General features: G+C 34.5%; 3 protein-coding genes across 3 annotated transcripts; all 3 read left to right on the top strand.

The window, feature by feature from the left end:
• Positions 1–12,533: 12,533 nt before the first annotated feature.
• Positions 12,534–13,070, top strand: LOC111990960 (cell wall / vacuolar inhibitor of fructosidase 2-like). The gene has a single exon (XM_024022743.1). The coding sequence runs from the start codon at positions 12,534–12,536 to the stop codon at positions 13,068–13,070; it is 537 nt and encodes a 178-aa protein (XP_023878511.1).
• A 34,376-nt stretch (positions 13,071–47,446) lies between these two features.
• On the top strand, positions 47,447–47,986 carry LOC111990931 (uncharacterized). The gene has a single exon (XM_024022703.1). The coding sequence runs from the start codon at positions 47,447–47,449 to the stop codon at positions 47,984–47,986; it is 540 nt and encodes a 179-aa protein (XP_023878471.1).
• A 5,839-nt stretch (positions 47,987–53,825) lies between these two features.
• LOC111985918 (uncharacterized) lies at positions 53,826–54,377 on the top strand. The gene has a single exon (XM_024017564.2). It carries the CDS (start codon positions 53,826–53,828, stop codon positions 54,375–54,377), a length of 552 nt encoding a protein of 183 aa, XP_023873332.2.
• The last annotated feature ends 17,712 nt before the right edge of the window (positions 54,378–72,089 follow it).

Below are 72,089 nucleotides of genomic sequence, written 5' to 3'. Positions count from 1 at the left end.
CAGTAACAACATGTTATATAGGATTTGTTGTGAAAATATTGCAAATATAGTATTATTCTATAAGTTTACCATTTGATGAGATTTGTATTTGAGAGCATGTTGTTAGTGTTGTTGTCCAAATGCCAATGGAAAACCATGTGCCAAGCATATTTGCATTTGGAAACCTAAACTAGGATTTGAATTTTAAATTAATGTTTTTATTTATTTATAATTTTTTATTATTTTTTTAATGAGAAACCCACATATACAAGAAGAGGGAATGTGGTTCCAATATAAGCATACCACAAACTCCAATTTTTTGATATGTCTTCATTTTGGTTTAATACGTACTTTCTAAAAGATTATTCCAACTTAATAGATATTACAATTTATTGTTTGGATTTATTTTCGTAGGTTGTTTTTGTAGTTTTAAATATATTTTTTGGGAATTTTAATAACTTATAAAATTTGTTTCAAAATTCTCTCTTTTTCCAAATGACATAAATATATACTCCACAAATTATTCAAAATGACAATGCATCTTAACTAATAGATAATTTCATTTATTTTATTTTTTCCATATTTAAGGTCCTTAACTATTAAATTATTGTTTTTGGAATTTTTAAATATATATTTTGGGAATTTTAATAACTTATAAAATTTGATTCAAAATTCTCTCTCTTTCCAAATGACCTAAATACTCCATAAAATATTCAAAATGACAATGCATCGTAACTAATTAAAAAATAAGTGCATTTATTTCTTTGGATAAATTATAACTTACCCACTTGTGATTTGATCAAAATTTAAGTTTCTTACTTGTAGTTTAAAAGTTGGCACTTTGTTTCCTTGAGGTTCACTCTATTAGGATTCCGTAACCTATCTCTGTACTTTCACCGTTAAAAACACAAAAACCATAACAAAAACGAAACAAAAACATAAAAAATTAAGATCTAAAAACATATTTCTTAAAATTGTGAAACTTTGGCTTAAGAACATTCTCAAGCCTATCAATTTGTGGTGTGTTTGATTTGGTAGTGTGTGGGCCAAGAATGTGATCAGGTTGCCTTTCAATTCTTTTGGAAGTGGGTGGGCCAAGAAGTGAGAGTAGCCATGGAGAGCCATGGTACTTAGATCCTGCGTATGGAGATGTTCAACCAAATATTCAATTTGTGAACATTTTGTATGAAACCCAGAAAATTAGCTAAACTAAAATCAACCCTGAATTTAGAAACTAAAAGCTAAACCCACAAAATCAGCCAAAACTAAAAGCTAATGACAGCCATGTTCTGATGTCTTTCTTCTTACCATATCTGGTGGTAGTGTGGGGGAAGCCTTGTGTTTTATCTTTTCCTATTTGTCTCTTGAGTTAGCTCACTAGCGAAAGCCTAGGTGTTTGTTCTTTTCTTTATATTTGTATATTTGTATATGGTTGCTCTTTTACATTAATAAAGTTTCTATCTATTATCTTAAAAAAAGAAAGAAGTAAACCTAGAATTTTTGAACATAAACCCAAACAAAAATTAAACCCAGAAATCTTGAAGATTAACCAAAATTTAAACCCCTAAATCTTGAACATAAACCCACAACCATTGTAACCAAAAATTAAAACCAAATCAAACACATCACAACTTTCTTTTTCAATCTTTTCTATCCTTTTGATAGTTTTGTTTGGATTCATAGGCTCGAGATTTGATAGTTTTGTAGAGAAATGATGTTCTTAAGTTAAAATTTCACCATTTTAAGAAATATACTTTTAGAAATTGATTTTTATTTTATTATTTTGTTTTTTTTTTTGTTTTTTTTTTTGTTTTTTTTTTTTTTTTTTTTTAAAAAAAAAAAAAAAAATCAGTGAAAGTACGGAGGTGGGTTATGGAAGCCTAATAGAGTGAACCTCAAGTGGGCAAAGTGCCAACTTTTAAAACACAGGTAGGCAACTTAAATTTGGGGTAAACCATAGGTGGGTAATCTTGCAAAATACAAAAAGTAACTCATTTTACACATTTTGACAAAAAAACACTTAGATTAGTGGAAGTAAAATTGTGCATAACTGCAGAAGTGCTACCGTAACCGTGCATATATGCACGATTATTGTAACTCCTATATACATTATTTTAATAATTTATAATTTCGCTCATTTTTTTCTCTCTCTTCTCTATCTGCAAAACCAACGCCCTCATCATCTTCTTCTTCCTTTGATACACACACTCCCACAAACACAAAATCAAAAATCAACCACAAAATAAAAAATCAATCACAAAATCAACCACAGACACCACAAAACCAAACACACCCACACACGGACACACCAATAGAGACAAAGAGAGTGGATCGGTGCTTGGATCGGCGAGAAGAACAAGGTGTTGAAGAAGAAGTAGTAGCAGCAATAGTCAATGGAAAGCCCCAAAATCACCATCCATGTAGTGGAAAATTTTGCCCAAAATCACCACCAAAATTGCAAACCCAAAATCATTGGCCATAATCAAACTCAAATAGAAAAAGAAAAAGAAAAAGAAGAAGAATGAGAATGAGAATGAGAATGAGAAGAAGGAGAAGATGTCGAAGGTGTAAGAAGGAGAAGGAAAAGAAAAAAAAGAAGAAGAAACAAGAAACAAGAAGAAGGTGGAAAATAAAGAGATAGAGAGTGTCACAGATATTTTGGAGAGTTTGGTGAGGTGGTGGGATTGGTGGAAAATAATAAAAAAAGTGAGAAAAATGATTGTTTAAATAAAATAGATGGTAAAATAGACAAACTGATGTGAGTGTTTTGTAAAAATGGGTGTGTAAAATAGAAAAAATATGGGTTTCTTGCAGAATAGACAGAAAATTTGCATGGATTGATGCGGTTGCTCTAACACACGACATGTTGATAAAATAAATTTGATGTGTTATATATGTTGACTTGTGGTGAGATTATTTTCCCACATGGTTTTATAGATTAGTAGTCCGTTTGATAATAGCTTATTAATTTTTGGAAGATTATTTGCATAGTATTTATCAAAATAAATAATTTTGGTATATTTTATATTAAATGTGTGACAAAAAGTTAAAAGCTAATGTATTTTCAAGATAGCTAAAAATTAGATTATTTTTTAAAAAAATTGACACAAAAAAGTAAAAAACAAATAATTACGCAATTACCAAACATACTATTAAGACATATGTGTTCTCACTTGTCAAGAACATATGTCTCTTATTTATGTAAATTGGCTAATCCTTTTGACAAAACGTACTCTACTTGTAATTGGGTAGTTCTAGGTGTTTTTAATACTTCAAGAAACAAGGTTTCAAGATCAAGTGTTGAAGTCATCAAGTTTGTCCAAGAAAAATCAGGTTGAAGTGCAAATTCATTAAAGCTCGACACCTGCTCGATAGCTACCTCGACACCTACTATCTGTCGAGATTTATAATTTCAGATTTTCTGATATGATTTTCTTAGGATTCGTGAATATGCTTTTGAGCCTTCTTTTCTCCAAACCCTAAACATATAAAAGGATTGTTTTAAGAGTCGTCAAGATGGACACAAGTTGCAAAAGCATTGAGCAATCTCTATTCAAGCAAATTGTGATCAAAGACGAAATTCATAACCTAGTTCATCTTCTCTAAAGAAGTTGCTGTGCATTTGCACCAAAGGATTTTGTGACCATGCATCTTCCTGATCTTCATCGTGTAGGATGAACTGAAGAACTTTGCAGCCAACCTCTCATTCTTAAGTTGGTGTTTGAAGTCGCATACTAGGATCCGCGAATTGGTTAGTCACATACTTGGGAGCAGTGCATCAAAAGGGAAATTGTCACTACAGATCAAGTCCAATTGGGTATTGGGGTAAGGGTTTAACTGTAGGTTGGTAAGGTACTTGAGATTCCTTCTAACCGCTTGATTTGATAATAGTGGAATTTCGGAAGTGGTGACTTGAAAATCACCCGGTGGGGTTTTTGCTGCGAGGTTTTTCCCCATTCGTAAATAAATTACCATGTTATTTATTTTTCTGCTGCTTATTTAGTTTATTGGTGATTTGTTTGTGCTTCCACGCGTTTGCATGGTTAATTGATTAATTAATAACTTGACTAATTAATTAATTTGTTTATTCACAAGGGGTCATTCAGTTTGTGACCTATCAAGTGGTATCAGAGCAGACACACTCTGATTAGGTTTAATCTTTGCTGTATTGATCCATTGACCCTTGTTTGTCATGGATAGAGGACCAGTTACTAATCATACCTCCTTTATTTGATGGCACTAACTATGCATACTGGAAAGTACGCATGAGAGTTTTCTTGCAGTCTTTAGATGAAAAGGTGTGGCAAGCTATAGAGATTGGTTGGACCAAGCCAAAAGAAGAACCGGCTGATTGGGATGATGCCAAGATCAAGGCGGCAAACTTCAACAGCAGAGCATTAAATGCTTTATTTAGCGTGATCACTAATGAGGAGTTCAAGAAGATATCCTCAATTGAAACTGCTAAGGAGGCTTGGACCATCCTCCAGAAAACCTATGAAGGAACAAAGGCTGTCAAAGACTCAAAACTTCAGAGGCTCACTACAAGCTTTGAAGAAATTAAGATAGAGGAGGATGAGTCGTTTGATGAGTTCTATGCCAAGTTCAAGGACATAGTGAACTCAGCTTTCAATCTTGGGGATACCATCTCTGAACCCAAGGTTGTAAGGAAGGTGCTCAAATCTTTACATGAGAGATTCCATGCCAAGATTACGGCAATAGAAGAATCAAAGGACATTGACAAAATTCTTTTGACTGAGCTAGTTGAAAACTTGCAGACCTACGAGCTAGGACTATCTAGGATTGACAAAATAGGTAAAATCAAAAGCAAGGCCTTGAAGGCAAAGAGCAGTGATACAGATGAGTCTTCCGATGATGAAGATTCCAAGATGAAGTCCTACATTACAAGGCAGTTCAATAGTTTTATGAAGAATGCCAATGGGAGGAATTTCGACAAGGACCGTAGATAATCTAGTTCTTCTCAGTTTAAGAGCCAAGACAAAGGGAAGAAGGATACTAAGGATGGTGGTTAGTACACTGTTCCGGCTGGACCAAAATGTTTTGGATGTCATGGTTTTGGTCACATGAAGCATGAATGTCCTATGTATCTCAAGAGTATTGGGAAGAGTAAGGCATTTGCGGCAACCTTGAGTGACATTGAGCCCGAAGATAATTCTGACAATGAGGATGACGAAATTTTGAATGCCTACACTGCCACAGTTAATCCTACTGAAGGGATTGTTGAAGAAGTGGATGAAGAAGAAGAACTGGTAGCGTCCAAATTTGAGAAGATGGATGATCAAGATGATATCCATTCAGCCTATGAGAAGCTTTACAAGTTCTCTGAGAAGCCTGAAAAATTGTATAGGCTGGCCACCAAGAAGCTCAGTGATGTGGAACTTGATCGTGAAGAGTTGTCCACAAAGTTTGATGAGGCGAATCAAACTATTGGTGCACTGAGGTTTGAGAACAACTTTTTGGCTGAGAAGACCAAGAAGCTTGAAGCGGAGTTGTCTCAAGTCAGAGCTCAACTGGAAAGGACTTCAAGTGCAAAGCTTGATGAGATGCTAATCATTCAGAAATCTGCTTCGGATCGAACAGGTTTAGGGTATGATCTTTCTTCCTCTCATATTGCTTCTCCTAGTGGTACTGTTTTTGTTTCTCCTACTAATAACACTGAAACTGAGAACACTAATATTAAAACTGAATTAGCTAGTGAGAACTTAGACAAGGGTAAATCTATATTAGGAGCACCCCTTAAGCAAGATAAGAAAGATGCAAATAACCCTAGGGCTAAGAAGGCTAACTCTCAAAAGCCTAAACAAAAGAAGCAGCATCTCTGTCATCATTGTGGAGCTGCCGGTCAGACTCGACCAAATTGCTACAAGTAGTTAGCCACTCAACAGAGCAATGGCATGATAGCATCTGGAAACCAAAATCAGCTTCAATCCTCTCTTGCTCTTCTTGGAGATTTTCTAAAAGCCCTCATGTTCCTTTCGAACTTGAACGGTTTCAATTCTTCCCCCTCACCACCAGTTCAAGGCTTTAATCAAAGGAAAGGTTCTTCCAAGGTGTGGAAGAAAAAGGACTCTAAGTGATTTCTTCACTTTCTTTTCCCTTCTTGTTTTTTCTGTTGCATTGCTTGTGTGTTTTGCATTTTTGTTGAGTCAGTCTAGTTTTATGCTTTGCTTTGTCTAACATGTTTTTGTGTGTTTACTTTCAGTTTTGTTTATTTTGTTTTTAATATAAAAAAAATTGAAAAATCAGAAAAATACAAAAACAGTGTGTGTTATGTATACTTTGGTACTTTTGTACCTTTGATGGCCATTGAAACAAAGTTTCTAAACTTTGTATCTTTTGTAGCTTAGATGAGCATCTCTATGCACAACTAAGCAAGTGAGCTTTGTGGATCTTGTTTGTGATGAGTAAGATTAAGTTATCTCTTAAACTTAACACTCATATCACTCTTTTTGACGGGTAGGACTAAAAAATCCTAAGAGAAAGGCATAAAGAACCATTTCACCACTGTTGCCCGCCAATCATAATATAATGCCTGTATGCTTCGTCATAGCAAAAGTGCAATATCAAAGACACCTGTATGCTTCGGCATAGCAAAGGTGTAGTGTCGAAGACATTCGTATGCTTCGGCATAGCAAAAGTGCAATGTCAAATGCTTAACATCTTGGGTATTTCTTTTCTCTCTTCTTATGCTCATGTATGGTATGTTAAAATAAAAGAAAATATGCAAAGAAAATAAAAAACAAAAAGATAAAAAAATGCTTTAGATATGGTTGCAAGCGTGTTATGATTGTGTGTGAGTTAAAGTTATTTTCTCATATCTCAGATCGTCATAACATGTATACACATATGCAATCTTGCGATGTTTTCCACACACAACACGTAATATTCTTTGCTACTTCTGATACATGTGCAGGTACAATGTGATTTGGCCATCACAAGTGTTTATATGTGCTAATGTATGCTCACTAAATTGTCTTGACTTGTTTTTGAAAAATAAAATTGGTTAGACTTGTTTCATGTGTGTGTGTGTGTGTTTGAGGATCCATGTGCTTAATTCTTGGTTGAGAGATGATTTTCTGAGCTTTATATGTTGATTGGATCAATGTTTGAGGTGTATGTTGGATTGCATTCATGTTTGTGTTTTTCACTTCTCAAAAAAATGCTTTTTAAACCTGGCTCGACACCTCTTCGATACCTTCTTATCTGTCGAGATTCTCAAGCCTTTTCTTATCGCAATCTCAACACCTCTTCGACACCTGGTGGATTGATCGAGAAATCTCCTGTCTCCTCGATACCTTCTCGATAGCTTATCGATCGATCGAGCTTCTGTTCTTGGTTCTGGTGTTCATTCCTCGACACCTTTAGCTGTCGACGACCATTTCCTTGACACCTACCTTGACAGCTTCCTCGATACCTCTTGACATCTCAGCTGTCGAGAATTACTGAGGTGCCTATTTAAGCTCCAGTCGCGATTCAAACATCATTTTCTCAATCTCTCTCGATCTGTCCGTGGCGGTTCCTCTCCTAAACTTGATTTTCTCATTCAAAACTTCCAACCCACTTGATTTTCGGCCATTCTTTGGTTCTAATCACTTGGCAAGACCTCTTTTTCCTTCCATTTTCATGCATTTCATGTTTTGAAGCTTATGTTTTGGGGTTTTTGAAAATTTTTGGGGTTTTTCAAAATTAATGAGTTATTCTTGAAATTTTGGGTTGGGTTGTCACTTAAATGTGTTCAAAATGTCATACATTGCATTCCATGGGCATTAGAATGATATTTACATGCATTTAGATGTGTGCTCTATGTATGTGTGCTGTTAGGATTGGATTGGGCTGAGTTCATGATGCTTTTCAATTTGCATGTCACACGTTCATGCATTCCCATGCATACGTACTCTTTGTTCAATATATTTGATATATGTGAACTGTGTTGGGACTTTTCTAACTGTCTCCCTCTCTATCTCTTTCTCATTCTTTTACATTAGTAGTGTCTATGGCACCCAAATGTAAATCCACTCCGGCTTGGAACCCTTTGCATTTTGGAGCTTCTTCATCTTCTGATTCTATACCTCTTAACATTCGGTTTCGTGATGGAGATGTCCACAAGGCATTTTCGGAGAACTTTTCTCGACGAGGTGTTCATTTGGAATGCCAAGTCATTTTGGCGGACTTCGCTGACACTGACCTTCCCTCTGTTATTTACAGTAGGGGATGGGGGTCACTGTGTGACGTCCCGGTCACTTGTCCTCTCGTGCTGATTCAGGAGTTTTACTCTAATATGCACAGGATCAATCATTTAGTACCTCTCTTTTTCACTCGCGTTCAAGGTACGCGCATCCCTGTCACACCGCAGCTTGTTGCGGATGTGCTTAGGGTCCTGAGGATAAAGTTTCCTGACTATCCTTCCTGTGAATGTCTAAGGTCTGTGTCCAAGGATGAGCTTATTTTCGCTTTTTGTCAGTGCCCAGCTGATTAGGGTGAGCATCAGTACACATCATGTAGACCTTTTGCTAGAGGTCCTAGATTCCTAAACATGGTGATAACGTTTGTACTCCATCTACTCTCTCACTACAAGTTCATCATAGAGCCTCGTGCTCGATTTTTGTTATCTCTTCTTGAGCATCTTGCTATAGAATTTCCTTCTCATTTTATCCTTTCTATCATAGATGTTCATTTAGATTCGGCGTCCCGTGATAAGCTCATCTTTCCTTCCACTATCACGAGGATCTTACGCCATTTTTCTATCCCTTTTCCTGTGTCCAACCACTTCACACACATCTGTGCCATAGATGCCGCTATTGTAAAACGTAGTGAGGCTCAGTTTAGGTCGCGACAGACAGATTCCACTCCTCCCTCCCCTTCAGCTCTATCCAGATCTGTTCCATCTACATTTGCTCATTCTTCCTCTACGGGCGATGTTTCTTTTGGAGACATCACGGCGTAGATGTAGCGCATGGATGCTTGCCTCGATACACTCTCCTCTGAGTTGTATCAGGTGAAAGTTCGTGTTGGTCGTATTACATGATGGCAGGCGACCATGGGTGGTTTTGCTTCTGAGGCTACTCCTTCACCACCTTCTCCAGCGGCTTCAAACTCTGAGGATGATGATGATGATGGTGATGATGATGACGCTTCGGATGATGATGATGGAGATGCTAGCTCTACTGATGAGATGTCTACATGACACTCTACCCTTTGTCACTCATGAGAAAAAGGGGGAGTAGTTTTGGGTTATGAGAGTAGTCGTCCTAGGGGGAGAGTAAGTATAAGACATTTTTTATAGGGAGAATGTTGATATTTTGAGGGATGTAGTGAGGTTTTGATGTATCTTTTCTTTTCTGTTCTTTATAGATACATTGATCTTGTATATGAGGTCTTGTGACTAGTTTTACATACATTGTACTTATTTTCTTTATATGTGGATGTATGTTTCTTTCACCTCTCTATTCATGTGTTGTTTCTTCTTTATCTTTATACACATGTTCTTTATACTGTATGCAATCTATTATTTCTGTTTCACACTAAGATGTCTTGATGAGTTGTGTTTAAAGTGTTTCAGAAATACAGGTTGTCAAAGTCTACTTGCCATAAACTCTCTTCTTGCAAAGTTTTTCAAGAGTTTGTGTTAGGATAGATTTTAGTGTATTCAACAAGTGAGTATTAGTTGAGTGATTTATGACTTCTCTCATATGCTCATTTGTTTATTGTGGTTTTGTCACGGATTGCCAAAGAGGGAGATTGTTAGGACATGTGTGCTCTCACTTGTCAAGAACATATGTCACTTATTTATGTAAATTGGCTAATCCTTTTAACAAAATTCACTCTACTTGTAATTGGGTAGTTCTAGGTGTTTTTAATACTTCAAGAAACAAGGTTTCAAGATCAAGTATTGAAGTCATCAAGTCTGTTCAAGAAAAATCAAGCTGAAGTGCAAATTCATTAAAGCTTGACACCTGCTCGATAGCTACCTCGACACCTGCTATCTGTCAAGATTTATAATTTCAGATTTTCTGATCTGATTTCCTTGGAATCTGTGAATATGCTTTTGGGCCTTCTTTTCTCCAAATCCTAAACATATAAAATAATTGTTTTAAGAGCCGTCAAGATGGACACAAGTTGCAAGAGCATTGAGCAATCTCTATTCAAGCAAATTGTGATCAAAGACAAAGTTCTTGACCTAGTTCATCTTCTCTGAAGAAGTTGCTGTGTATTTGCACCAAAGGGTTTTGTGACCAAGCATCTTCCTGATCTTTATCATGTAGGATGAATTGAAGAACTTTGACGCCAACCTCTCCTTCTTAAGTTGGTGTTTGAAGTCGCGTACTGGAATTCGCGCATGGGTTAGTCACGTACTTGGGAGCCGTGCATCAAAAGGGAAATTGTCACTACAGATTAAGTCCAATTGGGTATTGAGGTAAGGGTTCAACTGTAGGTTGGTAAGGTACTTGGGATTCCTTTACTTATAACCACTTGATTTGATAATAGTGGAGTTTCGGGAGTGGTGACCTGAAAAGCACCCGGTGGAGTTTTTGCCGCGAGGTTTTTCCTTATTCGTAAACAAATCACCGTGTTATTTATTTTCCGCTGCTTATTTAGTTTATTGGTGATTTGTTTGTGCTTCCACGCGTTTGCATGATTAATTGATTAATTAATAACTTGACTAATTAATTAATTTGTTTAATCACAAGGGGTCATTCAGTTTGTGGCCTATCACACACACTAGCTAGAAAAATTGACACTTATCAAGTTGTGGAACCTCTAAACATCACAAACGTCAAATCTTAGCATAACTTTCCCTAATAATATATAAGACAAAGTTTAGCTACAAAATTGGTTGTAGCCTAAGACTAAAATCTTACTTAATAAAATAAATATTATTACATATTTTGAAAATTTGGCCGTTAAATTGTATGTTTCTTATGTTCTTAATACACATGTCAAATTTTGTGTCCATTGGATATTATTTATTATATGATTTATAAGTTTATATTTTATGCATAATTTTAAATTACAAAAACTTAAAATTTAAACAATTTATTGATGATATAGTTATAAATCTTTAATTTTCTAGAAATTTTGCAAGCATGGAAGATATAAGATGAAGATATAATTCAATCGTGGATTTGTCAAAATTCACCTCTAATAAATTATATTAGGTAAGGTTGTAGTCTAAGATTACAACAAATTTTGTAATTAAATTTTGTCATAATATATATATATATATATTACATATTGATATTGGCATTAAAAAAATAAGGGAAAATTTTAGGTAAGATGGCTTGTAATTCTGGTACACGTATAACTTAAAAATTTTTAAAATAAATTCTAGCAGGAAAAGTCATCAAAGTTAAAGGCACGTTGGAATAGAAATAGACCCCCCCCTCCCCAACAAAAAAAAAAATAATGCAATGATACTTTGGAGCATTATTAAATTAGCCACCCCTTCTTTAACATTATGGTGGCTTTTGAATGAAATTTGTGGTGTGCTTTTTGTTAAGACCTCTTTTACTCTCTCTTATATGTGTGTGTGTGTGTGTTTTTTTTTTTTTTTTTTTTAAATCTATAGTATATATAAAATTAAAGACATGTGACATTTAGTTGACCTTCTGATATTTTGCTCTATAAACTTTTGAGATCTTATCATTTTAAATGTCAATATTCTAATTTTTGAAAATTGAGTTTAACTTCTATTCTATATTTAAACACTTAATTAGAATCTTAACATATCAAATTTTCACTACTAAATTACAAATTACACATTTAAAGTTTTGAAATCTTTAGATTTTACACCTTGAAAGTTTAGAATATGGATTTTATCTTCTTAAAATATATCCCTTTTGCATCACAAATTACTTCTTCCATATTTTCATTTAAGTGTTATATATGCTTAAAATAGTGTGTTGTGTGTAGTATAACTTGTCCCACCCTCTTTTTAAAGTTACCATGACTTTTGAGTGGAGTTGTGGTATGTCTTTATATTAGAATCTATTTCCCTCTCCCTTGGGCGTGAGTGTGTTTGTTTCTAAAAAAAAAAGTCTCATATATACTTGTCATGTATATTTAGTTCATCAAATAAAATGATACTGAGTTAATATTACTGAACAACATATATATACGTTCTCCATTTGCCTTGACGGCAGATCCATTCAACAAATAAAAAGTACAAACAAAAAAAATAATGTAATTTTTCACTTTAAAAATTAGAAGTTGAAATTATCCGAATAAATCTGCCCTAAGGCCATGTTTTGGGTGGTTGAACGAGTCTCATTAACCTACACCATCAATGGACAACAAACCAATCAAATTTCAACTGAGTTTTGGGCCTTATTTTTAGCCTCATCAGCTTTATACGTTCCAATGTTCCATTTCAACTGAATGTGATACTTGTTAAATGAATCTGGATAGAATAATGTCAAAACTTAAGAGCGTTTCAAGGGGAGGACAAAAAGGTTTGACTAGGCTGGCTTTTCAAAAGTTTCTACGATATATATAAATAGGCAGTAGGCTCTTTTAATTTATTGCATGTGTTGCAAGATATGGCTATGAAAATTGATGTTTCTCTATGTCTCTTTGTGATTCCTATTGTACTTTCTCTTTTGCTTTCAAGCCACCATTTTGCTAAAGCCGATAATGAGATTGGCGAGCCCCTAATAACAGCAACTTGCAGAAAAACCGAGTTTCCTGATGTTTGCAGCTCAACTTTGGAGTCGGATCCTCGCACCTCCAGTGCAAATCTTAAAGGCCTTTCCAGAATTGCCTTGGAGTTAGCTATAATCAAAGCTAATGAGACCAAAAGAGCGGCTTTTTCATTGATTAATAATGCAACTAGCTATGAGAATCAGGGAAAACGATTAGCTTGTTATGATGGATTTGCTTCGCGCGTCAATCAATTCGTAGTGAGTCTCCAAAACTTTGATCAGCTGAAGTATAGTGAGTCAAACAGAATTGTGGAAGTTTTTATTGGAGGTTTAAATTATTGTATTGATCTTGGAGTAGCAGAATTAAGTACAAGGATCACATTCCTTAGGAAATTCACCACTGATGTAAAGGCAATCCTACATCTCCTTTTCTAATGACTAAGATCCTTGGTTATCAAAAAAAAAAGGACTAAGATCCTTTTGAATAAATATCTATTCTAAAAAATTCTTGAATTTTATCTAACATTTCATCCTTTTTTAATCCATTCCTTTGGTTTTCTTTTTATGTTTAACTTTTATTCATTAATTTTTCAATCTTATAAGCTATATGAAATGTTGAGTAATCAAATTATAACAATATCAAAGGTAAAAAAAGAACATCACAAACTATTTACCAAATAGGTTTGAACCCTATAAATCTTGGTTTAAAGCAATAGGCAATTTTGGATATGATAAATCTTAGCTTATTAACTTTTCCCTCACTCCACCCAAATTATTTTCTTTTTCAACTTTGCCCCCTCCCTCCCAAAACATATCTTTGTTTGGTGAATTTATTTCGTGTATTTTTTATGATAGGATAAATCTTAGTTGCAGTGCATTAAATTCCCCGATTAAATTCATATATATAGTTACATTAAATTTAATTTAAACAATGAAAACTTCCATGCTTACCAACCCATTAGAAGTCTTAGGGATTATTTGCAACCTACAAGGAGTAGTGCACCATCATGCATCATTTTTCCAACTAATGCAAATAATTTTAATTTTAAGCCCGGTATGATTTCATTACTTCCTAAATTTCATGGCTTAGATTCTAAAAATCCTTACCTACACTTTAAGGAATTTGAGGAGGTATGTTCTAGCTTCCATGACCAATCATGTAATGAAGAGACCATTAGGTTGAAGTTGTTCCATTTTAAGCTTAAAGACAAGGCAAAAACTTGGCTTAATTCTTTGAGAGCTAGGTCAATTGGTACTTGGCAAGAGATGCAAACTGAGTTTTTAAAGAATTTTTTTCCAATTCATAGGACTAATGCACTTAAAAGACAAATAATGAATTTGTCACAAAAAGATAATGAGACATTTTATCAATGTTGGGAAAGCTTTTAAAGATTTGCTTAATGCTTGTCCACTTCATGGCTATGAAACTTGGTGTATAATTAGTTTTTTCTATGAAAGTACTCCAAAGATGTGCCAATTTGTAGAGATGATGTGCAATGGAGAGTTTTTGAATAAAGATTTTGATGAGGATTTTGATTATTTTGATCTCTTAGCGAAGAATGTCCAATCTTGAGATACCACTGATACCTCAGATAGGTCTAGAGCATCTACCAACCCCTTTACCAACTTAGGGAAGATGATGACCTTAGTGATAGGGTGGCTAGTATAACTAGGAAGCTTGAAGCCATGAAATTAAGGAAAGTCAATGGAATCAATACTGTGCCTAAAATTGATTAGGTTTGTAGAATTTGTGAGACCATGGAACACCTTTCTATGATTGTCCTACAATTCCAGCTTTTAAAGAGGTGTTGCATGATCAAGCAAATGCTATGAACTCGGTGAAATATCATACCCTTCCCCCTATTCAGACACATACAATTTAGGGTGGAGGAATCACCCAAATTTTAGTTGGAGGAATGATAATGTGGTTGTACCTCCTACACACGGTTCTTTAAATTTTGTTCCCTATAATCCCCTTCCAAAAAAGAGTCTTAAGGACACTTTGCAACAATTCATGCAGACTCAATCCACCATTAATAATTAGAACTCACAAGCCATAAATGAAAATAGAAGCACTCTCACTAAATTGACCACATCCATGAGCACAATAGAAAAGGGTAAGTTTCCACCTCAACCACAACCAAACCCCTAAGGTCAATTTTGTGTTGATGATTGTAGTTCCTTTGAAAATAAAGTGAGTTAAGTTAAATCTATAACTACTCTTCGTAGTGGAAAAATCATTGAAAAATATATTCCTAAAAGCAATACACATGATGAATCTTCCAAAATAAAGAGTAGTGATAAAGTCCTTGAGCCTAAATCTAATGAAATTGAAAGGTGTCCTATCCCTGCTCCCTTTTCCCAAAGGTTGATTCCACCTCCGAAAGTGAATCAAAATTTTGAAATCCTTAAAGTGCTTAAGCGAGTTAAAGTGAACATTCCTCTTTTGGATTCCATAAAGCAAATTTCATCATATGCTAAATTTTTGAAAGATTTGTGTATTGTTAAGCGTAAGCTTAATGTACAAAACAAGGTTTTTTTTTTTTTACTGAACAAGTTAGTGCAATCATTCAAAACAATAGACCTCCTAAGTTCAAATATCCAGGTTGTCCCACTATTTCATATGTGATTGGTAATTCAAAAATAGAGAAAGCTTTGCTTGATCTTGCAGGCAAGTGTGAATCTTTTGCCATATTCAGTGTATGAGCAATTAGGTCTAGGCGAGTTAAAACCCATTTCCATAATTTTGCAACTTTCCGATGGATCTATGATTGTTCCTAAGGGTGTTGTTGAGGATGTTTTGGTTCAAGTGGACAAATTTTATTTTCCTGTTGACTTTATTATTTTGGACATGCATCCTGTTTCTAATGCTAATTCTCAAATATCAGTGATTTTAGGGTGCCCCTTTCTTGCAACGTCTAATGCATTGATAAATTGTAGAAGTGAGGTCTTAAAATTATCTTTTGGCAATATGACCCTTGAGCTTAATATTTTTAATACTTGTAAGCAAACTAGGGATGAAGAGGATGTGCATGAAGTTAACTTGATTGAAACAATTGTTCAAGACCAAACATTAGAAACTTGTTTAGTCAATCATGTGATTTTAACTGTAAAGTTGTTATATACAACTATGTGTTTGTGTTGGCTTCTATTCCGTGCCAAATTTGATTGTAATTTTATTCAATCTTTTGTACCTTTTATATATTGTGGGATTTGATTGTAAGGGTTATGTGATAGAGAGAGAGAGTGTGAAGACTCAAACAATTGAAGACTGAAGAGTTTTCGCGGGTATCTCGCAACTAAGCATCCCACGAAGTGACTCATCTGCCTTGCACATGCTGGAATGCGAAGAGTCAAGCCAGGATGGAGACAGTTGTGTGTCGCGAGGATCTCGTGGGTAAGGCTTTCCCGCAAGACACCCGCGAAACATTCTATTCTGCCAACCTGTCCATTCTGATACACACTTTCTGTGCCTACATTATATATACTCACATTACCCACAAATGCTGAGAAGCGCTTCTGAGAGAAAACCTTAGCCAAACACCTTGAGTATTTTGATTCCTTCTATGGGAAGTTCAACGAAGTTGTAATTGCTAAGCTCAATCTTGGTGAGAAAATTGAAGATGCTAAGGTGGTAAGAAAAATTTTGAGGTCCTTACCGGAAAGTTTTCGAGCGAAAGTCATAGCTATAGAAGAGAGTAAAGACTTGGATGAGATCAAAATCCAAGAGCTCATTGGGTCTCTCCAAACGTATGAGCTAGGACTATCTTCTCAGAAGTGGAGTAAATCTCTTGCTCTTAAAACCATCACAAAAGAATGGATGATTCATTCGAAGAAGATGAAGTGGAGATGGAGGTAGCATTTCTTGCAAAGAACTTCCGAAAATTTCTAAAGATGAAGAACAGTGGGAAACCGTTTAGCAGAGGGAAGTTTTCATCCTCCAAAGGTGACATGAAGGACTTTAAAAGGAAAGATGGGAAGGATACTCAATCTCCTCAAGGCATTGTGTGTTATGAATGCAATGGCCATGGACATCTCAAGAAGAAGTGTCCCAACTATCTAAGAGAGAAGGGCAAGGCGTATGCCACAACACTTAGTGATTCAGATTCTTCCAATTCTGATTTGGAAGTGCTATCTGATGGCATCTCTACTAAAAACTGTGAATTGCAACACACTTCTAATTCCAATATGCTATTCATGTCCAATTTTATTAGAAACTTTTGAAGAAAGTTCCATTAATGTCCCTTTATATATTTTAAATAATAAAATGCAATATTCTCTTTTTTCTTCACTGTAGAATCACTTAAATAATAAAATGCAATATTCTCTTTTTTTATTCATTGTTTTATCTAATGCTATCCTATGTATGATAAACCAAAAAAGAAAAAGAAAAAAAAATACCAATCGCATTACTTAAATAATAAAATGCAATATATATTTTTTATTGTTTGATTTAATTCTATCATTTCTGCGATAAACCCAAAAAAACAAAAAACAAAAAAATTGGCCAATAGCATCATTACAATTAACCAATCCCGTGCGGTAGCATGGGGTTACATACTAGTCTAGGTTTAAAGCAAAAGGCAATTTGGATATGATAAATCTTAGTTTATTAACTTTGCCCACACTCCACCCAAATTATTTTCTTTTTCAACTTTGCCCCCTCCCTCCCAAAACATATCTTTGTTTGGTGAATTTATTTCAGAGAGTAAGACTTAGGTACAATTTCTTAGGTTCTCCTTTTAAGATTTTGCCATGTCAATTTTTCTTATGGAATGGATGTGTATTTTTTTAGTTAAGTAGACACGTGACTGAATTTTAAGAGGGGAACTTAAGGAACAAAACCTAAGGTACTGTACCTAAATTTTGTCTTATTTCATATATTTTTTATGATATGATAAATCTTAGGTGTAGTGCATTAAATTCCCCAATTAAATTCCAATAGACAGTTACATTAAATTTAATTATCCTTGCAAATGATAGCTTTGCTTGTATCTTATTGATAAATGAAAATAGGTGTTTGAATTTAATTGGAGAACGTAATGTATGTCTTAGATGAAATATGTTTTTTTTGAGAAGTCTTGAATGCAATATAACACTCTATTTTTTTTTTCAGCAATAATGTTTTCTAAAAAATAAATCATTTTCCAAAAAGTGTTTTCTATAAAAATATCTTGTTTTCCTTTGTTGGGTATTAACTTTAAATGAATTTAAAAATAATCACCTAACTTTTTTTATTTAGCTTGCTATGAGATAGAGGTGTTTTTCAAAAAATAAAAATAAAATAGTGGAAAGCAATCTCTAAAAATAAACCATACTTTTTATGTTGACCAAAGATAATTTTTTTTTGACTAATTTTTTCTAAAGCTACGAAACACTGGAAAACATGAAAAACTATTTTTACACAATGTTTTCTATCAAAACAAGCAGAGTGTTATATAGGGGTAAAACTAGAATTTTGAGAATAAGGGACCAAAGTAATAGTAACATAAATATTTAACCAATTTAAGAAGGTTATACAAGAAAAATGAAGAATTTTTTGGAGGGGAGCATCCTTAAAAAAGAAGAAGAAGGTAGATTTATATAAAATTTGAATTTTTGGAAAGGTTTATGCCATGTGAATATAAGATTAAGTAAAGCTAGATCCGCAATATTTTCATAGCATATATCTTATATGGCAAGCTATTATTGATTCTAATCTCGGCCCATCATTGACATCTCTTTTTTATCCATCAGTAACAACATGTTATATAGGATTTGTTATGAATATATTGCAAATGTAGTATTATTCTATAAGTTTACCATTCGATGAGATTTGTATTTGAGAGCATGTTGTTAGTGTTGTTGTCCAAATGCCAATGGAAAACCATGTGCCAAGCATATTTGCATTTGGAAACCTAAACTAGGATTTGAATTTTAAGTCAATGTTTTTTTTTTTTTTTTTTAATTTTTTTAAATTTTTTATGAGAAACCCACATATACAAGAAGAGGGAATGTGGTTCCAATATAAGCATACCACAAACTCCAATTTTTTGATATGTCTTCATTTTGGTTTAATACGTACTTTCTAAAAGATTATTCCAACTTAATAGATATTACAATTTATTGTTTGGATTTATTTTCGTAGGTTGTTTTTGTAGTTTTAAATATATTGTTTGGGAATTTTAATAACTTATAAAATTTGATTCAAAATTCTCTCTTTTTCCAAATGACCTAAATATATACTCCACAAATTATTCAAAATGACAATGCATCTTAAATAATAGATAATTTCATTTATTTATTTATTTTTTCCATATTTAAGGTCCTTAACTATTAAATTATTGTTTTTGGAATTTTTAAATATATATTTTGGGAATTTTAATAACTTAAAAAATTTGATTCAAAATTCTCTCTCTTTCCAAATGACCTAAATACTCCATAAAATATGTTAGGACATGTATGTTTTCACTTGTTAAGAACATATGTCACTTATTCATGTAAATTGGCTAATCCTTTAACAAAACGCACTCTACTTGTAATTGGCTAGTTCTAGGTGTTTTTAATACTTCAAGAAACAAGGTTTCAAGGTCAAGTGTTAAAGTCATCAAGTCTGTCCAAGAAAAAGCAAGCTGAAGTGCAATTTCATTAAAGCTCGACACCTATTCGACAGCTACCTCGACACTTGCTATCTGTCGAGATTTAAAAACTCAGATTTCCAATATGATTTTCTTGGGATCCGTGAATATGTTTTTGGGCCTTCTTTTCTTCTAACCCTAAACATATAAAAGGATTATTTAAGAGCCGTGAAGGGTGACACAAGTTGCAAATTCATTGAGCAATCCCTGTTCAAGCAAATTGTGATCAAAAGACGAAGTTCTTAACCTAGTTCATCTTCCTTCAAGAAGTTGCTGTGTATTTGCACCATAGGGTTTTGTAACCAAGCATCTTCCTGCTATTTATCATATAGGATGAACTGAAGAACTTTGCAGTCAACCTTTCTTCCTAAGTTGGTATTCTGAAGTCGCGTACTGGGATCCACGCATTGGTTAGTCACGTACTTGGGAGCCGTGCATCAAAGGTGGGAACTGTGGCTACAGATCAAGTCCAATTGGGTATTGGGGTAAGAGTTCAACTGTAGATTGGTAAGGTACTTGGGATTCCTTTACTTGTAACCGCTTGATTTGATAATAGTGGATCTTCAGGAGTGGTGACCTGAAAATCACCCAGTGGGGTTTTTGCCGCGAGGTTTTTCCCCATTCGTAAACAAATCACCGTGTTATTTAATTTCCGCTGCATATTTAGTTTTTGGTGATTTGTTTGTGCTTCCACGCAATTGCATGATTAATTGATTAATTAATAACTTGGCAAATTAATTAATTAGAGTTAATCACAAGGGCTCATTCAGATTGTGGCCTATCAAGTGGTATCAGAGCAGGCACACTCTGATTAGGGTTTAATCTTTGCTGTGTTGATCCATTGACCCCTGTTGTCATAGCTATAACTGGCTTGAAAAGATCTTTGTTTTCAAATACATCTTGTTTTTCTAATCACTATTTGTTTGAGTGTCTCAGAAAACACAAGTCTAAAAGTTATTTGAATTCCTTTATAATGAATATTGGAAAGGATCTCAGTTTGGCTAAGAAGAAACTAGACTGTCTCAGAATAAGAATGTGTAAAGGAGTTTATTTGAGAAGAGTAAACGTTAAAGGCTTAGCTCATCAAAGGCAGTTGAGTGAAAGAACCATTCCCTCTGATTTTTCATCTAAGCATGAAGTGTGTTTCATGATGAAGTCTGCTTTCAAAGTAATGGATACATGCCTATGGTATCTTGACAGTGGTTGCTTAAGACACATGACTGGAGACCGATCTCTTTTCAAGATCTTTGAGCCTAAAAAGGGTGGCAATGTGACTTTTGGTGATGGAAGCAAGTCACAAATTAAAGGGAAATGAATCATATCTTTACCAGGATTCCCAGACATCGCAAATGTTCTCTATGTAGAAGGTCTAAGGGTGAACCTATTAAGCATAAGTTAGATATGTGATCAAGACTTCATGGTGCTATTCTCAAAGGAAAAGTGTCTTGTCATGAATGAGTCTGGAAAGAAGCTTATTAGTGGGGTTCGTACTCTGGACAACTGCTATGGATTGGTTCCTGATGTTGATAGAGTGTGCAATAGCATTCGTTTCCCTAATGAAGATCTATGGCATCAACGGATGGGACATGCTAGTTACAAGCATCTATCCATTGTATCTAAGCATGAATCTATCTTTGGGATACCAAAGCTTAGCAGAATGACCAATGTGGTGTGTGGACCATGTCAACTTGGGAAACAGACAAAAGCTAAGCATCCGAGCACTCAGACTTCAGCTACCTCCAGACCATTAGAGCTTTTGCATTTAGATCTTATGGGTCTAACCAGAACCGAGTCTCTTGGTGGAAAAAGGTACATCATGGTTGTGGTAGACGACTTCACTAGATTCATTTGGGTCATCTTACTCTGATCCAAGTCTGATGCTCCTGAGCACATTGAGGCTTTGTGCACAAGACTGCAGAATGAAAAGAGCTTAAAGATTGATCGAATTCGAAGTGACCATGGTAAAGAATTCGAGAACTCATACATGGAGTCTTTCTGCACAAGATCAGGTATATCTCAAGAGTTCTCTGCTCCTATTACTCCTCAGCAGAATGGTATGGTAGAAAGAAAAAATAGAGTTATTCAAGAGATAGTTAGAGCCATGTTGCATAACATAGATGTGGCTCGAAACTTATGGGGAGAAGCTGTAAACACTGCCTGTCATACGGTTAATAGGGTGTACTTCAGACCCGGTACCAAAAAGACTCCCTATGAGTTATGGAAAGGAAGAAAGCCTAATGTGAAGTATTTCAGGATATTTGGAAGCACTTGCTTCATCCTGAAGGATAGAGAGAATGTGGGAAAATTTGACTCTTGAAGCGATGAAGGCATATTTCTGGGATACTCATCCACAAGCAAGGCTTATCGGGTATTTAACAAGAGAACTCTGAAGGTAATGGAAACAGTAAATATGGTCATTGATGAGTCTTCAGATTCCAGCACTGAGAAAGGCATTGAGGAACTCTCTAAAGAAATTCTTCCTCCTGAGCCTAATGAAGTTCAAGATATTGCTGAACCAGAACCTATGTCCCCAAGTACTCCTAGTATTGTGGAAGACTCTGCAGATGTTCCTACTTCACCAGACACTGTGTCTCATGAAGAAAAAGGACCCTCCTCTAGAATCAAATTAAATCATCCTCCTGAAGTTATTGTGGGAAACATGAATGAACTCACATTAAGGAAATGTACAGTTGATAAATGTGTTGCTAATTTTATGTCTTATTCCTGTTATTTGTCATAGGATGAACCCAAGAAAGTTGAGGAAGCACTACAAGATGAAAGTTGGGTCGAAGCAATGCATGATGAACTACTTCAGTTTCAGAGGAATGATGTTTGGACACTAGTACCTAGACTAGAAGGTGAGCACATCATCGGTACAAAGTGGATATTCCGCAACAAGACTGATGAAGAAGGCAATGTGATTCGCAACAAGGCTCGACTTGTGGCTCAATGATACTCACAAATAGAGGGAGTAGACTATGATGAAACATTTGCCCCAGTTGCCCGAATGGAGTCAATCAGAATTCTGCTTGCCCTAGCATGTCAGCTGAATTTCAAACTCTATCAGATGGATGTAAAGACTGCCTTCTTGAATGGGTTACTCAAAGAGGATGTCTATGCGGCTCAACCAAAAGGATTCATTGATCCACACTTCTCGGATCATGTTCTATACCTTAAAAAGACACTTTATGGGTTGAAGCAAGCTCCAAGAGCCTGGTATGATAGACTCACACAATATCTGGTGTCACATGGGTTCACAAGAGGAAAGGCTGATCAAACTCTCTTCATCAAAAGGGAAGATGATGAGTTGATAGTTGCTCAAGTCTATGTTGATGATATCATCTTTGGGTCGACTAAGGATGAACTTGCTTATGGCTTCTCAAAACTCATGCAAGCCGAGTTCGAGATGAGCATGATTGAAGAGCTGACTCACTTCCTAGGATTACAAATTCGCCAACAAGATTCAGGTATATTTCTTTCTCAATCTAAATATGCTAAAAATCTAGTGAAAAAGTTTGGTTTGGAATCTGCTAGTTCTGTTAGAACCCCTATGAGCCCTAATGTTAAACTCACCGTAGACTTGTTAGGTAAGAGTGTTGACCCCTCTCTTATAGAAGCATAATAGGTAGTCTTCTTTACCTTACTGCTAGTAAACCTGACATTAGTTACAGTGTTGGAGTGTGTGCTAGATATCAGGCTAATCTCAAGGAATCCCACATGACCGCTTTAAAAAGAATTATAAAGTATGTCAAAACCACTGCTGAGTTTGGTGTGTGGTATAGCAAGGACACTAATGATGTCTTAGCTGGGTACTCTGATGCTGATTGGGTTGGAAATGCTGATGATAGAAAGAGTACTTCGGGAGGTTGTTTTTATGTAGGTAACAATCTTGTCTCTTGGATGAGCAAAAAGTAGAACTCCATCTCATTATCCACTGCGGAAGCCGAATACTGCTGCTAGTAGCTGCTACACACAACTCCTCTGGATGCAAAAACTCCTTCATGATTATGGTATTTGTCAAGAGCATCTCACTATCTATTGTGACAATACCAGTGCCATAAATATCTCTAAGAACTCGGTTCAACATTCTCGAACCAAACACATAGAGATTCGACATCACTTCATTAGGGAGCTTGTCGAAGATGGTACACTCACTCTTGAGTTTATCTACACTGATGATCAGAAGGCTGACTTGTTTACCAAACTTCTTGACAGCAAACGTTTTGAATTTCTTCGTCGAAACATTGGTGTTATTTCCATGGATTGATCTCCTTCTCTTGCACCTCTTCTTCATGTATATGCATCTAGTTTTTGCTTTGCTTTGTTAACATGTTTTGTGTGTTTACTTTCAGTTTTGTTTATTTTTGTTTTTGAAGAAAAAAATTGAAAAATCAGAAAAATACAAAAACAGTGTGTGTTCTGTGTACTTTGGTACTTGTGTACCTTGGATGGCCAATGAAACAAAGTTTTCTAAACTTTGTATCTCTTGTAGCTTAGATGAGCATCTCTATGCACAACTAAGCAAGTGAGCTTTGTGGCTCTTGTTTGTGATGAGTAAGATTAGGTTATCTCTTAAAATTTAACACTCATATCACTCTTTTTAACGGGTAGGACTAGAAAATTCTAAGAGAAAGGCATAAATAACCATCTCACCACTGTTGCCCGCCAATCATAATATGACACCTGTATGCTTCGGCATAGCAAAAGTGCAGTGTCAAAGACATTCATATGCTTCGGCATAGCAAAAGTGCTATGTCAAATGCTTAACATCTTGGGTATTTCTTTTCTCTCCTTTATATGCCCATGTATGATATGCTAAAATAAAAGAAAACATGCAAAGAAAATAAAAAGCAAAAAGATTAAAAATGCTTTAAATATGGTTGCAAGCGTGTATTCTAGGAGATGTGAGAGTTATAGGATGTACCTCGAAGGTGATAGTCCCCATCAAACAGTTATGATTGTGTGTGAGTTAAAGTTATTTTCTCATATCTCAGATCGTCATAGCATGTATACAGATATGCAATCTTGCGATGTTTTTCACACACAACACGCAATATTCTTTGCTACTTTTGATACATGTGCAGGAATAATGTGATTTGGCCATCACAAAGGTTTTACATGTGCTAATGTATGCTCACTAAACTATCATAACTTATTTTTAAAATATAAAATTGGTTAGACTTGTTTGGTGTGTGTGTGTGTTTCGGAGGATCCATGTGCTTATATTTTTGTTAAGAGATGTTTTTAAGAGCTTTATATGTTGAGTGGATCTTTGGTTGAGATGTGTGTTGGATTGCATTCATGTCTGTGTTTTTTCCTTCTCGAAAAACTGATTTTTACTGTTGGCTCGACACCTCCTCGACACCTCCTCAATACCTGGTCATCTGTCGAGCTTCTCAAGCTGTTTCTTATCGCAATCTCGACACCTCTTCGACACCTGATGGATCGATCGAGAAAGTTTCTGTCCCCTCGATAGATTCTCGACACCTGATGGATCGATCGAGATTCACTGGTTGTGTTTGTGTCTTCTTTCTTGACACCTGTCTCGACACCTTGTGGATCGATCGAGAAATCTTCTGTCTCCTCGATACCTCTTCGACACCTGTGCGATCGATCGAGCATCTCTTATCTGAAATTCATCTTGCATCTTGATACCTCTCGATACCTTCAGCTGTCGATGGCAATTTCCTCGATACCTTCCCCGACAGCTTCCTCGATACCTCTCGACATCTCAGCTGTCGAGATTTACTAAGGTGCCTATTTAAGGATCTGTCATGATTTTCTTCATTTCTCACTCAATCTCTCTCGATCTCTCCATGGCTTTTCATCTCCTTTTCACACTTCTCTCACTCAAATCTTCCAACCCACTTGGATCTTGATCATTCCTTGCTTAAATCACTTGGTAAAATCACTTTTCCCTTCCTTTTTCATGCATTGCATGTTTTAAAACCTAGGTTTTGGGATTTTTTTGAAATTTTTGGGGTTTTTCAAAATTGATGAGTGTTTCTTGAAATTTTGGGTTGGGTTTTCACTTAAATGCTTTTAAAATGTCATACATTGCATTTCATGTGCATTATAATGATATTTACATGCATTTAGATGTGTGCTATATGCTGTGTGCTGATAGGATTGGATTAGGCTGAGCCCATGATGAAATGTTTGCTTTGCATGTCACATGCTCATGCATTCTCATGCATACGTACTTGTTGTTCAATATATTTGTCATATTTGAACTATTTTGGGAACTTTTCTGAGTGTTTTTCCTCTCTCTCCCTCTCATTCTTTTACGTTAGTAGTGTCTATGGCACCCAAACGTAAATCCACTCTTGCTCGGAACCCTCTGCGTTCTAGAGCTTCTACTTCTTCTGATTCTGCTCCCCTTAACCTTCGGTTCCGTGATGGAGATGCCCATAAGGCATTTTTGGAGAACTTTTCTAGACGAGGTGTTCATTCGGAACGCCAAGTCATTCTGGCGGACTTCGCCGATACTGACCTTCTCTCTGTCATTCATAGTAGGGGATGGGGGTCATTGTGTGACATCTCAGTCACTTGCCCTCTCGTGCTAATACAGGAGTTCTACTCCAACATGCACGGGATAGATCGTTCAGTACCTCTCTTTTTCACTTGCGTTCGAGGTACGCGCATCCCTGTCACACCGCAGCTTGTTGCGGATGTGCTTAAGGTTCCTAGGATAGAGTTTCCTGACTATCCTTCTTGTGAGCGTCTGAGGACTGTGTCCAAAGATGAGCTCATCTCCGCCTTCTATCAGCGCCCTGCTGATTGGGGTGAGCATCAGTTCACATCATGTAAGCCTTTTGCTAAAGGTCCTAGATTTATCAACATGGTGATGACTTTTGTTTTCCATCCTCTTTCTCACTATAACTCTATCACAGAGCCTCGTGCTCGATTTTTGCTATCACTTCTAGAGCATCTTACCATAGACTTTCCCTCTCACTTCATCCTGTCTATTATAGATGTTTATCTTGATTCGGCGTCCCGTGATAAGCTCATCTTTCCTTCCGCTATCACGAGGATCCTACGCCATTTTTCCATTCCCTTTCTTGTGTTCGACCACTTCACACACATATCTGCCATAGATGCCGCTACCATAAAATGTAGTGAGGCCCAGTTCAGGTCGAGACAACCGGATGCCACTACTCCCTCCCGTTCGGCTCCATCTAGATCAGCTCCATCTATATCTGCTCCTTCTTCCTCTTCGAGCGATGTATCTCTGGGAGATATTATGGCGCAACTGCAGCGCATGGACACTCGCCTTGATACACTCTCTGCTGAGTTGTATCAGGTGAATGTTCGTGTGGGTCATATTGCACGACGGCAGGCGACCATGGGTGGATTTGCTCCAGAGGCTACTCCTTCACCACCTACTCAAGCAGCTTCAAATTTTGAGGATGATGATGATGATGATGACGATGGGGATGCTAGCTATGCCGATGAGATGTCTACATGACACTCTACCCTTTGTCACTCGTGACAAAAAGGGGGAGTAGTTTTAGGATATGAGAGTAGTCATCTTAGGGGGAAAGTTAGTATAGGACATTTTTGATAGGGGGAGTGTTAACTTTTCTGAGGGATGTAGTGAGGCTTTATATGTATCTTTTCTTTTCTTACCTTTTAGATACATTGATCATGTATATGAGGTCCTTTGACCATTTTACATACATTGTATTTGTTTTCTATATATGTGGATGTATGTTTCTTTCACCTCTCTCTTCATGTGTTGTTTCTTGTCTATCTTTATACACATGTTCTTTATACTTGTATGCAATCTATTTATTTCTGTTTCACACAAGATGCCTTGATGAGTTTTGTTTAAAGTGTTTCAGAAATACCGGTTGTCAAAGTCTACTTGCCATAAACTCTCTTCTTGCAAAGTTTTTTCAAGAGTTTGTGTTAGGATAGATTTTATTGTATTCAAACAAGTGAATATGAGTTGAGTGATTTATGACTTCTCTCATATGCTCATTTGTTTGTTGTGGTTTTGTCACGGATTGTCAAAGGGGGAGATTGTTAGGACATGTATGTTTTCACTTGTTAAGAACATATGTCACTTATTCATGTAAATTGGTTAATCCTTTGACAAAACGCACTCTACTTGTAATTGGGTAGTTCTAGGTGTTTTTAATACTTCAAGAAATAAGGTTTCAAGGTCAAGTGTTGAAGTCATCAAGTTTGTCCAAGAAAAAGCAAGCTGAAGTGCAATTTCATTAAAGCTCGACACCTGCTCGACAGCTACCTCGACACCTGCTATCTGTCGAGATTTAAAAACTCAGATTTCCAATCTGATTTTGTTGGGATCCGTGAATATGTTTTTGGGCCTTCTTTTCTTCTAACCCTAAACATATAAAATGATTATTTTAAGAGCCGTCAAGGGTGACACAAGTTGCAAATTCATTGAGCAATCCCTGTTCAAGCAAATTGTGATCAAAAGATGAAGTTCTTAACCTAGTTCATCTTCCTTCAAGAAGTTGCTGTGTATTTGCACCGTAGGGTTTTGTAACCAAGCATCTTCCTGTTATTCATCATATAGGATGAACTGAATAACTTTGCAGCCAACCTTTCTTCCTAAGTTGGTGTTCTGAAGTCGCGTACTGGGATCCGTTCATTGGTTAGTCACGTACTTGGGAGCCGTGCATCAAAGGTGGGAACTGTCACTACAGATCAAGTCCAATTGGGTATTGGGGTAAGGGTTCAACTGTAGGTTGGTAAGGTACTTGGGATTCCTTTACTTGTAACCGCTTGATTTGATAATAGTGGAGTTTCGGGAGTGGTGACCTGAAAATCACCCGGTGGGGTTTTTGCCGTGAGGTTTTTCCCTATTCGTAAACAAATCACCGTGTTATTTAATTTCTGCTGCATATTTAGTTTTTGGTGATTTGTTTATGCTTCCACGCAATTGCATGATTAATTGATTAATTAATAGCTTGGCTAATTAATTAATTAGAGTTAATCACAAGGGGTCATTCAGATTGTGGCCTATCAAAATATTCAAAATGACAAGGCATCGTAACTAATTAAAAAATATGTGCATTTATTTCCTTGGATAAATTATAACTTACCCACTTGTGATTTGATCAAAATTTAAGTTTCTTACTTGTAGTTTAAAAGTTGGCACTTTGTCTCCTTGAGGTTCACTCTGTTAGGATTTCGTAACCTATCTCTGTACTTTCACCTTTAAAAACACAAAAACCATAACAAAAATGAAACAAAAACATAAAAAATTAAGATCTAAAAACATATTTCTTAAAATTGGGAAACTTTGGCTTAAGAACATTCTCAAGCCTATCAATCTATGGTGTGTTTGATTTGGTAGTGTGTGGGCCAAGAATGTGACCAGGTTGCCTTTCAATTCTTTTGGAAGTGGGTGGGCCAAGAATGTGAGAGTAGCCATGGAGAGCCATGGTACTTAGATCCTGCGTACGGAGATGTTCAACCAAATATTCAATTTGTGAACATTTTGTATGAAACCCATAAAATTAGCTAAACTAAAATCAACCCTGAATTTAGAAACTAAAAGCTAAACCCACAAAATCAGCCAAAACTAAAAGCTAATGACAGCCATGTTCTGATGTCTTTCTTCTTACCATATCTGGTGGTAGTGTGGGGGAAGCCTTGTGTTTTATCTTTTCCTATTTGTCTCTTGAGTTAGCTCACTAGAGAAAGCCTAGGTTTTTGTTCTTTTCTTTATATTTGTATATTTGTATATGGTTGCTCTTTTACATTAATAAAGTTTCTATCTATTATCTTAAAAAAAGAAAGAAGTAAACCTAGAATTTTTGAACATAAACCCAAACCAAAAATTAAACCCAGAAATCTTGAAGATTAACCAAAAATTAAACCCCTAAATCTTGAACATAAACCCACAACCACTGTAACCAAAAATTAAAACCAAATCAAACACATCACAAATTTCTTTTTCAATCTTTTCTATCCTTTTGATAGTTTTGTTTGGATTCATAGGCTCGAGATTTGAGAATGTTCTTATGTAGAGAAATGATGTTCTTAAGCTAAAATTTCACCATTTTAAGAAATATACTTTTAGAAATTGATTTTTATTTTATTATTACGTTTTTTTTTTTTTTTTTTTTTTTTTTTTTTTTTTTTATGAGTTTTTGATACTTATATGCTGCATGCTTGCTTTATTGTGGTTTTGTCACGGATTGCTCAAAGGGGGAGATTGTTAGGACATATGTGTTCACTTGTAAGAACATATGTCACTTATTTATGTAAATTGGCTAATCCTTTTAACAAAACGCACTCTACTTGTAATTGGTAGTTCTAGGTGTTTTTAATACTTCAAGAAAAAGGTTTCAAGTCAAGTGTTGAAGTCATCAAGTCTGTCCAAGAAAAACAAGCTGAAGTGCAATTCATTAAAGCTCGACACCTGCTCGATAGCTACTTCGACATTGCTATCTGTCAAGATTTAAATTTCAGATTTCATCTGATTTTTGGGATCTGTGAATATGTTTTGGGCCTTCTTTTCTTCAAACCCTAAACATATAAAAGGATTTTTTTAAGAGCCGTCAAGTGGACACAAGTTGCAAAAGCATTGAGCAATCTCTGTTCAAGCAAATTGTGATCAAAGAAAAGTTCTTGACCTAGTTCATCTTCTCTAAAGAAGTTGCTGTGTATTTGCACCAAAGGGTTTTGTGACCAAGCATCTTCCTGATCTTCATCATGTAGGATGAACTGAAAGAACTTTGCAGCCAACCTTCCTTCCTAAGTTGGTGTTTGAAGTCCGTACTGGATCGCGCATTGGTTAGTCACGTACTTGGAGCCGTGCATCAAAAGGTAAATTGTCACTACAGATAGTCCAATTGGGTATTGGGGTAAGGGTTCAACTGTAGGTTGGTAAGGTACTTGGGATTCCTTTACTTGTAACCGCTTGATTTGATAATAGTGGAGTTTCGGGAGTGGTGACCTAAAAATCACCCGGTGGGTTTTTGCCGCGAGGTTTTTCCTCATTCGTAAACAAATCACCGTGTTATTTATTTTTCGCTGCTTATTTAGTTTATTGGTGATTTGTTTGTGCTTCCACGCGTTTGCATGATTAATTGATTAATTAATAACTTAGCTAATTAATTAATTGTTTAATCACAAGGGGTCATTCAGATTGTGGCCTATCAGACACACTAGCTAGAAAAATTGACACTTGTCAAGTTGTGGAACCTCTAAACATCACAAACGGCAAATCTTAGCATAACTTTCCCTAATAATATATAAGACAAAGTTTAGCTACAAAATTGGTTGTAGCCTAAGACTAAAATCTTATTTAATAAAATAAATATTATTACATATTTTGAAAATTTGGCCGTTAAATTGTATGTTTCTTATGTTCTTAATACACATGTCAAATTTTGTGTCAATTGGATATTATTTATTATATGATTTACAAGTTTATATTTTATGCATAATTTTAAATTACAAAAACTTAAAATTAAAACAATTTATTGATCATATAGCTATAAATCTTTAATTTCTAGAAATTTTGCAAGCATGGAAGATATAAGATGAAGATATAATTCAACCGTGGATTTGTCAAAATTCACCTCTAATAAATTATATTAGGTAAGGTTGTAGTCTAAGATTACAACAAATTTTGTAACTAAATTTTGTCATAATATATATATATATATATTACATATTGATATTGGCATTAAAAAAATAAGAGAAAATTTTAGGTAAGATGGCTTGTAATTCTGGTACACGTATAACTTAAAAATTTTTAAAATAAATTCTAGCAGGAAAAGTCATCAAAGTTAAAGGCACGTTGGAATAGAAATAGACCCCCCCCCCCTCCCCAACAAAAAAAAAAATAATGCAATGATACTTTGGAGCATTATTAAATCTAGCCACACCCTTCTTTAACAGTTATGGTGGCTTTTGAATGAAATTTGTGGTGTGCTTTTGTGTTAAAACCTCTTTTACTCTCCCTTATATGTGTGTGTGTGTGTGTGTGTATGTTTTTTTTTTTTTTTTAAATCTATAGNGGGAGCCGTGCATCAAAGGTGGGAACTGTCACTACAGATCAAGTCCAATTGGGTATTGGGGTAAGGGTTCAACTGTAGGTTGGTAAGGTACTTGGGATTCCTTTACTTGTAACCGCTTGATTTGATAATAGTGGAGTTTCGGGAGTGGTGACCTGAAAATCACCCGGTGGGGTTTTTGCCGTGAGGTTTTTCCCTATTCGTAAACAAATCACCGTGTTATTTAATTTCTGCTGCATATTTAGTTTTTGGTGATTTGTTTATGCTTCCACGCAATTGCATGATTAATTGATTAATTAATAGCTTGGCTAATTAATTAATTAGAGTTAATCACAAGGGGTCATTCAGATTGTGGCCTATCAAAATATTCAAAATGACAAGGCATCGTAACTAATTAAAAAATATGTGCATTTATTTCCTTGGATAAATTATAACTTACCCACTTGTGATTTGATCAAAATTTAAGTTTCTTACTTGTAGTTTAAAAGTTGGCACTTTGTCTCCTTGAGGTTCACTCTGTTAGGATTTCGTAACCTATCTCTGTACTTTCACCTTTAAAAACACAAAAACCATAACAAAAATGAAACAAAAACATAAAAAATTAAGATCTAAAAACATATTTCTTAAAATTGGGAAACTTTGGCTTAAGAACATTCTCAAGCCTATCAATCTATGGTGTGTTTGATTTGGTAGTGTGTGGGCCAAGAATGTGACCAGGTTGCCTTTCAATTCTTTTGGAAGTGGGTGGGCCAAGAAGTGAGAGTAGCCATGGAGAGCCATGGTACTTAGATCCTGCGTACGGAGATGTTCAACCAAATATTCAATTTGTGAACATTTTGTATGAAACCCATAAAATTAGCTAAACTAAAATCAACCCTGAATTTAGAAACTAAAAGCTAAACCCACAAAATCAGCCAAAACTAAAAGCTAATGACAGCCATGTTCTGATGTCTTTCTTCTTACCATATCTGGTGGTAGTGTGGGGGAAGCCTTGTGTTTTATCTTTTCCTATTTGTCTCTTGAGTTAGCTCACTAGAGAAAGCCTAGGTTTTTGTTCTTTTCTTTATATTTGTATATTTGTATATGGTTGCTCTTTTACATTAATAAAGTTTCTATCTATTATCTTAAAAAAAGAAAGAAGTAAACCTAGAATTTTTGAACATAAACCCAAACCAAAAATTAAACCCAGAAATCTTGAAGATTAACCAAAAATTAAACCCCTAAATCTTGAACATAAACCCACAACCACTGTAACCAAAAATTAAAACCAAATCAAACACATCACAAATTTCTTTTTCAATCTTTTCTATCCTTTTGATAGTTTTGTTTGGATTCATAGGCTCGAGATTTGAGAATGTTCTTATGTAGAGAAATGATGTTCTTAAGCTAAAATTTCACCATTTTAAGAAATATACTTTTAGAAATTGATTTTTATTTTATTATTACGTTTTTTTTTTTTTTTTTTTTTTTTTTTTTCCAATGAAAGTACGGAGGTGGGTTACGGAAGCCTAATAGAGTGAACCTCAGATAGGCAAAGTGCCAACTTTTAAAACACAGGTAGGCAACTTAAATTTGGGGTAAACCATAGGTGGGTAATCTTGCAAAGTACAAAAAGTAACTCATTTTACACATTTTGACAAAAAAACACTTAGATTAGTGGGTGTAAAATTGTGCATAACTGCACAAGTGCTACAGTAACTGTGCATATATGCACGATTATTGTAACTCTTCTATACATTATTTTAATAATTTATAATTTCGCTCATTTTTTTCTCTTTCTTCTCCATCTGTAAAACCAACGACCTCATCATCTTCTTCTTCCTTTGATACACACACTCCCACAAACACAAAATCAAAAATCAACCACAAAATAAAAAATCAATCACAAAATCAACCACAGACACCACAAAACCAAACACACCCACACACGGACACACCAACAGAGACAAAGAGAGTGGATCGGTGCTTGGATCGGCGAGAAGAACAAGGTGTTGAAGAAGAAGTAGTAGCAGCAACAGTCAATGGAGAGCCCCAAAATCACCATCCATGTAGTGGAAAATTTTGCCCAAAATCACCACCAAAATTGCAAACCCAAAATCATTGGCCATAATCAAACTCAAATAGAAAAAGAAAAAGAAAAAGAAGAAGAATGAGAATGAGAATGAGAATGAGAAGAAGGAGAAGATGTCGAAGATGTAAGAAGGAGAAGGAAAAAAAAAAAAAAAAGAAACAAGAAACAAGAAGAAGGTGGAAAATCAAGAGATAGAGAGTGTCACAGATATTTTCAAGAGTTTGGTGAGGTGGTGGGACTGGTGGAAAATAATATAAAAAAGTGAGAAAAGTGATTGTTTAAATAAAATAGATGGTAAAATAGACAAACTAATGTGAGTGGTTTGTAAAAATGGGTGTGTAAAATAGAAAAAATATGGTTTTCTTGCAAAATAGACAGAAAATTTGCATGGATTGATGCGGTTGATCTAACACATGAAATGTTGATAAAATAAATTTGATGTGTTATATATGTTGACTTATGGTGTGATTATTTTTCCACATGTTTTTATAGATTAGTAGTCCGTTTGATAATAGCTTATTAATTTTTGGAAGATTATTTGCATAGTATTTATCAAAATAAATAATTTTGGTATATTTTATATTAAATGTGTGACAAAAAGTTAAAAGCTAATGTATTTTCAAGATAGCTAAAAATTAGATTATTTTATAAAAAATTGACACAAAAAAGTAAAAAACAAATAATTACGCAATTACTAAACATACTGTTAGGACATATGTGTTCTCACTTGTCAAGAACATATGTCGCTTATTTATGTAAATTGGCTAATCATTTTGACAAAACGTACTCTACTTGTAATTAGGTAGTTCTAGGTGTTTTTAATACTTCAAGAAATAAGGTTTCAAGATCAAGTGTTGAAGTCATCAAGTCTGTCCAAGAAAAACAAGTTGAAGTGCAAATTCATTAAAGCTCGACACTTGCTCGATAGCTATCTCGACACCTGCTATTTGTCGAGATTTATAATTTCAGATTTTCTGATCTGATTTTCTTAGGATCCATGAATATGCTTTTGGGCCTTCTTTTCACCAAACCCTAAACATATAAAAGGATTGTTTTAAGAGCCATCAAGATGGACATAAGTTACAAAAGCATTGAGCAATCTCTGTTCAAGCAAATTGTGATCAAAGATGAAGTTCTTGACCTAGTTCATCTTCTCTGAAGAAGTTGTTGTGCATTTGCACCAAAGGATTTTGTGACCATGCATCTTCCTAATCTTCATCATGTAGGATGAACTGAAGAATTTTAAAGCCAACCTCTCCTTCTTAAGTTGGTGTTTGAAGTCGTGTACTGGGATCCGCGCATTGGTTAGTCACATACTTGGGAGCCGTGCATCAAAAGGGAAATTGTCACTACAGATCAAGTCCAATTTGATATTGGGGTAAGGGTTTAACTGTAGATTGGTAAGGTACTTGGGATTCCTTTACTTGTAACCGCTTGATTTGATAATAGTGGAGTTTCGGAGTGGTGACTTGAAAATCACCCGGTGGGGTTTTTGCTGCGAGACTTTTCCTCATTCGTAAATAAATCACCATGTTATTTATTTTTCCGCTGCTTATTTAGTTTATTGGTGATTTGTTTGTGCTTCCACGCGTTTGCATGATTAATTGATTAATTAATAACTTGACTAATTAATTAATTTGTTGTTTTTTTTTTTTTTTTTTAAATCTATAGTATATATAAAATTAAAGACATGTGACATTTAGTTGACCTTATGATATTTTGCTCTATAAACTTTTGAGATCTTATCATTTTAAATGTCAATATTCTAATTTTTGAAAATTGAGTTTAACTTCTATTCTATATTTAAACACTTAATTAGAATCTTAACATATCAAATTTTCACTACTAAATTACAAATTACACATTTAAAGTTTTGAAATCTTTAGATTTTACACTTTGAAAGTTTAGAATATGGATTTTATCCTCTTAAAATATATCCCTTTTGCATCACAAATTACTTCTTCCATATTTTCATTTAAGTGTTATATATGCTTAAAATAATGTGTTGTGTGTAGTATAACTTGCCCCACCCTCTTTTTAAAGTTACCATGACTTTTGAGTGGAGTTGTGGTATGCCTTTGTGTTAGAATCTATTTCCCTCTCCCTTGGGCGTGAGTGTGTTTGTTTCTAAAAAAAAAGTCTCACATATACTTGTCATGTATATTTAGTTCATCAAATAAAATGATACTGTGTTAATATTACTGTAACAACATATATATACTTTCTCTGTTTGCCTTGACGGCAGATCCATTCAACAAATAAAAAGTACAAACAAAAAAAATAATGTAATTTTTCACTTTAAAAATTAGAAGTTGAAATTATCCGAATAAATCGGCCCTAAGGCCAAGTTTTGGGTGGTTGAACGAGTCTCATTAACCTACACCATCAATGGACAACAAACCAAACAAATTTCGACTAAATTTTGGGCCTTATTTTTAGCCTCATCAGCTTTATACGTTCCAATGTTCCATTTCAACTGAATGTGATACTTCTTAAATGAATCTGGATAGAATAATGTCAAAACTTAAGAGCGTTTCAAGGGGAGGACAAAAAGGTTTGACTAGGCTGGCTTTTCAAAAGTTTCTACGATATATATAAATGGGCAGTAGGCTCTTTTAATTTATTGCATGTGTTGCAAGATATGGCTATGAAAATTGATGTTTCTCTATGTCTCTTTGTGATTCCTATTGTACTTTCTCTTTTGCTTTCAAGCCACCATTTTGCTAACGCCGATAATGAGATTGGCGAGCCCCTAATAACAGCAACTTGCAGACAAACCGAGTTTCCTGATGTTTGCAGGTCAACTTTGGAGTCGGATCCTCGCACCTCCAGTGCAAATCTTACTGGCCTTTCCAGAATTGCCTTGGAGTTAGCTATAATCAAAGCTAATGAGACCAAAAGAGCGGCTTTTACATTGATTAATAATGCAACTAGCTATGAGAATCGGGGAAAACAATTAGCTTGTTATGATGGATTTGCTTCGCGCGTCGATCAATTCGTAGTGAGTCTCCAATACTTTGATCAGCTGAAGTATAGTGAGTCAAACAGAATTGTGGAACTTTTTATTGGAGGTTTAAATTATTGTATTAATCTTGGAGTAGCAGAATTAAGTACAAGGATCACATTTCTTGAATTTTATCTAACATTTCATCCTTTTTTAATCCATTCCTTTGGTTTTCTTTTTATGTTTAACTTTTATTCATTAATTTTTCTATCTTATAAGCTATATGAAATGTTGAGTAATCAAATTATAACAATATCAAAGGTAAAAAAAGAACATCACAAACTATTTACCAAATAGGTTTGAACCCTATAAATCTTGGTTTAAAGCAATAGGCAATTTTGGATATGATAAATCTTAGTTTATTAACTTTTCCCTCACTCCACCCAAATTATTTTCTTTTTCAACTTTGCCCTCTCCCTCCCAAAACATATCTTTGTTTGGTGAATTTATTTCGTGTATTTTTTATGATAGGATAAATCTTAGTTGCAGTGCATTAAATTCCCCGATTAAATTCATATATATAGTTACATTAAATTTAATTTAAATAATGAAAACTTCTATGCTTACCAACCCATTAGAACTCTTAGGGATTATTTGCAACCTACAAGGAGTAGTGCACCATCATGCATCATTTTTCCAACTAATGCAAATAATTTTAATTTTAAGCCTGGTATGATTTCATTACTTCCTAAATTTCATGGCTTAGATTCTGAAAATCCTTACCTACACTTTAAGGAATTTGAGGAGGTATGTTCTAGCTTCCATGACCAATCATGTAATGAAGAGACCATTAGGTTGAAGTTGTTCCATTTTTCTCTTAAAGACAAGGCAAAAACTTGGCTTAATTCTTTGAGAGCTAGGTCAATTGGTACTTGGCAAGAGATGCAAACTAAGTTTTTAAAGAATTTTTTTCCAATTCATAGGACTAATGCACTTAAAAGACAAATAATGAATTTGTCACAAAAAGATAATGAGACATTTTATCAATGTTGGGAAAGCTTTTAAAGATTTGCTTAGTGCTTGTCCACTTCATGGCTATGAAACTTGGTGTATAATTAGTTTTTTCTATGAAAGTACTCCAAAGATTTGCCAATTTGTAGAGATGATGTGCAATGGAGAGTTTTTGAATAAAGATTTTGATGAGGATTTTGATTATTTTGATCTCTTAGCTGAGAATGTCCAATCTTGAGATACCACTGATACCTCAGATAGGTCTAGAGCATCTACCAACCCCTCTGGGGGTGGTAAGTACCAACTTAGGGAAGATGATGACCTTAGTGATAGGGTGGCTAGTATAACTAGGAAGCGTGAAGCCATGGAATTAAGGAAAGTCAATGGAATCAATACTGTGCCTAAAATTGATTAGGTTTGTAGAATTTGTGAGACCATGGAACACCTTTCAATGATTGTCCTACAATTCCAGCTTTTAAAGAGGTGTTGCATGATCAAGCAAATGCTATGAACTCGGTGAAAATATCATACCCTTCCCCCTATTCAGACACATACAATTTAGGGTGGAGGAATCACCCAAATTTTAGTTGGAGGAATGATAATGTGGAGGTACCTCCTACACACGGTTCTTTAAATTTTGTTCCCTATAATCCCCTTCCAAAGAAGAGTCTTAAGGACACTTTGCAAAAATTCATGCAAACTCAATCCACCATTAATAATTAGAACTCACAAGCCATAAATGACAATAGAAGCACTCTCACTAAATTGACCACATCCATGAGCACAATAGAAAAGGGTAAGTTTCCATCTCAACCACAACCAAACCCCCAAGGTCAATTTTGTGTTGATGATTGTAGTTCCTTTGAAAATAAAGTGAGTTAAGTTAAATTTATAACTACTCTTCGTAGTGGAAAAATCATTGAAAAATATATTCCTAAAAGCAATACACATGATGAATCTTCCAAAATAAAGAGTAGTGATGAAGTCCTTGAGCCTAAATCTAATGAAATTGAAAGGTGTCCTATCCCTGCTCCCTTTTCCCAAAGGTTAATTCCACCTCAGAAAGTGAATCAAAATTTTGAAATCCTTAAAGTGCTTAAGCGAGTTAAAGTGAACATTCCTCTTTTGGATTCCATAAAGCAAATTTCATCATATGCTAAATTTTTGAAAGATTTGTGTACTGTTAAGCGTAAGCTTAATGTACATAAGAAGGTTTTTTTGACTGAACAAGTTAATGCAATCATTCAAAACAATAGACCTCCTGAATGAGCACGAGAGGACATGTGACCAAGACGTCACACAGTGACTCCCATCCCCTATTATGAATGACAGAGGAAGGTCAGTGTCAGCGAAGTCTACCAAAATGACTTGGCGTTCTGAATGAACACCTCGTCTAGAAAAGTTCTCTGAAAATGCCTTGTGAGCATCATCATCATGGAACCGAAGATTAAAAGGAGTAGAATCAGAAGATGAAGAAGCTCCAGAACACAGAGGGTTCTGAGCTGGTGTAGATTTATGCTTAGGTGCCATAGACACTACTAACGTAAACAAAATGAGAAAGAGAGAGAGAAAGAGACAATCAGAAAAGTCCCAAAGAAATTCAAATATATCAAATATATTGAATAGAGAGTACGTATGCATGTAGAATGCATGAACAAGTGACATGCAAAAGAAATTTCATCATGGGCTCAACCCAATCCAAACCTCCCAACACACAAGCATAGTTCACACATCTAAATGCATGGAAATATCATCCTAATGGAAATGTGATGCAATGCATGAGATTTTGAACACATTAAAGTGAAAACTCATCGCAAAATTTCAAGAAAAACTCATCAATTTTGAAAAACCCCAAAATTTTTCAAAAACTCCAAAACCTAAGATTCAAAAACATGAAATGCATGAAGAATGAAGGGAATAGAGATCATACCAAGTGATTTGAAGCAAATAAGGGCCGAAAATCACGTGGGTTGAAGGTTTTGAGTGAGAAAACAAAGTTTGGGAGATGAACAGGCGCGGACAGATTGAGAGAGATCGAGAAAATGAGAACCGGATCGCGAACAAGGCTTATAAAACCTCTCTAGTAAATCTTGACAAATGAGGTATCGAGAGGTGTCAAGACAACTATCGAGGAAGCTGTCAAGAAACTGGTCGTTGACAGACATAAGTGTTAAGGAGGTGTCGAGGAACAAACCACCAGAACCAAGAACAGAAGCTCGATCGATCCACCAGGTGTCGAGAAGGTATCGAGGAGACAGAACGATCGATCCACCAGGTGTCCTAGAGGTGTCGAGATTGCAATAAGAAAAGTCTTAAGGAGCTCGACAGATAGCAAGGTATCGAGGAGTTATCAAGGAGGTGTCGAGCTTGCTCTTAAAAACAGTTTTTCGAGAAGGGAAAAACACAGACATGAATACAATCTAACATGCAACTCAACAAATGATTCAATCAACATATTAAGCTCTCAAAATCATCTCTCAACAAAGAAATACCCAACATTTTAAGCATAGACATTGCACTTTTGCTATGCCGAAGCATACGGATATCTTTGACACTACACTTTTGCTATGTTAAAGCATACAAGTGTCTATGACACTGCACTTTTGCTATGTCGAAGTATACAGGTGTTATATTATGATTGGTGGGCAACAGTGATGAGATGGTTATTTATGCCTTTCTCTTAGGATTTTCTAGTCCTACCCGTCAAAAAGAGTGATACGAGTGTTAAGTTCAAGAGATTACTTAATCTTACTCATCACAAACAAGAGCCACAAAACTCACTTGCTTAGTTGTGCATAAAGATGCTCATCTAAGCTACAAAAGATACAAAGTTTAGAAACTTTGTTTCAATGGCCATCCAAGGTACACAAGTACCAAAGTACATAAAACACACACTATTTTTGTATTTTTCTGATTTTTCAAATTTTTTTTTTTTTTTATTTTAAAAACAAAACAAACAAAACTAAAAACATGTTAAACAAAGTAAAGCATAAAACTAGATTGCCTTAAAATAAATGCAAAACACATAAGTAATGCAACAAACAAAAACAAGAAGATAGAAGAAAGTGATGAAATCACTTAGAGTCCTTTTTCTTCGACACCTTGGAAGAACCTTTCTTTTGATTAAACCCTTGAATAGACGGTGAGGGGGAAGAATTGAAACCATTTAAGTTTGAAAGGAACATGAAGGGTTTGAGAAGATCACCAAGAGAAGCAATAGAGGATTGAAGCTAATTCTGGCTTCCAGATGTGATCATGTTTGCTATGCCGAAGTATACAGGTGTTATATTATGATTGGTGGACAACAGTGGTGAGATGGTTATTTATGCCTTTCTCTTAGGATTTTCTAGTCCTACCCGTCAAAAAGAGTGATACGAGTGTTAAGTTCAAGAGATAACTTAATCTTACTCATCACAAACAAGAGCCACAAAACTCACTTGCTTAGTTGTGCATAAAGATGCTCATCTAAGCTACAAAAGATACAAAGTTTAGAAACTTTGTTTCAATGGCCATCCAAGGTACACAAGTACCAAAGTACACAAAACACACACTGTTTTTGTATTTTTCTGATTTTTCAATTTTTTTTTTTATTTTAAAAACAAAACAAACAAAACTAAAAACAAACAAACAAAAACATGTTAAACAAAGTAAAGCATAAAACTAGATTGCCTTAAAATAAATGCAAAACACATAAGTAATGCAACAAACAAAAACAAGAAGATAGAAGAAAGTGATGAAATCACTTAGAGTCCTTTTTCTTCGACACCTTGGAAGAACCTTTCTTTTGATTAAACCCTTGAATAGACGGTGAGGGGGAAGAATTGAAACCATTCAAGTTTGTAAGGAACATGGAGGGTTTGAGAAGATCACCAAGAGAAGCAATAGAGGATTGAAGCTAATTCTAGCTTCCAGATGTGATCATGTCGCTGCTTTGTTGAGTGGCTAACCACTTATAACAATTTGGTCGAGTAGGACCGGCAGCTCCACAATGATGACAGAGATGCTGCTTCTTCTGTTTAGGCTTTTGAGAGTTAGCCTTTTTAGCCCTAGGGTTTTTAACATCTTTCTTATCCTGCTTAGGGAGTACTCCTAAGATAGATTTACCTTTGTCAAAGTTCTCACTAGCTAATTCAGTTTTATCATCAATGTTCTTAATTTCAGTGTTATTAGCAGGAGAAACAAAAACAGTAGCACTAGTAAAAGCAATATGAGAGGAAGAAAGACCATACCCTAAACCTGTTCGATCCGAAGCAGATTTCTAAATGCTGAGCATTTCATCAAGCTTTGCACTTGAAGTCCTCTCCAATTGAGCTCTGACTTGAGCCAGCTCCGCTTCAAACTTCTTGGTCTTTTCAGCCAAGAAATTGTTCTCGAACCTCAGTGCTCCAATAGTCTGATTTGCCTCATCAAACTTTGTGGACAACTCTTCACGATCAAGTTCCACATCACTTAGTTTCTTGGTGGCCAGCGTATACAGTTTCTCATGCTTCTCAGATAGCTTATATAGTTTCTCATAAGCTGAATGGATATCATCTTGATCATCCATCTTCTCACACTTAGAATCCACCAATTCTTCTTCTTCTTCTTCCACGTTTTCAACAATCCCTTCAGTAGGATTGACTGTGGCAGTAAAGGCATTCAAGATTCCGTCATCTTAATCGTCGGAATCATCCTCAAGCTCAGTGTTACTCAAGATTGCAGCAAATGCCTTACTCTTCCCAATGCTTTTGAGATATATGGAGCATTCGTGCTTCATGTGACCAAATCCATGACATCCAAAACACTTTGGTCCTGTAGGAATAGTGTACTGACCGCCTTTCTTAGCATTCTTTTTCCCTCTGTCTTGACCCTTAGACTGAAAAGAACTAGATTGCCTATGGTCCTTATCGAAGTTCCTCTTATTGGCATTCTTTGTAAACTTCTTGAACTTCCTTGTAATGTAGGACTTCATCTTGGAATCTTCATCCTCGGAAGAATCATCTATGTCACTGCTCTTTGCCTTCAAGGCCATGCTCTTACCTTTACCCGACTTGCTAATTCTAGTCAACCCTAGCTCATAGGTCTACAAGTTTCCAACTAGCTCAGTCAAAGGAGTCTCACCGATATCTTTTGATTCTTCTATTACCGTAATCTTGGCATGAAATCTCTCGGGTAGAGATCTGAGCACTTTCCTTACAATCTTGGGTTCAGGAATGGTTTCCCCAAAATTGAAAGCAGAGTTCGCTATGTCCTTTAGCTTGGCATAGAACTTATCAAACGACTCATCCCCCTCCATCTTAATCTCTTCAAAGCTTGTAGTGAGCCTCTACAACTTTGAATCCTTGACAGCCTTTGTAGTTTCAGTAGAGGATATCTTCTTGAACTCCTCATTGGTGACTGCGCTAAATAAGGCATTCAATGCTCTGCTGTTAAAGTTTGCCGCCTTGATCTTGGCTTCATCCCAATCCACCGGCGCTTCGTTTGGCTTAGTCCAACCAATCTTTACAACTTGCCACACCTTCTTATTTAAAGACTGCAAGAAAGCTCTTATGCGTACTTTCTAGTATGCATAATTAGTGCCATCAAATAAATGAGGTATGATTAATGATTGTCCTCTATCCATGACAAACAGGGGTCAATGGATCAACACAGTAAAAATTAAATCTAATCAGAGTGTGCCTACTCTAATACCACTTGATAGGCCACAAATTGAATTAATCCCTTGTGATTAATTAACCAATTAAATTAACCAAGTATATTAATTAAGTTAATTAACATGCAAATGCGTGGTAGCACAAACAAATCATCGCTTAACTAAATATGCAGCGAAAATTAAATGACACGGTGATTTGTTTACGAATGGGAAAAAACCTGACAACAAAAACCCCACCGGGTGATTTTTAGGTCACTACTCCCGAAACTCCACTATTATCACAACAAGCGGTTACAAGTAAAGGAATCGCAAGTACTTTACCAACCTACAGTTGAACCCTTACCCCAATACCCAATTGGAGTTGTTCTGTAGTGACGATTCCCACCTTTGATGCACGGCTCCCAAGTACATGACTAACTAATGCGCGGATCCCAATACGCGACTTCAACACCAACTGAAAGAGAGGTTGGCTGCAAAGTTCTTTAGTTCATCCTACACAATGAAGATCAAGAAGATGCTCGGTCACAAAACCCTTTGGTGCAAATACGCAACAACTTCTTCAGAAGAGATGAACTAGGGCAAGAACTTTATCTTCGATCACAAATTGCTTGAACTGAGTTTGCTCAATGCTTGTGCAACTTGTGTCTACTTTGAAAGCCCTTAAAATAATCATTTTATATGTCTAGGGTTATGAGAAAAGAAGTCTCAAAGACACATTCACGAATTCCAAGAAATCAGATCAGAATTTTGATTTTTATAAACCTCGACAAATAGAAGCTGTCGAGCAGGTGTCGAGCTTACAGGCTGGAACAGCTTTCTAAACCTCGACACATACTATCTGTCGAGATTTAGTAATCTTGCACTTTCAGCTTGCTTTCTTGGACAGACTTGAAGGCTTCCATACTTGATCTTGAAACATAGTTTCTTGAAGCATTTCAACACATCCTAGATCTACCCAATTATAAATAAAGTGCGTTTTGTCAAAAGATTAGCCAATTTTACATAAAATAATGACATATGTTTTCTATCAAGTGAAACCACATATGTCCTAACACACTGCATATACATTCAACAATGAATTAAAATGATAAAAATACCAAAATTTTTACCGTAGAATGTAAATGTTGAAATTACCAAAATAAGTATAGGCCACGTTTAGACTTTAGTGTGGTTAAACGAGATCTCGCTGAATTCGTAGCCAACCTACAACATCCATATATTGGACAATAAACCAAACAAATTCCAACAAAATTTTGGGATTTATATTTAGGCTCACCAACCTAATCCCTTCCATCATTATCCTCTTGACTTGGATACTAGATAAATCCGTATAGAATAATAAGGAAAAAAAAAAATGCATTTCAAGATAAGGGCAAGAAGGTTGGAGACTATATGTACCAGCATAAAATTGCATTCTAATAATAGCTACTTTATAAGGAAAGTGAAAAGAAATTCATGCAGCTATAGTTGGTAGAATATAAAGTTGTAGAAATAATTTGTATTCGATTTTCATGTACGTACATTCCAAAAAAGGTAAAATGAAAAAGAAAAAAAAAGGCACTAATTATTTGATCATTATAAAAACTTGATCTACAATGTAAACAGGCAAAGTGAATCCCTTTCAATAGCCTCTATCATTGTGTTGAAAGAAATGGCCGTGAAAGTAGGTGTTCCTTTGTATCTAGTTATTTCAGTTATACTTTCTCTCTTGCTTTCAAGCCACCATTTTGCAGAAGCCGATGATGAGATCGCCAAAACTTGCGCCCTAACTGAGTATCCTGATGTTTGCACCACAATTTTGGAGTCAGATTCTCGCAGCTCAAGTGCAAATATTACTGGCCTTTCTAGGATTGGCTTGGAATTGACTGGAACCAAAGTTAGTGAGACTGCTGCAGTGGCATATAAGCTGATAAACAATGCATCTAGCTATGCAGAATGGGATATACGTGCTACTTGCTTTCATATATATAATACAAGCGTCGAGAAAATTAACCAGGAGGGTCTCAAATATTTTGATGAGCGGAAGTTTGAAAAGGCAAGCGAAGTTGTGGTTTCTGTTAATGGAGAGATACATTACTGCGGCACAATTGGCGTGGTAGAGTTGAATGAAAGCAATACATTGCTATATAAGTTCACAACAGATCTAAAAACCATTCTGCATCAACTTTTCTAATTGTAATAACTGTTGTCCACCTTTTTTGTGGGTGCTTATAAAATTATTGAAGTAATGAATAAAAGTTTCTCATTGTAAATTTGTAAGAATTTTATTTTGCTTGAAATTACCATTGCTTGGCAAGGCCAATTTCCTTTGAAATTGAGTTGGATGGCCAAGGTTACGAGATAGCTAGAGAGGACCTTTTACCTTGCCTTTGGTTCTGATATAGTAATTAGAGTAGTAGTACATTATTAATGGAATATGAGCTTTCCCTCTTGGATTAGGAGACTAGATGATTCAGAGGTCGTCTTTGAGGTGGGTTAGGCGGGCTTAGTGGCAATTTAGTTGAGCAACTTTTTCTTCTGGTTCCTGCTTGAAAGGTTATACACCATAAGCTATATTTGTGTCTATATATGGAACTATATATTCTAGCATTAGTGTTTGAACACGTAACTATATATATGTTCCAATATTTGAAGAAAGTATGATATGTCAAAATTTTAATGTAAATTTTAAATATATAATAGAATTTAGATTTGATTTAAGTATTTATTAAAATAATAACATACATGTGAAATTGTAAAATCTCAAAAGCTTATATGGCATAATAATATGAGCTCTTTAGAGAGCTAATACTATGAAATATTATTAAATGGGTTAAAAATGAGAAACCTTGAGAAATAATATATATATTTTAAAAACTAACAAACAGACCTTTTAATTCTCACACATCCCCTATATATGTCAATGCTCAACAAGAGTAGCTAATTAATGATTGTTAGGACATATATGAGTCATTGTTAGGAACATATGTCAATATAGAATTGGCTAATCATTTGATAAAACGCATTTTACTTGTAATTTGGTAGATCTAGGGTACGTTTAATACTTCAAGGAATAAGGTTTCAAGTTCAAGTGTTAAAGTCATACAAGTCTATCTAAGAAACAAGTGAAGAAGTGCTAGATTTTAAAGCTCAACAGCTAACTCGATAGCTAATATCTATCGAGGTTTAGAAAGCTGTTTTAGTCCGATACTCAACAGCTTCTCAACAGATAGGATATCTATCGAGATTTATGAAAATCAGTTTTTTAGAGTTGATTTCACTTCAATCCATGAATAGATGTTTGGGCTTTCTTTTCTCACAACCCTAAACATATATAAGGATTATTTTAAGGGCCATCACAGCTGATGTAACTCAATGCAAAAAAGTTTTTCACAAGTATATTGTGAACCGAAGACATATGCCCTAGTTCATCTTTCTATTCAAGAAGCTACTGTGTTTGTACACCATAGGGTTTCGTAACTAAGGAGTTTCGTGATCTTCATCATGTTGATGAACTGAAGAACTTTGCAGTCAACATCTTTCTCAAGTTGGTGAGTAAGCCGCATACTGAGATCCGCGCATTGAATTGGTTAGTCACGTACTGGGAGTCGTGCATTGAAAATGAGAAATTGTCATTACAGAACAAGTCTAATTGGATATTGGGATAAGGGTTCAATTGTATAATGGTATAAGGTATTGGAATTCATTTACTTGTAACTGTTTGTTGTAATAATAGTGAATTCTCAGGAGTGGTGACCTTAAAATCACCCAGTGGAGTTTTTGCCGTGTAGGTTTTCTCCATTTGTAAACAAATCACTGTGTCAATTTATTTTCCACTGCATTTTAACTTAGTTTGTGATTTGTTTGTACTACCACACTTATTGCATGCTAATTGAATTAATTAATTAATTAACTTGGCTAATTAATTGGTTAATTCATCACAAGGGGTCAATACATTCTTGGCCTATCAATGATGATGTGTACTTATGCCACTTTCTATTGGATTGAAATACCAAAGTAGGATACTAATATGTACCTTCTCTAACAAGCATGGCTTTGACTGCAGATCCATTCAATAACTAATTAAAATGATAAAAATAAAGTTATTTTGACCGTAGAATGTAGTTAAGGGTGGTTAAATGACGCTCTAAATTCGGAGGCAGACTAGTTCCAACACCATCCATTGGACGAAAAAACAAACAAATTGCAACTAAATTTTGGGCTTTATTTTTAGCCTCACAAGCTTTATCAGTTCTATAGTTATCCTTATGACTGATACCTAATAAATCCGTATATAATAATGTCAAAAGGCACCAAGGTGAGGACAAAAGTGTTGGACTATATGTTCCAGCTAAAAATTGCTATCTGATAATAATTTCTGTACACTTAGAAGATATGGAGGCAAATCTTTGTTTCTTCCACATTATTCTCCAAAAGAAGTACTAAAAAAAAAAGAAACTAATTATTTGACCATTATGAACTAGTTAGTTTCTACAATATAAATAGGCAAAGCCGATATTTTTCAATAGGCTCTTCCATTGTGTTGTAAGAAATGGCCATGAAAGTTGGTGTTTCTGATCTGTGCCTCCTAGTGATTCCATTTGTGCTTTCACTCCTGCTTTCAAGCCACTATTTTGCAAAAGCTGATAATGAGATTGGCAAGCCCCTAATAATCAAAACTTGCACCCAAACTGAGTTTCCTGATGTTTGCACCTCAGTTTTGGAGTCAGATCCTCGCAGCTCCAGTGCAAATCTTACTGGCCTTTCTAGGATTGGCTTGGAGTTGACTGCAACCAAAGTTAATGAGACTACTGCAGAGGCGTATAAGTTGTTGATCAATGCAACAGAGTATTATCAATGGTCAATGCGTTCTGCTTGTTTTTATGAATATAATTCTAGTGTCCGTCAAATTTACAAGGGTCTCGAATATTTTGATCAGCAAAAGTATCACAAGGCAAACGAAGTTGTGTTTCATGTTAATGGAGATATACATACTTGCAGTACACGAGACGTACCAGAGTTAACTGGAACCAATACATTGATATCAAAGTTCACCACTGATCTACAAAAGATACTGCATCAACTTTACTAATTGTAATAATTGTAGTCCATATCTTTTTTTGTGGTTCCATATGAATTAATAAAAGACTATTGAAGTAACACAAATTAATTTATTTTTCTTGAAATTAGCATACTTGGCGTGGTCAATTACCTTTGAAAAGATTACCCCCTGAGCTAGAAATAATGCAGCCAACCACGCAAATATATAGTCCCTCCAAAAAAAATAAAAAGTCTCATGCTCTTAGCCTCATACTTAATCTCTCCAAACAAACCTCCCAATTTAACAAAATCAAGGAAAATTGGCTTCCAAGATTCCCAAACACACTCTAATTCACAATATAAAAGGTAAAAAATTTGTGGTTTGCACCTGTGTTTTATTATGGTTTGAGGTAATTAGACCAAAAATTTTGGGGATTTCAAAATAAAAAGTAAAAGCCTAAAGAAAATTTTTATTAAACTAAAATTTTGAAAGAGATTTAGCTTGCAGTATTGATAATGAGATTATTATGTAACGATTTCAAAATAAGAAACTCATAGAAGAAAATTGTAGATAGGACTTTATGTATCTTCATATTCTTTTTGTCAATATATGAAGTTATTTTGTTGGTAGATTTTGTATAATTTAAGTTTCTTAATGGCCAATAATGGAAAAATTTTCTAGAGTTGCCACCACATTTAGTGTGGTTAACCTACACCATCAATTGCGCAACAAACCAAACAAATTCCAACAAATTTTTGGGCTTCATTTTTAGCCTTACCAGCTTAATCCCTTCCATCATTATCCTCATGACTTGGATAATAAATCCATATAGAGAAATGAAAAAGGAAAAGCACATAGTATTTTTATTAGTATAATAAATACATGTTATACGCCTATAGCAACTAAAAAATGAGAAATTATTTGTATAAAAAAAAATGAAAATTATTATGTACTCTCGGAATACCATAAATGCGTACTCTTTCCTCTCACATGAACGGTGGGTCCCACTAACTAAATTCATGGTGAGACCCACCATTCATGTGAGAAGGGGGATTACGCATTTATAATACTCCGGGAGTACCTAATAATTTTCCCTTAAAAAGCACAAGATGAGGACAAGAATAAGGAAATTATTGAATACTCCGGGAGTATCATAAATGCGTACTCCCCCTCTCACAAGGAAATTATTGTGTACTCCTAGAGTACCATAAATGAGTACTCCTTCCTCTCACATGAATGGTGAGTCTCACATATTAAATTCATGGTGGGACCTACTATTTATGTAAGAGGGGGGAGTACGCATTTATGGTACTCCAGGAGTACGCATTTATTTTTCCCTCTCACATGAATTGTGGGTCTCACCATAAATTTAATTAGTAGGACCCACAGCTATATGAGAGGGGGGAGTATGCATTTATGGTACTCCAAGAGTAATAATTACCCACAAGAATATATGATATTTTATAACATAGTAATAGTTATTTTCTAAGGAAAGTGAAATATATGGTATACCATACTGGTAGAAAATATAAAACTAATAGCTTGTTTGGGAGAAGGGAAATAAATAAAAAGAATAATTTTAGAATATTCTTCCCTTTCATTGTTTGAAAGTTTTAATGGAGAGAATGAAAAATTCATTCTCTTATTTGGGAGTTTGAGTGGGAGGGAATAGAATGAGTAGGAGGAAACATTTATTCTTCTCTATTCTCTCAAAATCTCAAATTTTCATTCTCCTCAAAATTGTGAAGAATTAGAGGAAATGAAATTAAATTTAATGACTTTTAAACTAAAACTCCCAAAACACTCATACCAATTTAGTCATTTATTTTAAAATAGGATTGTAATAGTGATATTGTCATAAAATGATTCAATTCATTTCTCTCTATATTGCTCTCAAATAAGATTACTTACTTTCAATTTCTTTCTATTTATTTCCATTCCTTTATTTATTTATTTATTTTTAATTGAATCACTCCCTTCCACTCTCTTGCATATATCCTTCCTTCTAATTATAATCCACATGAATTTTTACTTTATAAACAAGTCATCAAAGTTGAAGGCATACTGAAATAGAAATAGACAAAAAATGTAATATACTAAGAGATTAAATTTTGTAAGGACACAGTGTAAAACTCATGTTTTACTCCTCTAATCCTAACATGTCACATCATTTTATCACATATTTAAGAATAAGTACAACTACACTCAATCAATTCTAATACCCATATATAAATCTAACCAAATTGGGAGTTTATTGAAATGTTATTAGGTATGGTAAAATGTACTGAATTTTAAGTAAAACTAGTCACAGATCTACACGCTACGCGTGATAATTTTTTTTAAGTGGTCTTATTAAATATATATTTATTATTGTTATTTTTCATTATCTTTTAAGTTAATTAAAACCTTATATATTCATTTTTTTTTAAACCTTTACATATCATTTTTTTTTAATGTGAATCTTTGCATATACCTAAAGTAAATTCTATATATATTCCACTTCATTAGATGCGTAAAACTATAGATTACTACTTCATAATAATAGTGGTGAGTAATTAGTTTTATCATTTTTTTCAATGATCTCACCTGTAATATTTCTTACCATTATCATATATTTATTGACTAATAAGGGATTTTAAAATTTTATTTCTTATGTAATTCCTATTATTACTGGAGAACATATCCTTTTTAGTTATGATTAAAAATATGGTTTCCATGGTTAGAATTTGATTAGTTTTAAGTTTAAATGTAGTACTATGATTGTATTTAATTGTTGATTATTGATTTAATTTCTTAAGTGAATGTAACGATATAGTTTATTGCACTATAAAGTTTTTAATGTTCTCTATATGGTCATCTCTATTTTTTATTTATTTCTCCTTATAGCTTCTTTGTTTTCCAATTAATGGTTATTAATTAATGTTTGATTTTTTTTTTCTTTATCTACTATTTACTACTTGAAAGTTTAAAATGTGTCTAAAATACCCTTGAACGTTTAGACCCCAAAATATAAAATATCAATTCAAGCTTATAATCAAACAATTAATGTGCGGAACATGAACATAAGCCAAACACATAATTGATAACTAATCTATGCCAAATATAAACACATCCACAGCAGACAAATATAAAGCAAAGATAAAGGGAAGGAAGATGCAAACACACAGACAACACACGATGTGTTATCAAAGAGGAAATCAAAGTCCTCGGCGTAAAACCTCTCCGCCGCCCTCCAAGCGGTCAAATAATCCACTAAAGAATATAGTTGGGATACATGAACAGGAGAAGACCCTCCAAGCCTAATCTACCCAAGTACCTAAGCCCTCCAAGCTTCTTACTCCAACGAGGTTACGCCGAACCTATTTCTTCTTTAGCTTCCGGATTCCGCTACTATACCATAGCATCAACCAATATATATTGGTTCCTTCCAAACTACTTCCCTTAGCACCAAATAAACCTTCTCACAAACGTACGTGTGGTAAGATAAGGATTTGGTCAATGACCTCTCAAGGGTATGACAATGGAAAGAAAGATAGTAGAAGAATTTGTAGAGTCTCTAAGGTAAAGATTGGGGATGAGGCAATCTTGTTTTTCTCTAGGGTTTCTCTCACAAAAATTCTCTCTAGAAGCTCTCTTAAAATCATGGGTATAAAGGTCTATATATAGTGGGGTGAGAAAGAAATACGAAGAGACAGTTTTTGCCAAACAAGGTAAATTGTCGGATTGGTCTCGCGGCTTGTCCAAGTCGCGAGTTCAAGTTGCGACGTAATGGCTTGGCCAGCCTGGGACTTTTGTCCTGTAGTGCGATAGCTGACGCGACCCTTTAGGTTCCCTGTGTGCATCTCACGTGCTGCATTTGGCGGCTTGTAACTGCGATCCACCCGCGAGTACTAGCCGCAAAGCTCTGCTTCTTTGCACATACTTGAGCTTTTCTTCACATCTTCTCACACACTACCCTTACAATAATCCCACCGAAATACAGGATACTAAGTGCTAAATTACAAGCAATTTGGCACAGAATAAAGCTAACAAGATGGTTGATAAATTTCAACCTTACACTACTTTGTATTGTTTTTTTTCTTTTTTTCTTTACAATCTCTCTCTCTCTCTCTCTCTCTCTCTCTCTCTCTCTCTCTCTCTCTCTCTCTCCATTGGCAACCTATTGTTTTATTCTAGAGGAAGGGGGCAAAGAGGGATGGATAGTTGTGTACTTAGTTTGATTGGGAAGTTTCTCACTTGTCGGCCGTTTAATAGGAAGGTAACCATAACGACACTGAAAAGGGCATGGGGCTTGGAGGAAGGTGTCCAGATGATAGAAGTAGGAACAAACCTTTTTCAGCTTAAGTTCAAAACTGAGTTTGAGATGGATAGGATGCTGAAGGGAGGGCCGTGGTCCTTTGATAATCAGGTTTTGCTACTAGTTCGCTGGAAGGCAAGGATGAGGGCAGACAATGTTAGGTTTGATTCGATTTCCCTTTGGGTGCAAATCTGGGGCACCCCGTTTGACTTGGTGTCACCTAAAATTGTAGAAACAGTGGGAAGTAGAATAGGTTCAGTGGTTGAAGTTGAGAAAAAACAAAAGATTGAGGGACAAAGTTATTTTATGAAAGTCAAGGTGGCTATCCCATTAGCAAAGCTGATCTCGCGAAAGGCTTTTTGGCTGGGTCGGACGGCAAGAGTCACTAGGTTATGTTCAAATATGTGCGTCTTCCTCTGTTCTGCCATTTTTGTGGGTTACTTAGCCATGACTTAAAGCATTGTGGTCCTTATTTTGCAGGAACCAAGAATGAGGGAGAAGTTATTTGTCAATATGAGGACTGGATGAAGGCCACGAGGAGTAGGATTCAGTCACCTCCTCGCAGGACATTTGACAGGGAAGATGCTGGAGTGGAGTTTGATCTGTGAAAGAACCGGCCTGGGCAAGTCAGCCACGAAGCAGTCACTGGGACGGCAGAGTAATAGCACAAAACCCTAGGGAGCAAGATGAGAGACGTAAGGGAGACAACTACGGTGACCAGGGAACGGATTTGGAAAGGGCACACGTGGCAACTGAAATTAAGGGGTTTATGGAGACTGTTATGGAGGATATGGGATCTGCTGTATCCACGATGCTAAATTCAAATAAAGGGGTTGTGGTTGAAGTGGATAAGTCCATGCACGTGCTACCTGTGGAACCGGGTTGTGGGCCTTAAAGCCCAAAGCCAAAAGCAACTTGGACCAGGCTTAGACGGATGGAAATTGGGCCGGTGGAGTTCTTTAAAGAGGGAGCTAAGTCTGTATTGGGAAAAAGAATTAATAGTGTTGCAGAGAGCAATGAGGCAGAAGCTGAACAGCATGCAGTGGTGAAAAGCGTAAAGAGCAATGGTGATTCAAATTCAAAGGAAACGGCGGGGTGCCCATGCACCCTTGCCGAGCACAATGAAGCTTTTAAGCAGGAACTGCCAAGGGCTTGGGAACTCTTGGACAGTTCAAAGCCTTCACAAGCTAGTGAGGGATCAAGTTCCCACAGTCTGTTTCTTAATGGAGACTAGATTGGATAAAGAGGGTTTTAAAAAACATGGTAGAGAGTTGCCTTTTTCCAAATAAGTTTATTGTTAAAAAACCTTATTCTGGGGGAGGTTTAGCATTGCTATGGAAATCCGAAGTTAAATTAGAAGTTATTAATTTTACTGAAAATCATATTTTGGCAAGGGTGGTTGAGGAGGATGGTTTTACTTGGTTTCTCACAGGTTTCTATGGGTGGCCGGAAGCAAGTGAAAAAAAGAAGTCTTGGGCGTTATTATCTCATATTTCTTCTTTTGTGGAGAGGTCTTGGTGTTGTGTTGGAGACTTTAATGCAATTCTTCATCAGTCAGAAAAGCAAAGCAAACATCCACCTCAGTATAAATAGATGGAAGACTTTCAAGCTGCGTTGGAGGGGTGTAATTTATTTGATTTAGGTTTTCAAGGGTATAAGTTTACATGGAACAATAATAGACCGGGTGTAGAAAATACTAAAGAAAGGTTGGATCGAGCTGTTATGAACCGTGAGTGGAAGGAAAAATTCTCAGCTAGCACTTTAATTCATTGGTTTAGCCATGCCTCTGATCATGTCCTGCTTTTTCTTCATATTAGAACACATCGGGATTTTAGGGGAGGAGGACCACGTGGATTCAGGTTTGAAGAATCTTGGTTGATGTGGGATGAGTGTGAAGAGGTGGTCACAGATTCTTGGGTCCATTCAGGTGGTGGGGTAACTGGTTTAGGGGCAACTGTGGAAAAAATTAAGAGCTATGGTGCGGATTTGCTAGCCTGGGGTTCATCCAAAACAGCCCCTAATACGGAAGAGATAAAACGATTAACAAAGAAAATTGAGAGAATGAATGAAGAAGAGTTAACGGAGGAAAGTAGAGAGGAGGTTTTGGCTGACAGCAAAAAACTGGATGATCTTCTACTTAAATAGGAAATTTTTTGGGCACAAAGGTCACGGGTATCCTGGCTTAAGCATGGGGATAGGAATACGAAATTCTTTCAATCAAAAGCTTCCCAAAGGCATAACAAAAAATTTTTTCATGCATCAAGAATCACCATGGTGATTGGGTGGAGGACATTACTGATGTGGCGAAGGTGGTTGTTGATTATTTTGAGACCATATTTCACTCAGGTACATGTGAAAGGATGGAGGAATGTCTTAACACTGTTCCTCAAAGGATGTCTGCAGATATGAGAGAAGAGTTGTCCAGGCCGTATACTGTGGAGGAGGTAAAAGCAGCATTATCTCAGATGGGACCTACAAAAGCTCCAAGACCTGATGGTATGAATGCTCTCTTTTATCAAAAGTTTTGGCATATTGTTGGTAATGATGTTAGCTCTGCTGTGTTGGATTTTCTAAATTCTGGAATTATGGTACCTGAGATTAATTATACCTATCTTGTTCTTATACCTAAAATAAAGTCTCTAGAGAAGATGACTAATTTTAGACCCATTAGCTTGTGCAATGTTATTTATAAAATAATTTCTGAAGTGCTGGCTAATAGACTAAAAATTATACTACCTCAGTTGATTTCTCCTACCCAAAGTGCTTTTGTGCCGAACCGCCTCATTACTGATAATATTTTGATAGCCTATGAAACTTTACATGCCATGAAAGGGAGGAAAAAGGGGGAAAAAGGAGCTCTAGCTTTGAAATTGGATGTCAGTAAGGCTTATGATCGAGTAGAGTGGGCCTTTTTGAGGGGTATAATGGTTAGGCTGGGGTTTCCTAATGACTAGATTAATAGAGTGATGAGTTGTGTCACCACACCTTCCTTCTCAGTTCGCATTAATGGGAAATCTTTTGGAAATATTAATCCATCGAGAGGGCTCCATCAAGGGGACCCATTATCACCTTATTTGTTTCTTTTATGTGCAGAAGGGTTTACATCTTCGCTTTCCAAAGCTGAATCTAAGGGGCATATCCATGGTGTTCAGATATGTAGAAGGGCGCCTTGTATTTCTAACTTGCTTTTTGCAAATGATTCTTTAATTTTCTGCCAGGCAACTCAGGAGGAAGTACATGTTGTTTCTGATACATTGCAGTTGTATGTTGAAGCTTCTGGACAATGTATTAATTTGGAGAAGTCGTCAGTTTATTTTAGTGGAAATACATCTGACAGTCAGAAGCAATGGATTAAACAAGCTTTGGGAGTTCAGGAAGTGGATAGGTTTAATACTTATTTGGGTTTACCGACTTTGGTTGGTCGAGCCAAGTACCAAACTTTTGCATATCTGAAGGAGTGGGTTTGGAAAAAAACTTCAGGGTTGGAAGGGAGAATGCTTTCTCGTGCAGGTAAAGAATTTTTAATCAAAGTTGTGGCCCAATCAATTCCAACATATACTATGGGTGTGTTCTTGTTACCAGCAAAGCTTTGCAATGATCTAGATGCTCTCTATGCAAGATTTTGGTGGGGGCAGACTAGTGATGAATGGAAAATCCACTAGAAAAGTTGGAGTTTCTTGACACAACCAAAAAAGGTGGGTGGTATGGGATTTCGGGATCTTTAGAGCTTTAACTTAGCTATGTTGGCCAAGCAAGGGTGGCAGATGATACAAGACCAGAATTCACTTTTATCTCAATGTTTTAAGGCCAAGTACTTCCCGAGATGTAGCTTTTTGGAGGCGGCAGATTGTCCTAATAGCTCCTATGTTTGGAAAAGTGTGTTGGCTGCTCAACAAATTCTGAAAAAGGGGTGCTATTGGAGGGTGGGAACGGGTTCTTCAATCCGCGTGTTGGAAGATAAGTGGATACCAAATCATCCGAGTAATAAAATCCTATTTCCTACTGAATATGATGAATAGGAATGGAGGGTCTTGAATTTAATTGATTGGAGGGTGCACCAATGGGAGAGAGACAGAATTTGTACAATATTTAATCAATTTGATGCGGAGGCAATTCTTAGGATTTCATGAGCTGAAGGCAGGTGCAAGATAGAGTGGTGTGGATGCATTGTCGCAATGGAAAGTATGATGTCAAATCCAGGTATCAGGTTGCTCGCATGTTAGCTGAAGATGCTGCTGGCAGGGAAGAAAGTTCAGAACAAAGGGCGGATTACCAGGTTTGGTCTCAGCTTTGGAAACTCCGGGTGCCGAACAAAATCAAAATTTTTGGATGGCGGGCTTGCCTTAATATTTTTCCATCAAAAATGAACTTAGCCAGAAGGAAAATTCTGATAGATGCTATGTGTGGGGTGTGCCAATGTTATCTAGAAACTGCATTACATGCAATATGGGAGTGGAGCACCGCTCAGGATGTTTGGGCTAGGTCTAGTGCTCCGATACAAAAATGTGGTGGAGAGAAGGATGAGTTTGTACAATTGTTTTAGTTCATGATGTCCAAACTATCGCTGGAGGAATTTGAGAATTTTCTAGTTCATTGCTGGCTTATTCGGCACCGTCAAAATACTCTGTTACATGGTGGGGTAATGCAACATAATGGGCAACTGAATCGGAGAACCACGGACTTTTTGAGGGAGTACAGGGACGCTGAAGGCTCACTTGCAGCAAGGCCGAGACTACCTGAAATTCTGCAGAAATGGAAGCCCCCTACGAAGCAGCTGTACAAGCTAAATTTCGACGCGGCTGTGTTTAAAAATGGCTCGAGGATTGGAGTTGTGATCCGTAATGGAGGTGGGGAAGTTATGGCAGAGTTATCAGCTAGGGGAGCAGCAGTGAGTGATAGTGAGGAGGCGGAGGCTTTAGCATGCAGGAAATCAATGGAGTTTGCTATAGATGTGGGCTTCTCAGATTTGATCATCGAAGGGATAATGCAATGGTCATCAGTGTTGTGTCTTCCTTGTCTCCAAATTGGTCTCGCTTGGGTTTTTAACTGCATTAAACGTAGTGCCAATTCTGTGGCCCATTCTTTAGCACGCTATGCCAATGTATTAGATGAAGAAGTTGTATGGCTGGAAGAATCACCACCACCAGCTTGTGATGCTTTTTTTTTAACTCTATTTTTCTAAATGAATGAAGTTTGATTGGGTTTTCCAAAAAAAAAAAAAACTCTCTCTCTCTCTCTCTCTCTCTCTCTCTCTCTCTCTTTCTCTCTCTCTCTCTCTATATATATATATATAACCAAAACTTTTGACTTTTTATTGACCTCTCCAAAGCTTGCCATGTCATTATCATTTTTTTAAATAAAATTATTTTTGTTTAGTCCAAACTTAATAAGGAGTGAAACTTTATCTCTCTAACAAATCCAATTTAAACTCAAAGTCATCATTATCATTTATTTTGAACAAAAAAAATTTTTCTTTTTTCTAGTTTAAACTTAACAATGAGTGAAACTCTATCTCTCCAACAAGTTCAACTTAAATTCAAATGCAAACGTTGATAATTTATCTCCAAATTTATAAGGTTAATCATGAACACTATAAAAGCAGTGTAAACTCCAATATTTTTTTTAAAACTGAGTAGAGGTATGAGCTCTTCTTCTGTTATTTTCTTCTCATTTACTTTGTTAAAAAAAAAAAAAAATTTATTTAATGGTTTTTCATGTATTTTTTTTAAAAGTAATTGTCGTATATAAACCACCAAACTCGCTTTAACAGTTTTTTACAAGATAAAAAAGCTTCAAATAATTGAAATTTAAGGTTGCTGCTATTGCATATGTCTTTGTTTCACCTCATGATATGAAAGTATGTTAATTTCTTGGGCAGAAAGCTTATATACGATATATTAAGAGGAAGCTATATTAAGAGGAGATATGGCTTTCATAATTTTCACCTCACGATATGAAAGTATGTTAATTTCTTGGGCAGAAAGCTTATATACGATATATTAAGAGGAGGTTATATTAAGAGGAGATATGGCTTTCATTATTTTAACGTGGGCTCCTACTCAACATTTTTTAGTGTGGGCCACATGCTGATAAGGTTGTTTAAATTTTAGACCCGTTAAAATTTAAAACTTATTGCTTTATGGGTTCATGTACTTTTTTCTTTTTCTTATATTTTTCTTTTGAATAGTCATAAATTTTTTGAATTTTTTCAATAACTTATTCTTTAATTATATATCTTTTTTGGCATGGCATTTTGGAAGTTTTAACATTTGAATTTATATATATATATATATATAAGATGTAACCCATCTTTTGAATCTTTTGATTCCTTTCAATAGTTACAGCCATGGATTATTATTTTGAATGTAGCCATCTTTCTCTAATATTTCTCTATTATTTAGTCATATATATTTTGTTTTGTTTCAATAATTTCTAAGCAATGAATCATCTGATTCTTTAATATTTTTTGGTCTTTTATAAGTTTTAATATCTGAATTTTTAAGTTATTTTTTTGCAGTAAAATTTTTTGTAAACCATTGCACATTCAAGCAATGGCTTCTTCATTAAATTGTAACACAAATTGAAGTCATACAAGAGAAAATCATGCAATGATGTAATTCCTTAATCAATTTAAAATTTTATAAAATTATTTTAGTCTACCTCACAAATAAATAGGTTCTTGTGCATAACACGGCTTAGCAACTAGTTTACTATAATACTACATATTTTTTGTAATATGTATGCCTTTGACTACAAATATATTAAATAATTAATAAAAAGTATTAAAAAAAACCTAATTTTGACTGTAAAATGTAAATGTGAAAATTATACGAATAAGTCAACGTTATAGAGGCCACGTTTAGTTAGAGGTGGTCCACATTGACATAGGACCACCCTGACTTACCACCCTGACTTGGAAATTGTAAAGTTGTTATTTCCAACTAGCCTTTGTAGGCTTTAATTTTGTGCCAAATTTGGTTGTATTTCTGTCAATCAATTCCCTGTATTTATGTGGGTTTAATTGTAATAGATGAGTGTGAGAGATTTGTGAAGAATCAAGTATGCAATGAAGATCAGTGTAGTTTCACGACCAACTCATGAGAAGCTCGCAAGTAAAGGTTCCTACGAAAAGGCCATGTGTGAAGCACATGATTAGAAGCTGAAAAGTCATGACAGCCTGTCATTTCGCAAGTACTTTGCGAGAAAGGTCATCTCACGAGGTACCTATGAAACTCTCTATTTGGTAAAAATAAAGATTTTTTTCCTAAATTCTTTACACACACTATATATACCCTTATTACCCACGAAATTGTAAGGAGTGTTTTCCCAGAGAGAAAACCCTAGCAAAACACTTGAGAGTTAGAGATTGTCATACTCACAATCATCTACACAAATTCTCTTGGTTTTCCCCTACTCCTATCTCTCCATCTTCATATCCTTGAGAGGTTCTTAGCCCAAACACTTACCTCACCCATCGTGAGTGTTGAGAGAAGTTTTGGTGCTTTTGGGAAGCATTGGAAGGAGCCATTGAGTGGTGGATGCAATCGGGCGGAATTACTGGATCCAGATAACTAGTGAAGACAAGACTCTGAGAAGTCCGTTGGTAGTAGGAGCTTGGAAGGCTCAAGTACATTGGGTAGATTATGCTTAGAAGGTCTTTTTGATATTTGTATACTCTAACTTATTCACTAGTCTATCAATTTTGGCTTGGAGGGTAGCGGAAAGGTTTGTAATCGAGTACTTCGGTTTCCTCTTCGATAACACGTCTTGATGTTATCTTGTGTTTGCATCACTTTTCCCTACTCTTTAAGCTTTACATTTATTGCTCATTGTACTTGCTTATGGCTTAGAGTAGTGTTACCGATTTATTGCGCATGCTTTACTCTTATTCCACACTTAGATAAGTTAGAGTAAAAGCAATTAAACCATAATTTAAACTTAGGGGTCTAAACAAACATTAGTGTCTTCACACTAATTGAGTTTTCAGAAATAAAAGACTAAAACTACAACTCTACTCCAAAAAAGAAATAAATAAATAAACTTAGTTATAACGTTTATCCACCCTGATTTGGAAATTAAAGTTTGAAAATAAACTTGGTTATAGACTAAAACTACAACTCTACTAAAAAAAAAATTTTATTGGAGGTGAATTTTGACAAATCCACCATTGGATTACATTTTCTTCTTATATTCTTCATGCTTGCTAAATTTCAGGAAGATCAAATATCAATAGCTATGTCATCAATCAAATGTTTAAATTTTGAGATTTTATAGTCTAAAATTATACCTAAAAATTAAGTTTATAAAATCGAATAGTAAATAACATCTGCTTGACATGAAAATTGACATGTGTTTTAAGAACATAAAGATCATGCAATTCAACAATTAGATTTTTTAAATATGTAGTCATGTTAATTTTTTTAATGAAAGTTATAGCTTTAAGGTACAATTAAGTTTGTAGTCAAATTTTGTCCTTAAACTTTGGTACTCTTAACAATATATTAGGCCCTAACAAACTAAAAGTAAAAGACTATCACTAAAAGTAAAATTTTGCAAAAGATGTAGCTTGCAGTATTGATAATGAAACTATCATGCAACGATTTTAAAATAATAAAACTCATAAAAGGAAATTGTAAGACCTTATGAAGTTCTCTTTTTATTAAATTTTATATAATTTAAGTTTCTTAACACTCTGAAAAAAAATTTCCTAAAGTCGCCACTATGTTTAGTGTGATTAACCTACACCATCATTGTACAACAAACCAGACAAATTCCAACAAATTTTTGGGCTTTATTTTGCCACACTTGGAAAAAAAAATAGCACAGAGGACCTTTTATAAGGAAGGTATAATAAAGACATGCTATACCAAGGTAAAAAGCACAAGACGAGGACAAGAATATATGGTATTTTATAATACAGTCATAGACTCATAATTGTTTTATAAGTAAAGTAAAATAAATATATGGTATACCATATTGGTAGAAAATAAAATTGTATAGGGTATTTTTATTCAACTTCCATGTAAACTATCCAAAAAGGTAAAAAGAAAAGAAGACACTAATAGTTTGTTTGGGAGGAGGGGAATAAATGGAAATGAAATGAATAAAAATAAGAATTTTAAAATATTCTTCATTTTCCTTATTTGGGAGTTTTAATGTAGCAAATGGAAAGTTCTTTCTCATGTTTGGGAGTTTGAGTAGAAGATAATGGAATAGATAAGAGGAAATGCCCATTCCTTTATATTCCCTTAAAACTTCAAATTTTCAATCCGCTCAAAATTTAAGAGAAATTAGAGGGAATGAAATTAAATTTAATGATCTTTTTTACTAGAATTCTCAAAATACCTCTATATGTTTAGTCTTTTATTTTAAAATAGGAATCCAATAGTAATATTGTCATAAAATGATCCAATTTCATTCCCTCTATGTTACTTCCAAATAAAGTTACTTACCTTCCATTCTTTTCTATTCATTTCCATTCCTTTATTTTAAAAACATCTAAACAAGGTTACGTAATTCCATTTCATTCATTTCCCTTAAATATATTTCATTCCTTTATGATAATTTCATTCCATTCTCTTATGAACTCTCAAACAAATCCTAATTATGTGATCATTAGAAACTAGATAAGATGTTATTTGGTATAGTAAGATGTATTGAGTTTTAAATAAAAAACCGATGTGGTAATCTCTTATTGGATGGTGTAAAACATGGATGGTATAAAACATGAGTTTTACACTCATCCTAACCAAATTCGAACTATTCCACAGTATAAAAATAGGCCAAGCGAATTTCATAGGCTCCTCCATTGTGTTGTAAGAAATGGCCATGAAAGTTGCTTCCTCACGTATCGTAGTGATTTTAGTTGTACTTTCTCTCTTGCTTTCAAGCCACCATTTTGCAAAAGCCGATTATGAGATTGGCAAGCCCCTAATAACCAAGACTTGCACCCAAACTAAGTTTCCTAATGTTGCACCTTAATTTTGGAGTCAGATCCTCGTAGCGCCAATGCAAATCTTCCTGGCCTTTCTAGGAATGGCTCGGAGTTGACTGCAACCAAAGTTAATAAGACTACTGCAGAGGCGTATAAGTTGTTAATCAATGCAACAGAGTATTATCAATGGTCAATGCCGTTGGAAAATCTGGTTTTATATCTTATACAAAACACACAGCGGAAGCAACAAACATGGATCTATTTCATTCATGATTGATAACATGCATTATGTAAATTTCAAAATTTAAGAACAAAATAGCGTACCTTGGTGTGGTGAAATTCAAAAAAAAAAAAAGATTAAAAGTACTTGGAAAGACTTTTAATCTTCACTCCAATTCCACTTTACGCCCAAGAAGTATGGTCTCTCATTCAATTTCCAAAGGAGAATAACCAAGTGGCTTCACTCACACATACACACCATTTCACAATGAAATCTATCTTAAAATAAAATTCTGTATGTTTCTCCCTCTATAACTAATTAATTATCTAATTGGGCTGGCCTCTTGGGCCTTTCTGATTGGGCTTTAGTGTATGGCTTGAAGTGGGACCAAAAGGGACCAATAAGACACTAGCTCCAATAGGCCTTGGGCTTTTCTGTCAACTCTTGACAAGTCCAAAATTAACATTAATTATATTTAATACCACTATAAAAATATAATTGCACTCTAGGCTTTATTAATAAATTATATCCCAAGACTTTATTATACATGCAGCCCCTTCATAAAATATTTGTAGTAATATAAAGTCATGAATGTAGATTGCCACTTTGAAGATTACTACATCTTAGTCCTTGAGTGCCCAGTTTAATCTTTTAAGTTATTCATCATATATTTATGAAATTCAATGTCATAAATATATACTTTAGTAACTCCTTACTAAAGTGGTTAGGCCTAACACTCTAAATAACCAAAATACATTAAACTTATTTCAAAGGAATATTTTATATCTCGGTTAAGAATATATGTTCCATCAACACTAAATGTGGCTGCCCAACATACTGAGGTTTTGATCGTAACTTTAGATATTGCTCCTGATATATCAAAGCAACCTACATTTCATGATCAGGTCCATTATCCTCTCAGGATTAAGAGTTCATGCAAATAGAAGTCGTAAGATTTATTATTCATTTGATAATCGTTAGAAGAATAATAAATCTCACAGCGGTCCAGTTCAATATATCTTCACTCTTAAAACATATCAACATACAAACTAGAAGTCTCTACTTCCATGATCAAAACAAATCATTTTAGTTGATATGTTATAGTCTTTGTAGATGAAGCCTAATTTCATCACCAACTACAAACTATAATTCTGAGTTTACAAAGAACTTATGATTTATATCTTCTGTGACTTTTCACATAAATCACATGCTATGCATCTCTTGTACTATATGATAATGTCCAAATATTCATGTTACCATTATTTTAGATAATAATAAAAACAACATTAAGTCATACATAATGGTATACATAGCACCATACAATAGAATTTAAGGGCACACATCCTAACAAATGCGTTCTACTTGTTTTCATGAATATAATTCAAGCGTCCATCAAATTAACAAGGGTCTCGAATATTTTGATCAACGAAAGTATCACAAGGCAAACAAAATTGTGTTTCTTGTTAATGGAGAAATACATACTTGTAGTGCACGAGACGTACCGGAGTTAACTGGAACCAATACATTGCTATCAAAGTTCACTATTGATCTACAAACAATCCTACATCAACTTTACTAATTGTAATAATTAATTATTATCCACATGGTTCCTTATGAATAAAAGATTATTGAAGTATTATAAATTAATTTATTTTGCATGAAATTAGCATACTTAGCAAGGTCCATGGCCTTTGAAATTCAGTTGGATAACCATGGCTATGAGGTAAAGAGGACCCTTAGCTCAGGACCTAGTACGGCTCACAGTATTTGGTTTGGTATTTCTACCGCACATGACATCGAAAGTCATGATGATATTACCGAGGAACATTTTTACTAGAGTATTTTTGCTTCTCATTCTAGGCAATTAGCAATAATTTTTTTTTGGACAAAATTAATACTGATGAAATAGAAAATATCCGTATGAAAATAAATAAAATAAAATAAAATAAAAGTTGAATTCTACTTTTAAGAAACACAGCTATAAAAATAGACCAATTTATGAAACTTCTTATCTAGATGGCAATTAAGAAAATTCAAAGTTACGTAGCCTTTGGTTCAAAGACAGTAATTAGAGTACATTATGAAAGGAATATGAACTTTCCCTCAGTTGGATTAGTAGTCTAGATGATTCAGAGGTTGTCAATAAGATGCGTTATGCGGGTTTATTGACAACTTGGTTGAGTAAGTTTATTTCCTTTGAATTCCTGCTTAGAAGATTAGCCCTGAGCTAGAAATAATGTAGCCATTGCACAAATCTAGTCTCTTAAGTCTCATGCTCTTAGCCTTATACCTAACCTCTCCAAACAAACCTCCCAATTTAACAAAATCAAGGAAAATCGGCTTCCAAGATTCCCAAAAAAACTCTGATTCACAATATAGAAGGTAAGAATTTATGGCTTGCACCTGTGTTTTATCATAAACTGAATGGTTTTAGACCCCTTAAATAACCAGATTACGTAGCCTAGATTAATTAGCCAAGTTGTTACTTAGTCAAATTATGCAATTCTAGGTTAAAGCAATCAATTAATCATATCAAGATATAAAGCAGCGGAAAATAAATGAACACAAGATATGATGACCCAGGAAACCACACNTTTTTTTTTTCTCACTCTCTCTCTCTCTCTCTCTCTCTCTCTCTCTCTCTCTCTCTCTCTCTCTCTCTCTCTCTCTCTCTCTCTCTCTCTCTCTCTCTCTCTCTCCATTGGCAACCTATTGTTTTGCAAAATTTGATGATGATTCTATTGCATTAAATATGCATCATTAATTTCTTTATGTTATATTTGGTTTGATATTGTCATTAGTTTTTTTTTAATATAGTGTTTTTAAATTGGCATTGGTTTTGAGGATAGTTTTATTTATTGAATTTAAGTAAAATACTATATGCTTAATTTTTTAAAAAAATTGAGAGAAAATATAAACAATTTAACGATATGGAGGATGTATTTGAATTTAAATGTTGAATAAACTAAGATGAGAAGAAAAAAGTAAAAATAAAAGATATAACAACAAATACTAAATTATTCAAATCATGCTATGTAATATAATAATATTATATTCTTATATACTATCTTTAATTCTTTATAATGCAATAGGATAACATTTAACAATCATAGGAAAAAAAAAACATGAAACTAAATCACATCAATCCAAAGTAGAATTCCAAAGAACACAAAAATTTATCAACATAAAGCAAAGATGCATGAAAAATAAAAACAAAAATCCACCAAAAATTGTGAGAGAAAATAGAGAACTAACCTTTTTTGTGAGATAAAATTATGCATAGAATAAAAGAGAAAATGACAAATTTATAATAAGAAGATGAGAAAAAGAAGAAACAAAATAAAGGAAGATCAAGGCAAAGAGGAAGAATGATATTAAGGTAGAGAGTAGTGGGAAGATGAAAAGGTAAAGGGAAAAAGAAAGGTTGGAGAGAGTTTAAATTTTTTTAAAAATAATAATAATGAGTACAATTTTATAAGGTCAAATTGTATTTATTTGAATTTAAGTAAAATATTATTTGTTTAATTTTTAAAAATAAAAATGAGTGAAAATATAAATAATTTAATGATATAAAGGACGTGGCTAAATTTAAATATTGAATAAAATAAATGAGAAGAAAAAAAATTAAAAATAAAAGATATAACAAAAATACCAAATTATCCAAATCATGCTATATAATAGAATAATATTATATTCTTGTAGGGACACGATTTTCAGACTAGGCCCCAAAATATATAGGATCTTGGCCTAGTGAGCTCAGTACAATGAATTTGTAAAGAGTGGGTCGAAGAGCTAGGCTTTAGTGCATGGATAACAGTTAATATGGTGTTCATGACAATCAAACAGAGATGAACTGAGTTTATCAAAGAAAGTTTGTCCTAGACCCAATCAGAGGGGCTTTGTTCTAGTAAATATTGGATGAGAATGGTTACAAAAGTTCTTCAGATTGCTACAATGCTTTCTCTCTCAATTGCCAGCCCCCCCTTTCTCTCAGTCTCTCCCTTATTTATACTACATGTATTCCTTCACCTTTACCCAACACGTGGACAGTTGTTGGTTTATACTGATACTTGTCCCATCAGCCCCTCTAGAAGTCTTCTGGGGTGGTTGTAAGGCTGCAATAATACTATGCAAAGGTCACTTCCTCATTAATGCGACCAAGGAGTTAACTGGGGTGTATTCAATGCGATGACAAAAGTTTTTCCCAAGATATTTTGGGATTCTTCTATCTTTTGTTCCTGCAATGCTTATCTGTATTTTCAGAACTTCATGGATCGCACCTCCAGATGGCAAGCATCCTTTACAGACCTCGGCCTTGGCTAGCCGAGGACAAATCCATCCTTGGCAAAAACTCCTAGGCCCTTATGGTCAATATTGTCTTCCTTACCCACTAGCATGGGTTTCCTTGGCTATACTTACCCATCCTCGGCTTGGGCCTTAAGCCTAAAATCCAGTTGTATGATCTGGCCCATGACCCCACAATTCTTATATATTATATTTAATTCTTTATAATGCAATAGGATAACATTTAACAACCAAAGAGAACAAAAAAGAAAACTAAAAACACAAAACTAAATTGCATCAACTCAAAGTACAGTTCTAAAAAAATATAAAAAATAAAAATAAAATAAAATAAAATTATCAACTTAAAGTAGAGATGAAAGAAAAAAATCCACCAAAAAAATTGAGAGAGAGAAATAACTTTTTTTTGTGAAGGAAAATTATGCATAGAAATATAGAATAGAAAAGAGAATAAAAATTTTATAATAAGAGGATAAGAATAAGAGTAGACAAAATAAAGGAAGATAAAGAGAAAGATGAAGAGTGATATTAAGGTAAAGGGTAGTGAGGAGATGAAAATGTGAAAGGAATGAGAAAGGACGTTGGAGAAATGTAAATGTTAAAAAAAATTAGTACAATTTTATAAAGAACATTTTATTTATTTGTCTTTAATTAAAACATTATATGTTTAATTTTTAAAATAAAAAAATGTGAGAAAATATTGATAATTCAATCATATAAAGGATACAGCTAAATTTAAATGGTTAACTGTGGTAGTGTTAGTGATGTTAGCTTGAGTTTTTTTTTTTTTTTTTGCAACATAAAAATGATAAACATTTCCATATCACTAAATTAAAGTCACTTTATGATGTTAAGTTAACACAATGAATTGGTGGTTACTGAAAGCTGAACAATTTTTTTTTCTTTTTTTAGAATAAACCTAAAAGCTGAACATGAATTGTCTTGTTTTATTGCTTGTCATTTGGGTGAGATTGAAGCCTCACATAAATTAATGGAGCCTCGTTATCTCTCTCTCTCTCTCTCTCTCTCTCTCTCTCTCTCTCTCTCTCTCTCTCTCTCTCTCTCTCTCTCTCTCTCTATATATATATATATAACCAAAACTTTTGACTTTTTATTGACCTCTCCAAAGCTTGCCATGTCATTATCATTTTTTTAAATAAAATTATTTTTGTTTAGTCCAAACTTAATAAGGAGTGAAACTTTATCTCTCTAACAAATCCAATTTAAACTCAAAGTCATCATTATCATTTATTTTGAACAAAAAAATTTTTTCTTTTTTCTAGTTTAAACTTAACAATGAGTGAAACTCTATCTCTCCAACAAGTTCAACTTAAATTCAAATGCAAACGTTGATAATTTATCTCCAAATTTATAAGGTTAATCATGAACACTATAAAAGCAGTGTAAACTCCAATATTTTTTTTAAAACTGAGTAGAGGTATGAGCTCTTCTTCTGTTATTTTCTTCTCATTTACTTTGTTAAAAAAAAAAAAAAATTTATTTAATGGTTTTTCATGTATTTTTTTTAAAAGTAATTGTCGTATATAAACCACCAAACTCGCTTTAACAGTTTTTTACAAGATAAAAAAGCTTCAAATAATTGAAATTTAAGGTTGCTGCTATTGCATATGTCTTTGTTTCACCTCATGATATGAAAGTATGTTAATTTCTTGGGCAGAAAGCTTATATACGATATATTAAGAGGAAGCTATATTAAGAGGAGATATGGCTTTCATAATTTTCACCTCACGATATGAAAGTATGTTAATTTCTTGGGCAGAAAGCTTATATACGATATATTAAGAGGAGGTTATATTAAGAGGAGATATGGCTTTCATTATTTTAACGTGGGCTCCTACTCAACATTTTTTAGTGTGGGCCACATGCTGATAAGGTTGTTTAAATTTTAGACCCGTTAAAATTTAAAACTTATTGCTTTATGGGTTCATGTACTTTTTTCTTTTTCTTATATTTTTCTTTTGAATAGTCATAAATTTTTTGAATTTTTTCAATAACTTATTCTTTAATTATATATCTTTTTTGGCATGGCATTTTGGAAGTTTTAACATTTGAATTTATATATATATATATATATAAGATGTAACCCATCTTTTGAATCTTTTGATTCCTTTCAATAGTTACAGCCATGGATTATTATTTTGAATGTAGCCATCTTTCTCTAATATTTCTCTATTATTTAGTCATATATATTTTGTTTTGTTTCAATAATTTCTAAGCAATGAATCATCTGATTCTTTAATATTTTTTGGTCTTTTATAAGTTTTAATATCTGAATTTTTAAGTTATTTTTTTGCAGTAAAATTTTTTGTAAACCATTGCACATTCAAGCAATGGCTTCTTCATTAAATTGTAACACAAATTGAAGTCATACAAGAGAAAATCATGCAATGATGTAATTCCTTAATCAATTTAAAATTTTATAAAATTATTTTAGTCTACCTCACAAATAAATAGGTTCTTGTGCATAACACGGCTTAGCAACTAGTTTACTATAATACTACATATTTTTTGTAATATGTATGCCTTTGACTACAAATATATTAAATAATTAATAAAAAGTATTAAAAAAAACCTAATTTTGACTGTAAAATGTAAATGTGAAAATTATACGAATAAGTCAACGTTATAGAGGCCACGTTTAGTTAGAGGTGGTCCACATTGACATAGGACCACCCTGACTTACCACCCTGACTTGGAAATTGTAAAGTTGTTATTTCCAACTAGCCTTTGTAGGCTTTAATTTTGTGCCAAATTTGGTTGTATTTCTGTCAATCAATTCCCTGTATTTATGTGGGTTTAATTGTAATAGATGAGTGTGAGAGATTTGTGAAGAATCAAGTATGCAATGAAGATCAGTGTAGTTTCACGACCAACTCATGAGAAGCTCGCAAGTAAAGGTTCCTACGAAAAGGCCATGTGTGAAGCACATGATTAGAAGCTGAAAAGTCATGACAGCCTGTCATTTCGCAAGTACTTTGCGAGAAAGGTCATCTCACGAGGTACCTATGAAACTCTCTATTTGGTAAAAATAAAGATTTTTTTCCTAAATTCTTTACACACACTATATATACCCTTATTACCCACGAAATTGTAAGGAGTGTTTTCCCAGAGAGAAAACCCTAGCAAAACACTTGAGAGTTAGAGATTGTCATACTCACAATCATCTACACAAATTCTCTTGGTTTTCCCCTACTCCTATCTCTCCATCTTCATATCCTTGAGAGGTTCTTAGCCCAAACACTTACCTCACCCATCGTGAGTGTTGAGAGAAGTTTTGGTGCTTTTGGGAAGCATTGGAAGGAGCCATTGAGTGGTGGATGCAATCGGGCGGAATTACTGGATCCAGATAACTAGTGAAGACAAGACTCTGAGAAGTCCGTTGGTAGTAGGAGCTTGGAAGGCTCAAGTACATTGGGTAGATTATGCTTAGAAGGTCTTTTTGATATTTGTATACTCTAACTTATTCACTAGTCTATCAATTTTGGCTTGGAGGGTAGCGGAAAGGTTTGTAATCGAGTACTTCGGTTTCCTCTTCGATAACACGTCTTGATGTTATCTTGTGTTTGCATCACTTTTCCCTACTCTTTAAGCTTTACATTTATTGCTCATTGTACTTGCTTATGGCTTAGAGTAGTGTTACCGATTTATTGCGCATGCTTTACTCTTATTCCACACTTAGATAAGTTAGAGTAAAAGCAATTAAACCATAATTTAAACTTAGGGGTCTAAACAAACATTAGTGTCTTCACACTAATTGAGTTTTCAGAAATAAAAGACTAAAACTACAACTCTACTCCAAAAAAGAAATAAATAAATAAACTTAGTTATAACGTTTATCCACCCTGATTTGGAAATTAAAGTTTGAAAATAAACTTGGTTATAGACTAAAACTACAACTCTACTAAAAAAAAAATTTTTATTGGAGGTGAATTTTGACAAATCCACCATTGGATTACATTTTCTTCTTATATTCTTCATGCTTGCTAAATTTCAGGAAGATCAAATATCAATAGCTATGTCATCAATCAAATGTTTAAATTTTGAGATTTTATAGTCTAAAATTATACCTAAAAATTAAGTTTATAAAATCGAATAGTAAATAACATCTGCTTGACATGAAAATTGACATGTGTTTTAAGAACATAAAGATCATGCAATTCAACAATTAGATTTTTTAAATATGTAGTCATGTTAATTTTTTTAATGAAAGTTATAGCTTTAAGGTACAATTAAGTTTGTAGTCAAATTTTGTCCTTAAACTTTGGTACTCTTAACAATATATTAGGCCCTAACAAACTAAAAGTAAAAGACTATCACTAAAAGTAAAATTTTGCAAAAGATGTAGCTTGCAGTATTGATAATGAAACTATCATGCAACGATTTTAAAATAATAAAACTCATAAAAGGAAATTGTAAGACCTTATGAAGTTCTCTTTTTATTAAATTTTATATAATTTAAGTTTCTTAACACTCTGAAAAAAAATTTCCTAAAGTCGCCACTATGTTTAGTGTGATTAACCTACACCATCATTGTACAACAAACCAGACAAATTCCAACAAATTTTTGGGCTTTATTTTGCCACACTTGGAAAAAAAAATAGCACAGAGGACCTTTTATAAGGAAGGTATAATAAAGACATGCTATACCAAGGTAAAAAGCACAAGACGAGGACAAGAATATATGGTATTTTATAATACAGTCATAGACTCATAATTGTTTTATAAGTAAAGTAAAATAAATATATGGTATACCATATTGGTAGAAAATAAAATTGTATAGGGTATTTTTATTCAACTTCCATGTAAACTATCCAAAAAGGTAAAAAGAAAAGAAGACACTAATAGTTTGTTTGGGAGGAGGGGAATAAATGGAAATGAAATGAATAAAAATAAGAATTTTAAAATATTCTTCATTTTCCTTATTTGGGAGTTTTAATGTAGCAAATGGAAAGTTCTTTCTCATGTTTGGGAGTTTGAGTAGAAGATAATGGAATAGATAAGAGGAAATGCCCATTCCTTTATATTCCCTTAAAACTTCAAATTTTCAATCCGCTCAAAATTTAAGAGAAATTAGAGGGAATGAAATTAAATTTAATGATCTTTTTTACTAGAATTCTCAAAATACCTCTATATGTTTAGTCTTTTATTTTAAAATAGGAATCCAATAGTAATATTGTCATAAAATGATCCAATTTCATTCCCTCTATGTTACTTCCAAATAAAGTTACTTACCTTCCATTCTTTTCTATTCATTTCCATTCCTTTATTTTAAAAACATCTAAACAAGGTTACGTAATTCCATTTCATTCATTTCCCTTAAATATATTTCATTCCTTTATGATAATTTCATTCCATTCTCTTATGAACTCTCAAACAAATC

Source organism: Quercus suber, unplaced genomic scaffold (assembly GCF_002906115.3).
Source record: "Quercus suber isolate HL8 unplaced genomic scaffold, Cork oak 2.0 scaffold_51, whole genome shotgun sequence".
Taxonomy (NCBI): Eukaryota; Viridiplantae; Streptophyta; class Magnoliopsida; order Fagales; family Fagaceae; genus Quercus; species Quercus suber.
This window is presented reverse-complemented; position numbering and strand designations above follow the sequence as displayed.

Coding starts and splice junctions, on each gene's coding strand:
- LOC111990960 (XM_024022743.1), top strand. CDS start 12,534: ATGGCTATGAAAATTGATGTTTCTCTATGTCTCTTTGTGATTCCTATT.
- LOC111990931 (XM_024022703.1), top strand. CDS start 47,447: ATGGCCATGAAAGTTGGTGTTTCTGATCTGTGCCTCCTAGTGATTCCA.
- LOC111985918 (XM_024017564.2), top strand. CDS start 53,826: ATGGAAGACTTTCAAGCTGCGTTGGAGGGGTGTAATTTATTTGATTTA.